Source organism: Nelumbo nucifera, chromosome 6, assembly GCF_055504915.1.
Source record: "Nelumbo nucifera cultivar China Antique chromosome 6, China Antique-T2T, whole genome shotgun sequence".
In the NCBI taxonomy this organism is placed as follows: Eukaryota; Viridiplantae; Streptophyta; class Magnoliopsida; order Proteales; family Nelumbonaceae; genus Nelumbo; species Nelumbo nucifera.
Genome location: NC_142654.1, coordinates 37,318,775 through 37,384,345, shown reverse-complemented (window position 1 = coordinate 37,384,345; position 65,571 = coordinate 37,318,775). Strand labels below are relative to the sequence as shown.

At 39.7% G+C, this 65,571-nt stretch overlaps 1 protein-coding gene across 1 annotated transcript; it reads right to left on the bottom strand.

The window, feature by feature from the left end:
* Positions 1-30,749: 30,749 nt before the first annotated feature.
* Positions 30,750-61,939, bottom strand: LOC104608732 (protein ROS1A-like). The gene is made up of 21 exons (XM_010274805.3): positions 61,569-61,939; positions 61,206-61,426; positions 60,322-61,050; positions 58,052-60,166; positions 57,613-57,966; positions 56,619-56,709; positions 54,929-56,531; positions 54,719-54,798; positions 54,477-54,561; positions 54,271-54,362; positions 54,121-54,189; positions 53,932-53,968; positions 53,749-53,831; positions 52,430-52,870; positions 42,167-42,203; positions 42,008-42,065; positions 41,569-41,708; positions 41,402-41,467; positions 41,193-41,307; positions 41,063-41,101; positions 30,750-31,202 (listed from the first exon to the last, which is right to left on the bottom strand). The coding sequence occupies exons 3-21, from the start codon at positions 60,908-60,910 to the stop codon at positions 31,087-31,089; spliced, it is 6,210 nt and encodes a 2,069-aa protein (XP_010273107.1). The 5' UTR covers positions 60,911-61,050; positions 61,206-61,426; positions 61,569-61,939; the 3' UTR covers positions 30,750-31,086.
* Positions 61,940-65,571: the final 3,632 nt, after the last annotated feature.

The following is a 65,571-nucleotide window of genomic DNA, read 5'->3' as shown; positions in this document are numbered from 1 at the left end:
ATACCCTTTCACACAGTTAAGGGTGCCTAACTCTTTCCCTTTTGTGTACCAAGTCAATATAAGGATCAAAGGAGCTATTTTTCAATACTCACACTAATACCCCAACCCACAGACCACCTGTCCATCTGTGGCCCTACCTGCTTAGTCATGACCATGCCTACTAGTGACCGACTTCACACCACTTTAGCAGGTTAACTTTGGCTGTTGAGGGGTCAACAGCTTTTTCTATTGAGAGAATTTCTGGGCTGGGCACGTTCATGGCAGTTCACCAATTCACGGTCATACTTTTGCTTTAAATCAAAAGGTAATTACTATTTTACCCATCTCATGGTAACTTGTCCAACCCAGAAACTCTTTCAACAGGAAAGGCTGTTGACCCCCAACGGCCAAAGTTTTTTCCACTTGAGCTATCTCAAGCCCATCATGACCCCGCCCCTTTACACTCTTACCGTACCGTGACCCATGCCTCAATCCGATCATAAACCAAAGCCGCTCCAAGACCAACCCAATACGGTCAGTTTTCTGGAATAAGGTAAACATATCTCACTGTAAATGATTGATCTGTTGTACCGTCAAGACATTTCTGTTTTATCTTGTTATACCGTCAAGACATTAATGTATCCAGTCTATGCTAATCTATTGAATGAAAATGATCTTATTTTCATCAAATTCTGCAAAGATAATCCAAAAAAAAACTGAACTTAACAAAGAGGATGCATATATTACTATAAAAGGACTTGATATTTTAATCCATCACCCTAGAAATCTCTTTTAATCCACCCCCATTCCGCGATCATCCAACCTGCAGCACCCCAGCCCGCGGACTCACCTATCTAGCCCATTGCGGCCCTGCCCAATTAACGGTTCTGCTCCGGCCATCCCCAGGGGTGGAGCTAGGGGGGACCCAGGGGAGCCATGGCCGCCCTTTATGGTCTAAAAATCCGCACACTGAATACATTTTTTTATGTAAGTTTCTTTTCTCTTCTCATTTCTCACCCAATGGTTGGCCCCCCATATGATGCATCCATAAGTTTTGGCCCCCTCAAAAAATTCTTGGCTCCGCCCTGGCCATCCCCATCTGCGACCAACCAACCTGCATCCCAGTCCCTGCAGCCAACAATGCTACTTCTCCACAACAAACAATCTTTCACCAAAAAATTCTCTATCTTGAAAAAAGGAATACTTCTAGTCATTTTCTTTTTACGATGCATATATATATAGATGATACGTTCGAATGCTCATTATTTGCATTTGCTAGTATTTCATTATGATCAATTTCTAAGTTCTTTCGTACAACGTATTTTGAATTCCTTGGTCTCCTTGGACCAATGGATAAGGCACTTTTTGCTCTTCTGCACACAAATTAGTAAGATTATCTAGGTTTAACATAAGTTAGTTTTTGCAAGATTCAACTCTTAGAATAAGAACTTCCTTTTATGCTTGGGCTTAATTATTGATTTTAGTATCCCTTCACTAAGTTTTTTACATTAATAATTCAGCTACGTTTTCTTCAGCATGCTTTTCTTGGAAAAATATTTTAAAAGACACAATAGTTTTTTTTTTTTTCATTGAGCAACTTCATGGCATTTGATGAAGGGTGATTTGGCCCGACCTCGTAGCATGGGGACACGTGGGTACAACCTGGCATAAGTGACAGGTCAGCATAGAAGCCTGGCCATAACTCTGTGTATTGAACTCGCCAGAGCCCAGCAACGTAGCTCGGCAGACGTAGAAGCTCGCTGAGCAGAAAGATCTAGTACACTCAGAATTCTCCCTAAGGGAGGAGGACTACCGAGCTCCTCTCGAGACCCGAACTCCCCCTAGTGGGCCCCAAACTCTTCCTTCCTGAAAAGGGAACACCCCGGTCTACGGGAAGTACCCCAAAGTGGGGACACTTCAGGATAATCCCATCAATGCTCCTGCCCATATTTGCCTAAGGCTCAACTCGAGCACTCGCACCTCGGCTACCCCAGCACCCCGGTGTAGGGTAGCTCGGACCATGGCAGCTTGGCAACCTACAAAAAAGATCTGCCTGACAATAGTACCTGCCGAATCCGGAGGCTGTGCCCACGTCTCTTGTCAGGCGGCGTCGTGCCTGCCATTTCTGCCAGATGTGGCGCGCCTGACAAGTCCGTACCTTGCAACAACTGCCCACATTCGCCACCTCGGCTCTGGCAGTAACGGTTGCGGCAGAGGCGGTTAAGCCAGATTTGACAGAACTCCGGTATAAGAGAACCCCAACCCTCGCGAAGCAAAGGTATTGAAGCTAGCATAATCAACACTCTTAGTTTTCTCTCTGCATTTCCTCAAGTTTTCTCAGAATTCTAACTTAAGCATTGGAGTGTTCCTGCCAGGAGAGCTACCCGGGAACTCTTCACGTTCCTCTTCGTCTCAGGTGCCATCAATCACAACTAGGAGCCAGGTTCCAGCCAGCTAGGAGTGCCCGGATCGCACAGCATCAGCATTATTTTGGACAATATTCTTTCAAATCTCTCCGCAAGTTGATTACTTCACACAAAATCCTCTCAATTCAGCATCATTTTTCAGAAGATATAGTCATTTTTTTTCAGCATTTTACCTTTTATCCCAATATTTTAGCACATTGCATGCCCACTTTTAGCAGCAAAAGCTTTGATATTTCATTACATAAGAAATTTATCCTATAATTGAGTCATTCTCTCATGAACATCATTGTTTTAAGATAATTCCCCTTACAAGTCTCTGATTATTATGAGACCCTGTACACATGCATGTGCTAACATTTGCAACTTAGCTTTTGAATATTTTCCATGACATGGTCATTCTCTCAGATATCATGAAATTCTTTATATATGCACATGCTACTAACACTTGCGGTTCAGACATTATTGCCAAAGATCCAATAACTCCGGAGGGCTCCGACCCAACGGTAATATTGTAGGCACTATATTTTTCAAAGGCCACCGAGCTACTAAAGGTCTAGTAACTCTAGGGGTCTTCGACTCAACGATAATCCTCTAGACATTATATATTTCAAAGGGAAATAAGTTGCCAAAGACCCAATAACTCTAGGGGAATTTAGCTTGACGATAAACTTCATAGGCATTATATATTTCAAAAGGCACCAAACTACCAAAATACCTAGTAATTCCGAGGGACTTTGACTCAACGGTAATCCTTTGGGCACAAACATTGTATTAAGGATGACAACTATCACATATCATCCCAAAACAAGCATATTTCCACGGTACAAATTTCATCTTTGAGAACTATGCAACACTAGTCTCCACAACCAATAAGTATGCACAAGCTTTATATTTCATATACATTCATACATGCATCAATAACAATCATGCTCATGCATAATCTTATACATACACTCATATACACATCACATACACATCATCACCACACATATTGAAGGGATGGGAGATCCATCATATGGATGGCCGAACCATGCAAGGTGGCGGGGCGAAATTTCAAAAATTTCTTTCCCATCCAGGAATCCTATTCCCTTATTTAGAAAAATTGTATTTTTCAAGGTTCGTTCTTGAAACATACCGGACCAAATCTGAAACCAAGATTAGGAAGAGGAATACCTGATACGGAATCCATGCAAGAAGCTTCTCCCAATGTACGTGTTCACGTCCAAAGAGGTTGCAAAATCCTTCCTCCACTGAAGATGACACAACTTAGGGTGTGGCAGGATCAACAAGGAGATTCTCCAGTAAGAACCCCAATTCTTCAACAAGAATCAAGTAGGGATGTGAGCATAGCTTCAAGATTGACTCTTCTAGCAAGAATCAATATCAAGATCCAATCTTGATCACTCCAAGAACTGGAGATCGAACAGGGTAGGGCGGCAAGAGCAAAGGGAGAGAGAACTGAATGTAGAAAACTGTGAAACTGTGTAACATTTTTCCAACTTGCCCTCTTCCTTTTATATAATTCTTAAAGAGTTAACCTCCTAATCTGATTAAGAGTTTCTTGATCCAAATCTTTATTTGGATCTGAACTCTTTAAGTGATAAGGCTTATCCCTTATCTTATTTGTAGATCAGGATCAACTTCTCCTAATCTAATTAGAAGTTTCCTAATCCAAATCTTTATTTGGATCTGAACTCTTTAAGTGGATAAGATTTATCCTCTTATCCTTATCTACTAATCTATACTCAGATTTGCCCCTATTTAATTAATCAAATTAAACTCAGTTCGAATTGGGCTTTAGACCCATTAAGCTTTCAGGCTCATTTTCCTTTAAGTGCTGGCTAGCTTGGTTCTCTTTGTATGGCGTGAGACCCTAGCATTGATCTCCACAAAAGCCATATGGGTTCAACCCAGCCTCTGTTATAAGGCCTGACTGAATTCATTGCTGAAGACAATGAACCCCTGAGCCCATCAGTATGAGCTCTTAGTAGGCCCAACATTTACACTAAATGGTTACTGGGTCCAACCACCTTATGAAGGCCCAAGGACTATAGACTTATGTGAGATTAGACCATCAGGTATAACCCTAAATAGTCTTACACTTAACCTCTTAGCCCATAATGATCAAACACTACCTGACAAGAGAATACCTCTCCCTCGGCTGCAAGGTACAGTGTTGTACTCTCTACTAACATGGATCCTGGGAATTAAAACATTTTTGCAAACATTTTGTGAAACCATAACATATATGTATATCTCTATATAAATATATTTTTTAAAACAAATCTCAACAAGTTTGAAATCAACTGCTGGTAGTTTAGGTTTCCATTAGAAAGAGTGCATTCCCCAATCATTCACTTTGTCCGACAAAGGGGCTGATCCTGTCACTATGATCACCCACTCAGGTGAATTCTCGGACTGCCCCAACATACCCAGGTTTTGACCCCCTCTAAGGATCTCACTGATTGGCATATCAAAGATAGCTCAATCCAACACCTAGTGCAGTACCATAATCGAGTCTAGGGTCAGGTGTAACTTTCTAGTTTTGCCCATCTATCTCCAAGGTCCAGGGCATAACTATAAAATGGTCCGGTTCAGGGTTTCAAGCAAACCCACACTACATGTGCTTCAGGTCTCACCCTGGCAGTTGAGACAAACCACTCCAACCGACTTGGTAGCACATTAGTGTCAGCCTTGGCAGGATAAACCTTCCCAAGTCTATCCAATGGCTGTGAAGATTCTAAACCAACACAAGTCTCATTAGTGTCCAGTTTAAGCGTATTACACAGAAACACACCATAATAACACGAATCAATTATGTACATTATTCATTTAACATAAATGTCAAAAGTACATCAATCTAATTGGAGCTAAGGGCATACACTGTCTAACAACTCCCACTTGCACTTAGGTCCAATCGGGTACAAGCCTCAGTCCTAAACTGCCCACGTGTTTCTCAAACACTTTCTGTGTCAGTGGCTTAGTCAATGGGTCTGCCACATTCTCTACTGATGCTACCTCTAACAACAATCTCCTGTAGATCCAGTGTTGTCGCACAATAGTGGAATGGGTGATGTGCTAAATTCCAAATTCCAAAATGAACAATTTCATCCATTAGGCAACCTCACTTACGGAAATGTGCTTGGCTTGGGTCGTGGACTATTTTTCTTACTTTATAAGACCCCATTATGAAGATCTAACCAGATGTAGACTTTCTATCATCTGAGTTTGACTGGAAGTTGGCATCGGTATACCCTAGGATCTGTAGTGAACTACCATCGAATACCAAACAAAACTCTTTTGTCCTTCGAAGGTATTTGAGTATGTTTTCCACAGCTGTCCAGTGCTCCTGTCTTGGGTTTGACTAGTATCTACTTACCACACTTATTGCCTGAGCAATGTCAGGCTGAGTGCACAACATGGCATACATGATGCTCCCTACGGCTGAGGCATAGAGAACCTCTCTCATGCCCTCAATCTCCTTGGGAGTCTTGGGAGACATACCCTTGGGGAGAGTGATTCCGTGCCTGAAAGGAACATTTACTTTCTTGTAGTTTTTCATACTATATCTTTTGACAATCTTGTCAATGTAAATAGACTGGGATAATCCTATTATCCTCTTCGATCTATCTTTATAGAGTCGAAGTCCCAAGATGTAAGAGGCTTCTCTAAGATCTTTCATGGAGAATTGTTGTGAAAACCATACTTTCACCATAGCTAACATTCCTACATCATTCCCAATGAGTGGAATGTCATCTACATACAGAACCAAGAATGTAACCTTATCTCCCACTGTCTTCCTGTAAACACAAGCTCATCTAGATTCTGCTTAAAGTCAAACTGTTTGACGGTAGAGTCAAACTGTTTGACGGTAGAGTCAAACTGTTTGACGGTAAAGTCAAACCAGATGTTCTAGCTCCTAGAAGCTTGTTTAAGTGCATATATGGATTGATTAAGTTTATACGCCATATGTTTTTGACCTGCAGCAATGAATCCTTATGGTTGTTTCATGTAAATATCTTTAGTAAGATCTCCGTTCAGGAATACAGTTTTGTCATCTATTTTCCAAATCTCGTAACCATGGTGTGTTGTTATAGCTAACAGGATCCTAATTGATGTAAGCATGACCACTAGCGAAAAAGGTTTCCCCATAGTCGATTCTCTCTTTCTGAGTGTACCTTTTCTCCACAAGACGACCCTTGTAGGTCTCAATTTTCCCATCGGGGCCCTTCTTCCTCTTGTAAATCCATTTGCAACCAATTGCTTTTACCCCAGAGGGCGGATCTACGAGAGTCCAGACTCCATTGGTATTCATTGAGTCCATCTCAGCTCTCATGGTATCTACTCACTTTAAGGAATTTATGTCCAACATAGCTTCTGTATAAGTCACGAGATCTTCCTCACTATTCATGGCTTCCATCACGTAACCTTCTTGATCATAGCCGTAACGAACTAGAGGCTTAGAAACTTAGGTAAACCTTCTAGGTTGATTATTTTCTAGAGCCTATGGGACATCTCCCACTACCCCTGAGCTATCCTTATCAAGAACAACTTCCTAATGATGATTGTCCAAGATATAGTCTTTTTCCAAGAAATGGGCATTTCGACTGCAAAACACATTTTGCTCCTTTGGGTCATAGAATAAATAACCTACAGAGCTTTTGGGGTAACCTACAAATAGGCAACGGCTGGTCTTAGATTCCAATTTGTTAGCACTTGTTCTTTTAACATGTGTCGGACAATCCCAAATCTTCAAGTGTCTTACACTTGGTTTCTTACCGGTCCATAGCTCATATGGAGTCTTACGAACAGATTTGGTTGGAACCCGGTTCAACATGTAAATCGTAGTCTCTAATGCGAAACTCCAAAAGGATATAGGTAACTCTGAGTGGATGAGAAGTGAACGGACCATATCTAATGCGAAACTCCAAAAGGATATAGGCAACACCGTTTAATTGTGGTGTTGTAGGAGGAGCTGGTTGTAATACAATCCCATTTTCTTTTAAATAGTCCCTAAACTCGTCGGAGAGATATTCGCCTCCTTGATCGGATTGAAGGGCCTTAATTTGTCTCCCAAATTGTTTCTCGACCTCTTGTCTGAATTCCTTGAACTTTTCAATGGATTTAGACTTGTGTCTCATTAGGTACACGTAATCGTACTGAGAGAAATCATCGGTGAATGTAAACATGCTGGTTACATGTCCTAACATTCATGGGACCACATACATCAATATGTATCAGGTCAAGAGTGCCTGTAGATCTTTCAGGCTTACCCGTAAATGGCCACTTCGTTATCTTACCCTGAAGGCAAGGTTCACAAGTTGGGAGATCTTTTATAGTTAGAAAATCCAAAGGACCATCCTTTACCAACCTTGTGATACGATCTATATTAATGTGGCCAAGTCAGTAATGCCACAGACACGTGGGATTAACTATATCACGAGTTCTCTTCTTGGGGATTACATCCAATGTAGTTTCGATTAAATTTGTTTCCAAAGAAGGATGGAGAACATAAAGTTCATTCTCACGTTCTCCGTAAGTGGGGAATTTGTTATTCCGTTTAATAGTAATTACATTACTGAATAAAATAGAATAACCATCCATACACAATTTTGAAACAGAAATCAATTTCTTCTTAATGTTGGTACATAAAGATAATCTTTAAATACAATAATGCCTTCTCTGAAAATTAATTCCACAACTCCTATAACTGTAGATGCAACTATTGCAAAAGTTCCCAAGTAAAGAGTCACTTCTCTGTAACTCAGCCTTCTGCTTGTCTTTAACCCCTGCAATGAGTTACATGCATGAGTAGAAGCCCTAGAGTCAATACACCAAGAAGTAGAAGTGACCAATAAATTGGTTTCTATGACAAAAAATTCAAAATTATCTTGTTTCTTAGTCTCTAGATACTGAGGACAATTCTTCTTCCAGTGGCCGGTTTGCTTGCAAAAGTGACAAGCATCTAGTGTCTTGTCCTTCTTTTGCTTTTTAGGCTTGCTAATCTTTTTTTAAGGCTTCCTCTTTGCATTCATCTTTTTCTTGCCCGAATTGCCACCTTCAACAAGCATGGCTATCAACTTGTTCTTCTTAATCAGTTTTTCAGCCCTCTGCAACATATTGTTGAGTTCCTGAAGGCTAACATTTAGTTTATTCATGTTATAGTTCATGATGAACTGATTAAAGGAGGGAGGCAAGGAATTTAGGACGACATAAATTTTGGTGTCATGATCAAGCCCGGAACCGAGAGCCTCCAATTCATTGATATAACCCATCATCTTTAGATAATGGTCATGAACCTGTTGGTTCTCAGTCATTTTTGCGTTCATAAACATCTTTAGGACCTTCTGTCGAGTAGAACGATCATGCTCTTCATACATTGTCCTCAGACTATCCAGGATATCCTTGGATACTTCGATCTGATCGAATTGTTTAAGGAGGCTATGGTATAGGACTAACCAAGAGAGTTCTTCTTTTCCCATTCTTGATACTTCTTCCTACGGGCCTCAGAAGCCCGATCACTCGGACGATTTGGAGCAAGGTTTTCAACAACCTTGTTCAATTTCTTAGACATCAGAACCAGCATAAGGTTATGGAACCAGTCAGCATAGTTTGGGCCCTTAAGTTTGTTGTCGTCCAATAATTTGGCGAACTATCCATTTGCCATTTTTTATAAAGGCAATGCAAATTATTAGTCCATAACCAAAATTGGTTCACGTTAATTTACATAGAAAAGGCTTTTAATCTATGCTTTATTTCAATTTCTTCATCTCTGAGATTTTCCTCCCATCTCAGTGACGGAGACGTGGTTATGTCTCTGGAAATGTGGGAAACCACATACGATGCATGAAGCCAACTGTTTCAGTTGCATAACCCCACCACTTTTTATAAAGGATCATATCCACTCATCTTATGAGCTTTCCCTTTGGCATTTGTCAGACAAGGTTCATTGCCATTTTAGGTTAAACCTTTCTGTCCAGTAAGTGTAGACCCCTCGTATTCATAAACACCAAGGTACTGTGAGAGAATCTTCCATTTTAGGATAAGCCCCTCCTACATCGGTCTATGACGCCCCTATCATCTTATGAAGCAATCAAACAGACTCACTAGCAAATGGATAGCCCAATTTTGTAGTGCATCTCCATTATTAGTAATAAACTCATCCTCATGCTAATGATGAAAGGCTTTTAGAGAGTTCATCATATGAATCTCCCTATCACATGCACTTATATATTTGGAGGGAACAAGTTACATCCCTAGATCTAATTTAGGTCAAACCAAAGTGGCTCCCACTAACTTTTTTAAAGTCAGATTCAAATGGACCCAAAATGACTAAGGTTCCACATGGTTCCTCTTGGGGAGGAAGTTAATATGGGGCCCATCGAAAAGGGAGATCATCCGATGATCTTTAGGACACCATGGCAATGATGTGCATTCAGCCATGGTGTGCGTAGAGAGCCACTAACGAATGAACATGGGTCAAGTGCTTATGGCCCATGTACATAGCACATCACATGCATGAAACAAACACATAATTGATCCAATCAATTAAATCAACTATAAAATCATAAATTAATTAAGTTAAATCAATATCAGCTCATTAAAGCCCAAAATATTATCATATAACATTATCTAGGTATATGTATAGCATTTATGCTGAATTAGGGCTAATGCAGTTTTAACTTAACAAAATTGGGTTTTATAGGGAGGGTCAAATTGCATCTTGTAATGGGCCACCAAACCCCTGGCCCAAATCAGAATTATGGGCTGAGAACAGACCCCTATCGAACCACAAGTTCGGCCCAACTAGTTTGGACCAATCTTGGGTAAAATCGGCCTAGGGTTTGGTGTCCATTACAAGATTCAATTCAAGATTGTGATATGAAATTAATTACAGCCGATTAAAGACAATCAAGAATCAACAAGAAAACATATCAAAGGGCTGTATGTGTGATTGCAAGAAACAAAGGGTTAATCGTAGATAGTGAAATCGATATCTATAAATCACAGATTGTAGTTTCTCAAACTACAAAATTTCTATTAATTACATCACATCAAATCCTATACATTTTGTCTAAAATAAAAAAAAAAATATTTACAGACCAAAATGAATAGAATGAAAATTTGCAAGGTGTGCAAATTTTGCCACTTTTAAAGAATTCGATCTCCATCACACAAAAGCCCAAGAATCTAAGAAATAATTTCAGAATCATTCCATAATCATTAAAGAATAATAAAGAATTAATTTCAGATCATACGCCTCATTACTGAGAACCGAATTCTTAGAAAAAACATCAATCTATGCAAATCGGGCAGAACCGATTCTACCGATTTGCGCAGGCTCAAATTAGGTCTGATTTGGTTCAAGAATTAAACCTAGCTCTGACACCATTGAAGGGATGGGAGATCCATCATATGGATGGCCAAGCCATGCAAGGTGGTTGGGCGAACTTTCAAAAATTTCTTTCTCCCATCCGGGAATCCTATTCCCTAATTTAGAAAAACTACATTTTTTAAGCTTTGTTCTTGAAACAAACCGGACCAAATCTAAAACCAAGATTATGGAGAGGAATACCTGATACGGAATGCACACAAGAAGCTCCTCCCAATGTAGGTGTTGACGCACAAAGAGGTTGCCAAATCCTTCATCCACTGAAGGTGACACAACTTAGGGTGAGGCAGGATCAGTAAGAAGATTCTTCAGTAAGAACCCCAATTCTTCAGCAAGAATTAAGTAGGGATGTGAGCAAAGCTTCAATTTTGACTCTTCCAGCAAGAATCGATATCAAGATTCAATCTTGATCACTCCAAGAACTGGAGATCGAACAGGGTAGGGCGGCAAGAGCAGAAGGAGAGAGAATTGAATTTAGAAAACTATGAAATTGTGTAACCTTTTTCCAGTTTGCCCTCCTCCTTTTATATAATCCTTAAAGAGTTAACCTCCTAATTTGATTAGGAGTTTATTGATCCAAATTTTATTTGGATTTGGACTCTTTAAATGAAAAGGCTTACCCTAATCTTATTTGTAGATCAGGATCAACTTCTCCTAATCCAATTAGAAGTTTTCTAATCAAAATCTTTATTTGGATCTAGACTCTTTAAATGGATAAAAGTTGTCCTCTTATATTTATCTGCTGATCCATACCCAGATTTGCCCCTATTTAATTAATCAAATTAAACCCAATTCGAATTGGGCTTTAGGCTCATTAAGCTTTTAGGCTCATTTCCCTTTAAGTGTTGGCTAGCTTGGCTTTCTTTGTATGGCGTGGGACCCTAGCATTGATCTCCACAAGAGCCATATGGGTTCAGCCTAGCCTCTATTACAAGGCCTGAATGAATTCACTACTGAAGATAGTGAACCCCTGAGCCTATCAGTATGGGCTCTTAGCAAGCCCAACATTTACACTAAATGGTCCTTGGGTCTTAGCCACCTTATGAAGGCCCAAGGACTATGGACTTATGCGAGATTAGCTCATCAGGTATAACCCTAAATGGTCTTATACTCAACCTCTCAGCCCATAATGATTAAACACTGCCTGACAAGAGAGGACCTCTCCCTTAGCTGAAGGTACAGTGTTGCACTTTCTACTCACATGATCCCAGGAATTAAAACCTTTTTGCAAACATTTTGTGAAACCATAAACCATAATATATATATATATATATATATATATATATATATATATATATATCTATATAAATATATTTTGCAAAACAAGTCTCAACAAGTTTGAAATCAATTGCCGACAATTTAGGTTTTTATCAGAGAGAGTGCATTCCCAGATCATTCACTTTGTTTGACAAAGGGGCTGATCCTATCACTATGATCACCCACTCAGGTGAATTCTCGAACTGCCCCAACATACCTAGGTTTTGACCCCTCTAAGGATCTCACTGATTGGCATATCAAAGATAACTCAATCTAACGCCTAGTGCAATACCATAATCGAGTCTAGGGGTTAGGTGTAACTTTCCAGTTTTTCCCATTTGTCTCCAAGGTCTAGGGCATAACTAGAAAATGGTCTGGTTCAGGGTTTCAAAAAAACCCACACTACATGTGCTTCAGGTCTCACCCTAGCAACTAAGACAAGCCACCCCAACCGACTTGGCAGCACATTAATGTCAGCCTTGGTAGGATAAACCTCCCTAGGTCTATCCAATGGCTGTGAAGATTCTAAACTAACACGAGTCTCATTTGTTTCCAGTTTAAGGGTATTACATTAAAACACACTAAAAAAACACAAATCAATTATGTACTTTATTCATTTACGATAAATGTCGAAAGTACATCAATCTGATTGGAGCTAAGGGCATACACTGTCTAACACACATAACATTCATACTTTTATACACATCACTTACAACTTACTGTTCAACATCCTTCACATATGATGAAACAACTCTTACATCAGAAACTTATAACCCACGACGCCATACTCATAAGGTTTCATTACAAGTTCATACATTAACATATTAACATTCACATTAACACGTGACAAAACATTCACATACATGCCCATACACTACACACTCATATTCATACCACTACAATCACAACACTATATACCGACATGCAGTTCACACACACCCCCATACACAAATCAAGCAACACGATCTCTCATAAATCACAATATACAAAACCTACACAACGATTAACATTTACAACCTTGTACTATCTAATACTAATCTCCCAATACTAGGGGCTAATAAAGTTGAAATTTTTCAAAATTTTAGGGACTAATAAACTTAAAGTTTTTCAAAAATTTGGGGGTTGATATTGCATAAAATTGATAGAAAATTCATGCATGTATCACACTCCAAAAATCCTTGCAACTAATAGTCACCAAATTAATAAAAGGTACCACATTCAAACAAACCTAGACAAACGATGTGAAAAATAGAAACTTTTTTCCCCAAAATCCCATACACTAATATATAATTCCAATGTTTTAAAAATTGACCCGGAGGCCGAACCGTTTTTGCCTCCGGGTCGTAGGTCACCGATTCAACTGGCCACATCATCATATATATGTATTAAGTATATATATTTATATACATATGTATATGTGTATAAATATATATTTTATCAAAAATAATGTATAAATATGTTTTAGATGTGTTATATGTATTTTTATATTTAATTTATATTTTTTAACTTAGTTTTTAATTTTTTATTTATAAAAATCTTAAAAATTTCAATTTGAGGCCAAGAAAAGGGTATTTTTTTACGAAAATAGCGGGGTATAATGCCTTGTGACACATAGATCTCGAAAACTTACCCTAAATAAAAAAAATCACCGCAATTAGACATCGGACTACAAAGTTATGGCCTCTTAAAGTTTGCATATATTGAGTGTGCAACCCGCGACTCGATGACTGGGTCGAATGGGTCAATGGTTGAACCAACTAGGTCAAACAGTTCTCGACAAAGTCAATGGTTTTTTATTGTCTAATGGGTCTTGACTAAACCAGACCCAAAATCTTGGCCGGGTGATGGTTCGAAGGGTTCGACTGGCCGGGTCAACAGCGAGTTGAAAACACTATATAATTCACTTATAAAACTTCCTCAAAATTTTGGGGACTAACCTTCATTTTAAATTTCTCGAAACTTTAGAAACTAATAGTCTCCAAATAAGTAAATAGTATCTGACTCAATAAACATCGCACAAAATTGCATCGCACTGCGCTTCGCGACAATTGCACTACACCATGCTCCCCACAAAACACTCATTGCATCATCAACAACTGTGCCAATTTGTTTCACGAATTGCACCGTGCTAAACTCGATAATCACCTATAACAATCATATGCTGCATCGCTCCCTCGCTACATGCATTCATGCCTATGACCAATATAAAGCAAAACCCACAAGATATTACAAATTCACATAGATTGAAAAATTTGCTCAACTCCGCTAACCAAGTAACTGAAGTTAAGCAAGGGCTAATGTGAGGGGATTGACTTGAGTAGCAACTTAGATCGACGACTGCGACAAGACCAACCATATAATCTGGGTCAATTTGGCCCATTAAATACAAGTGTTGAATATTTCAATACAATTAATAAATATTCTAGAAATCAAGAAAGCATTATTGAATAAGAAACAAACATGGGAACGTTCTAGGAATAAATTAAGGAAATAAACATGCGACAAAATGGTAAAATTGGAAATAACAATTAATAAGATGATTCTAGAAGGATATTTAACCACATGTTTAAATGTGAAAGAGGGTACAATAGGAAAAATGCAAACTTAAGAAACTTCTAGAATGTGCACCCAAAAACTATAAATAGGGGCCTTGGAATCATTTCTTGCCTCATCACCTTAATATAAGTCCATCCTCTCTCTCTCTCTTTCTCTCTTTCTCTCATCCATATTAGCCTTCTTCCATCTTCCTATCTTAGTCATCTACCACTACCCTCTTCTCATTGGAATTCTAGCCCCGGTGAACTGCATTGGCCTGATCCCTCACCAGAGGGTATGTAGGTAGCTTCTTTAGAGGTTTGACCACTTGTTTCTCTCCCCTTTCTTTCTCTTTTTCAGTTTAGCCAATTCCTTAAACCTTGAAGTAAATACTACTTTACATCCCCAGCCTTACAATATGTCTTTTAAGTCATTGAAGTATTTTTTTGCAAAACTATTTAAGTCTATGTCAGTCAATGAGTTTTAGTGTTAAGTGTGTCAAATGAGTAAGCATTGTAGAACATCATTTCCTTTATGTAATAAAAGATCAGACTTTCCTTTTTATCTTGTGTTCTCTGATGTATGGGGCCCTATTAATATTGCAACTGAGAATGGCTACAAGTATTTTATTTCATTTATAGATGATTTATCTTGATATACAATTATACATGGGTTTACCCTATGCACTCTTCAAAGGAAATTCGTAAACTTGTAAGAGGTTTTCAGTGCTATATCTAATTTCAAATAGAGATCCCAGTTTTTCAATTAGACAATGTGAAAGAGTATTTCCATGGAAACCTCACTAAATTCTTTTGCTTCCTACGGCTCCTTCCACCAAAGCTCCTATGCCAGAACCCTTCTATAGAATGGGGTTGTAGAGAGGAAAAGTTACCACCTCGTAGAAGTTGCTTGGGGAATGCTTTTGTAGATGAATGCTAGATAAGGATTCTACACGGATGCTGTTATGATTGTTGCCTATGCTATCAATCATATGCCATCTTAGTTATTCGAATATAAGACTCCACATCGGCTTCTCTTTTCTAAGGATCCAATGTTTCCTATACCTAGGGTTTGCCAATGGGTCGGGTTGGACCAAACAGACTCTGACCAATTGGGTTGATTTTGGTTCCAAGAATGGGAACTGCTGGGTCAGTTCCAGTTCTTGATATATTATCTCAATTCTTATCAATTTGGAACTAGTTCTGCATAGTCTTGAATCGATTTAAACCCGACCTGACCCGATATATAATTATAATTAAATATATATTTTAATATATATGTATAATTTAATATATATATACATATTAAATGTATAATATATTAAATAAATTAATATTATATATATAATATTTTTAGAAGATTTATTATAATCAGGTCCATCGGGCTAGACATGATTGCCCCGAGAACCAACTGGTTCAATTTTGTGTTTAAAATTACAGACCCTATCAAATTAGACACCCTATCAGGTCTGGTTCGGTATTGAAACCTTAGTATTTCTTGTCGGGTCAGTTCCAATTCTACCTAAACCCGACCCATTGCCAACTTGTTGACAGCCCTACCTATACATATGCATGTCTTTGGTTGTTAGTGTTTCGTCCATGATCTATCCCCTACCCGTGGTAAGCTTGATTCAAAAGCTAATGTGTGTATTTTCCTTGTCTATCCTCTTCTTAGAAGGGCTATCACTATTTTGACCCTATTTCCAAGAAATATTTCGTCTCTATGGATATCTCTTTGAGAATGCCCCCAACTTTCCTATTTCTCCTAGGGAGAAATAGACACAAGTTTTATTACCTTTTTTTCCTGACCCTCCTTCATTCCTTGCCTTCCATAGATAGCATTCTAAAAGCCAAGACCAACAAAGTTCAATAGTTGTGGAGCAACCTGAAGGCTGAAGCTGTGCAACTAATTGTGAGTGGTGTGGCAAGGCTACGTGCGGTGGTCTTCTTGAAAGATGAAGGAAGGCTAGGAGCAAAGGGTAGGCTAAGGGCTTCTGTTGATAGAGAATCATGTATTCATTATGCTTCATGCCTCCTTTTATAGGGAGAGATCCTACGGTCCTGAAAGGAAGGAGCCAAAAGAGTTTGATTCTCATTTGGAAAGAGAATCTTTGATTCGGTGTCAGTTGTTAGGGGGACACTGTTAAGGGTTCGCCACATCTTATGAGATCTCTTCAGGACGAGGTTTTCTTTCATCTAAGGATTCTCATAGTACATGTATGGTACTTCCTTTTGCGGGTCTCCTATACTGACGAGGCGTGGATGATGTTAGTGCTAGTCTTATGTGTCTCTCTTGATCCTACCGGACGTCTTGTCACGAGTGATATCGACTAGTCGCTATATTTTTCGTTCATCGCTGATTTGCGGTGGCTTTGAGCACATCGGAAGCTCATGATGGATTTGGGCTCATTGTAGGTCCGTGGTGACCTTGAGCTTGTCATCGGTGCAATGACTTTAGGTTCAGTCTGGGTCTGTGGTGACCTTGAGCTTATCACAAGCTTATATAGGCTTTCAGCTCATCGCAAGAATGTGCAAGTTCTATAGCATTGGTTTAGCATCTTCTGTGTTAATGTAGTCATGGTGAACATGTACCTACAATTAGCCCCCCTACTTATTGGTAAGTGTGAACTTATCAATAAGCATTTGTGTCGTTGGTTTGTTTTGGAGGTCTATAGCAGGGTGAGGGATTTGTTTTGAATTAGGGGGTTATTGCACTTGTTGGGCTTGTTGTTTTAAGGCTAGAGGACTGGTGTGGAGAATCATGAGTATCATGGTTTTTTGTTTTTGTGACCCTTCATGGTTTCTGGCAAGGGGTTTCTTGATTTGGAATGCGTGCTCACTAGGTTGGGCCATATAATTGTTCCTATTCCTAGCTAAGGTGCATGGCAGATAGTATGTATGTATATTTTTAATTTGGGTAGATTATTAGCCCCCTTACTTATTGGCGGATAGATTATTCTTGTCTTTGATATATCTTGGTGTTATTTGGGTGACATGAGGGGCAGTTGTTTTGGATTCATCTTCCGCCTGGTGGTTGATTTCATCTTTGAGATTTGGCACTGAATTTTATGGTCATCAGGGTCGATTGTTTTGGTAATACCCAGCCCCCCTATCTTTTAATGGAGTGCTTTCTATTGAGAAGTTTTTAGTATTTTGTTCATTTGGCGAAGTTCCAAACCCCCTTTTTCTCGATGGGAAGTATTTTGTCAAAAGATAGTTCCTAGCTTATAGTTTGATTTCCAGCCCCCTGTTTTTCGATAGGAGGTTCTTTGTTAGGGACAATTGTGGTTATGATTTGATTTTTATCCCCCTATCTTTTGGAAAAGCATTTTTATTGAGAAACACTTGGGCATTTCGATTGTCTAGGCAAAGTTTTTAGCCCCCATGTGTGTTGGTGAGCATATATACTTGGTTCGCGGTGCTTTGGTTTCTTGGGAGGTAGCCTATCTCTTCCTCTTCTTTTATATGGTCAACCGTTATGTGTGTGGCATGTTCTTCATGATGCCTCACGTATAAATGTAGATTTGCATTCATGTGTAATGGGTCGCATGCACGTCAGGATTGGAGGTTATCTAATTGAGCTGGCGACTGTGTGATGCGGCACTGATTTAAATTTGTTTGTCGGGTGTCCTGCCCTTTCTTAAGGACAACAGTGTAATTGTAACAACCAATTTCGAGTTGTGCGATGACAGGTGAGTAATAATCATTTCATTCAGTCTACCAAGGTGCCATTTTGGCTGCCAGGCCCATGTGAAGTTTCTATAAAAGGACATCATTCGGTCCCCTGTTATGCTTGCCTTAGCTTTCTTGTTTGAGTTCTGTTAGTGCCTTTATGTGCATTCATTTTCTCCTTTTGTTTCCTATTTATCTTCCTTTTCTTCGATACATTTGCCTTTACTAGTAATGGATCCCTGTGGGCAGAAGAAGACTATAAATCCGAGTGTTCCTTTCTTGATTTTGTAAGAGATGTTGACACTACAGAGCTTCTTTCTGAGCATGAGTCTGCTAAGATGGCTGATGGCAGGAATGGTTTTTGGCCTCCCATGCCGGTGTCTAGGGGGAAGGACAGCGAGTATGATGTCGTGGAGGGGAAGGAATTGTTGTGTGGACCGTTCTGTGTCCTTCAGGTGCCACAAACCGAAGACAGGTGCCTCCAAGTCACCGGTAAACTACTCGGTGTGGGCGCATTATATTCTGAGGAGCCCCATATACTGTTGGTTGCTCTACAATGTCGGGCTATTGAGGCCCATAGGCTGTTTCTTGGACCTCCCTAGCAGAGAGGGGGTTAGTTACATGATGCTACTCCTCTCTTGCCGGTGCTATTAGATGCATACCTTTGTTGTGCTTTTGGCGATTTTGACATCACTGTTGAGGATGTTGCTGCCATACTTGCGCTTCCTTTGGGTGGTGGTGTAGTGTCTGCCTACCATCTCTAGTATTCTAAGTCCATCCCTAGCAGTTTGCCAGAGTTGTACGCGGAGTTAGCAGACGGTATCAGTGTCTTCAAGGCACAAGTCAACGAATCGACTATGCGTGGGAAATGGCCTCTTGATGCTTGGATCACATTTTGGTTTTAGAGCAGAGGTCCAGATGATGTCATGGTTAGGAAATCAGACAGTCAATGCCATCTTGCGGCATTTATCCTATATGTTGCGTTGCGGTTTCTGTTCCCTATTAATCCTGATTATGACCTTCGCACTGTTTTAGTTTCATTGTCTATTCTGGCGGACGGCGGGCATCAACTTCCGTTGGCCTCCATGTTCCTTGGCTACCTCTACGACTAGATGGACAATACAGTGCACCAAATCATGGACCCGAGCTACAAGCGTTGTTCTTCCTATGTCTTCACCCCTTTTTTGTTTATCCATCTTTGTGAACACTTTCAGCTTAGCGCCATTCCCCACTGATTGTCCCGCTTATCTATTAGCATGGCGACTTTGAAGGGTGACCAAACCAAGGATGTCTCTCTTAATGTCTGTTGTGGAAAGGGGTGGCTCAATGCCAAAAGGGAGAGGCGATTCAGTGTTGCTGAGATTTAAATCAATTTTTCTTCATTGGATGGTTTTGTTAATCGCCCATATATTCAACCAGCTGCCATGCCATGCCATTTTGCATCAGAGTCAACGTTCCAGAAGGTGGTGATCAATAGTGTGCCATGCGAGAGGTGGCTCAGCTGGTTTGTTCTAGCATTGATGTGGAATAGAATCCTGCAACCACCACAATGCCAAAAGGAAAAATTCGTGGGCTTGACGCCATTACTTTTGAAGGGATGAGAGATCCATCCTATGGACGCACAAAGATTGCGGAATAAGGGGCGAATTTCAAAAATTTTTCTCTCCCTTCAACTGGGAATCGTATACCCTATTTAGAAAATCATATTTTCAAGGATTAGTCTTGAACCATAAACTGAACCAGATCTGAACCAAAAAGGAGTGGGAGAGGATAATACCTGATACGGAGAAATACTATCTCCCAATGGAGGTGTTCACGCCCAAGGAAGGATCCAAAATCTGCTCCCACTGAAGATGGCGCAGTGAAGGATGGAGCAGAATCAGCAATGTTCTTCAAAAGAACTTGACCCTTCGCAAGAATCAACTGGACGGCTTGTGAGTACAGCTCCAATCAATCTTTTCCCAAAAGATTGAAATCAAGATCCAATCTTGATTGCTCCCAAGAACTGGAGATCGAACTGATGGAATGGCAATGGCAGGAAGGTGGCGGCAGAAGAGAATTCGCAGTATGCAGAAAATCTCTTAATCTCTCTTTCTTAAAGAGAAGAATGCTATTGATGTTATTGTGTTTTTAAGGCTGCCGCCCCCTTCCCCTTTTATAATCTTAAAGGGATCAGCTCCTAATCAGATTAGGAGTTGCTAATCCAAATCATATTTGGGTTAGAAGTCCCTTAGTGATAAGGGATAATCCTTATCTTATCTGCAGATCAGATCAGCTGTCTCCTAATCTAATTAGGAGGTTTCCATATCTAAATCTTATTTAGATCTTGGGCTCTCTGAGTGGATAGGGTCTAAGCCCAATCCTTTTAGCTGACCCACTTCAGAATTCACCCCCTTTAGATGACTGATCAAATCAGCCCAGTTCGAAATGGGCTTAAGGCCCATTAAGGTTATCTACTCAAAAAACCTTCCAAATTGCTGCCTAGTTGGGCTTCCTTGTATGGCGTGGGACCCAAGCATTGATCTACACATCAGCCACATGGGTTCAGCCCAGCCTTTGTTACAAAGCCTGGCCGAATGCACTGCTGAAGACAGTGTACCCCCTGAAACCCATCAAATGAGCTCTATGGACCCAACACTTACACTAAGTGGTCCCTGGGCCAAGCCACCTTGTAACACCCAGGGACTGTGGGCAGCTGCAAGATTAGCCCATCAGGCATTATCCTCAATGGTCTTACACTTAACCTCTCAGCCCATAATGATCATACACTGCCCGACAAGAGAGGACCTCTCCCTCGGCTGCAAGGAACAGTGTTGCACTCTCCACTCATATAGATCCCGGGAATTAAAACCCTTTGCAAACATTTTAGAAACCATATATATTCTTTTATATCTTATATAAAATATTTTGCAAAACAAATCTCAACGGTTGAAATCGGCTGTCGGCAGTCTTGGTTTCCATCAGTGAGAGTGCATCCCCAATCATTACCTTTGTCCGACAAAGGGGCTGATCCTGTCACTATGATCACCCACTCAGATGAATTCTCGGACTGTCTCAACATACCCAGGTTTTGACCCCCGCTAAGGATCTCACTGATTGGTACATCAAAGATAGCCCAATCCGACACCTAGTGCAGTATCATAATCGAGTCTAGGGGTCGGGTGTAACTTTCCAGTTTTGCCCATCAATCACCAAGGTCCAGGTCAATATTGGAAATCTGGTCCAGTTCAAAGATTCAATTAATCCTACACTGTATGTGCCTAGGGTCTCACCCTGGCAGCTGAGACAGGCCACCCTAACCGACTTGGTGGCACCACAGTGTCAGCCTTGTCAGGATAGGTCTCCCCAGACCGACCCACCGGCTGTGAATATTCTAAACTAACACGAGTCTCAATAAGTGTCCAGTTTAAGGGTATTACACAGAAACATACCAAGGGAACATGAATCAAATATGTATCTTTATTCATTTACAATAAACTCATAAAGTACATCATTCTGATTGAAGCTAAGGGCATACAAAACTGTCTAACAGCTCCCACTTGCACTTAGGTCCAATCAGGTACTAGCCGGAGTCCCATGCTTTCCACATGTTTCTCAAACACTTTCTGTGATAGTGGCTTTGTTAATGGGTCTGCTACATTTTCCGCTGACGCTACCTTCTGAATCAGGACGTCCCCTCTACCAACAATCTCCCGCAGTACGTGGTACTTCCTCTCGATGTGCTTCGACTTCGAGTGGGCTCGTGGCTCCTTAGCCTGAGCAGTGGCTCCATTGTTGTCACACAACAATGGGATGGGTGATGTGCTGGACGGAACAACTCCCAACTCGTGAACGAACTTCTTCATCCACACAGCTTCTTTGGCAGCCTCACTTGCGGCAATGTATTCGGCTTCAGTCGTGTAGTCTGCAGTGGACCCCTGTTTGCTGCTTTTCCAGCAAACAGCACACGATCCTATCATGAATACATATCCAGATGTAGACTTTCTATCATCTGGGTCTGACTGGAAATCGGCATCTGTAAACCCCTGGATCTGTAGTGAGCTACCGTCGAACACCAGACAAAACTCTTTTGTCCTTCGAAGGTACTTAAGTATGTTTTTCACAGCAGTCCAATGCTCCTGCCCTGGGTTGGCCTGAAATCTGCTTACTACACTCACTGCCTAAGCTATGTCAGGACGAGTGCACAGCATGGCATACATGATGCTCCCTACGGCTGAGGCATAAGGAACGTCTTTCATGCCATCAATCTCCTCAGAAGTCTTGAGAGACATCTTCTTGGAGAGAGTGACTCCGTGCCTGAAAGGAACATTTCCTTTCTTGGAGTTTTCCATGCTGTAGCTTTTGACTATTTTATCAATGTAAGCAGATTGGGATAATCCTATTATCTGCTTCGATATATCTCTATAGAGTCGAAGACCCAGTATATAGGAGGCTTCTCCAAGATCTTTCATGGAGAATTGCTGCGAAAGCCATACTTTCACCATAGTTAACATTCCTACATCATTCCCAATGAGTAGAATGTCATCTACATACAGAACCAAGAAGGTAACCTTGTCCCCACTGTACTTCCTGTAGACACAGGGTTCATCTAGATTCTGCTCGAAGTCAAATGATTTGACAGCAGAGTTAAAACGGATGTTCCAACTTCTAGAAGCTTGCTTAAGCCTATAAATGGATCTGTTAAGTTTACATACCATGCTTTCCTGACCTGCAGCAATGAAGCCTTGCGGCTGCTGCATATAGATATCTTCAGTAAGATCTCCATTCAAGAATGCAGTTTTGACATCCATCTGCCAAATCTCATAATCATGGTATGCTGCTACAGCTAGCAGGATCCTAATGGATTTAAGCATGGCCACAGGCGAAAAGGTTTCCTCATAATCGATGCCCTCTTTCTGAGTGTACCCTTTCGCCACCAGACGAGCCTTGAAGGTCTCAACTTGACCATCGGGGCCCTTCTTCCTCTTGTAAATCCATTTGCAACCGATTGCCTTTACCCCGGAGGGCGGATCTACTAGAGTCCAGACTCCATTGGTCTCCATTGAGTCCATCTCTGCCCTCATGGCCTCCACCCACTTCTGGGAATCTATGTCCAACATAGCTTCCGCGTAAGTCACGGGATCCTCCTCACTAGTCAAGGTTTCCACCAGGTAACTATCCTAGTCATAACCATAACGGACTAGTGACTTGGATGCCCGAGTGGATCTTCTAAGTTGGTCACTACTTGGAACTTGTGGGACATCTCCCACTGCTCCTGAGCTCTCCTCATCAAGAACAACTTCCTAACGATGGGTGTCTAGGATATAGTCGGTTTCCAAGAATTGCGCATTTCGACTGCAGAACACTTTCTGCTCACTTGGGTCATAGAAAAGGTAACCTACAGAGCCTTTTGGGTAGCCTACAAATAGGCAACGACTGGTTTTAGATTCCAACTTGTCTGCACTCGTTCTTTTAACGTGTGCTGGACAACCCCAAATCTTCAAGTGTCTGACACTTGGTTTCTTTCCGGTCCAAAGTTCATATGGAGTATTCGGAACCGATTTGGTTGGAACCCGATTCAGCACGTAAATCGCAGTCTCTAATGCGTAACCCCAAAAGGATGTGGGTAACTCTGAGTGTATGAGAAGCGACCGGACCATATCTAATAAGGTCCTATTCCTCCTCTCTGAAACACCGTTAAGTTGTGGTGTAGCAGGAGGAGTCAATTGTGATACTATCCCATTTTGCCTTAAGTAGTCCCTGAATTCGTCAGAGAGATACTCGCCACCTCGATCTGATCGAAGGGCTTTAATTTCTCTCCCTAACTGTTTCTCGACCTCTTGTCTAAACTCTTTGAACTTTTCAAAGGATTCAGACTTGTGTCTCATTAGGTACACGTAACCATATCGTGAAAAATCATCTGTGAAGGTGATGAAATACACGTGTTGATTTCGTGTCCTAACACTCGGGGGACCACATACATCAGTATGTATTAGGTCAAGTGTGCTTGTACATCTTTCAGGCTTTCCGTTAAATGGCCGTTTCGTCATCTTGCCTTATAGGCAAGGCTCACAAGTGGGAAGATCTTCTACAGCTAGAAAATCCAAAGGACCATCCTTTACTAACCTTGTGATGCGATCAACACCGATGTGGCCAAGTCGGTAATGCAACAGACACATGGGATTAATTGTATCACGGGCTCTCTTCTTGGGGTTTTCAACCGACGTAGTTTCGGTTATGTTAGTTTCTAGAGAAGGATGTAGAACATAGAGACCGTTCTCCAGTTCCCCGTATGCGATGAATCTGTTATTTCTTTTAATAGTAATCGTATTACTAAAGAAGACAGAATAACCATCTGCACACAGTTTTGAGACAGAAATCAAATTTCTTCTTAAATTTTGTACATAAAGACAATCTTTCAGTACAATTATTCCTTCTCTAAAATATAATTCCACGGTTCCTATGGCCGTGGCTGCAACAGTCGCAGTAGTCCCCAAGTAGAGTGTGACTTCTCCTTCACTCAGCCTTCTGCTTACCTTGAACCCCTGCAGTGAGTTACACGCATGAGTTGAAGCCCCGGAGTCAATACACCAGGACGCAGAAGCTACCAACAAATTGGTTTCTATAACACAAGTTTTGAAATTACCTTTCTTGGATTCCAGGTAGGCAGGACAATTCCTTTTCCAGTGGCCGGTCTTCTTGCAAAAATGACAGGCATCTAATGCCTTGTCCTTCCTCTGTTTCTTGGGTTTGGCAGCCTTTTTCTGGGGCTTTCTCTTTGCCTTCCTTTTCTTGCCCGATTTGCCAGTTTCAACAAGCATGGCAATGGGCTCATCCTTTTTAATCAATTCTTCGGCCCTCTGCAACATATTGCTGAGTTCCTGCAAGCTGACGTTCAGCTTGTTCATGTTATAGTTCATGATGAATGGATTAAAGGATGGAGGCAGAGAGTTGAGAATAGCATCGATCTGAGTTACCAGATCCAAGAGCCTCTAATTCGTTGATATAGCCCATCATCCGAAGACAATCGTCGTGAACTTGTTGGCCCTTGGACATCTGCGCGGTCGTGAACTGTTTCAAGACCTTCTGCCGAGTAGAACGATTCTGCTCTTCATACATTGTCCTAAGACTGTCCAATACGTCTTTAGCAAGTTCGATCTGATCGAACTGCCTCTGAATTGGATTGTCCAAGGAGGCAATGATATAGCAGCGGGCAAGGGAGTTTTTCTCCTCCCATTCTTGGTATTCTCTTCTTCGGGCCTCAGAAGCCCTATCTCCTAGACGATCCGGGGCAGGATTCTTTGCTACCTTGTCCAATTTCTCAGAGGTTAAGACCAACATAAGGTTCCTATACCAGTCAGCATAGTTTGGGCCTTTCAACTTGTTGTCATCAAGTAGCTTTGCAAATGATCCGTTTGCTATTTTCTGATAAAAGAGCAAACATCAGTCCATGACCTAATTTGATTCATGTTCATTTCATAGATATGGATTTTAATCTACGATCCATTTCCATTTATTCGTCTCTGAGATTTCCCTCCTTTCTCAGTGACGGAGACTACGGGTTGTCTCTGGAAATGTGGGAAATCACATAGGGTGCAAGAAGCCAACTGTTTCAGCTGCATAACCCCACCACCTTTCTGTGAAGGATCATATCCACTCATCATATGAGTTTTCCCTTTGGCCTCTGTCAGACAAGGTTCAGAGCCGTTTTCAGGTAAACCTTTCTGTCCAGTGAGCGCTTACCCATCATATTCGTGAACGCCAAGGTACCGTGAGAGAGTTCCCATTTTCTGGTGAAGCCCCTCCCACATCGATCTATGACGCCCCTATCATCTTATGAAACACTTAGACAAGCCCAACAGCAAATGGAGAGCCCATTTTCTGGTGTGTTTCCTCATTACTGAAGGACCCATCCTCGTGCTAATGATGGAAGGCCTTTAGAGAGTTCATCATATGAATCTCCCTATCACATGCACTCATATCATCTGGAGGGAACAGATAATTACGCCCTAGTTCCATCTTTAGGTCAAACCAAAGTGGCTCCCACTGACTTTCATAAAGCTAGATTTTGGTGGGCCTAAATTGGCTAGGGTTCCGCACGAGACCTCATGATGAGGTGTGGGGCCCACCACTGAGGGAGGTCATCCAATGACCAAAAGGGACACCATGGCAATGATGTGCATTCAGCCATGGTGTGCGAAAGAGCCACTGTCGATTGAGCATGGGCCAAGTACTTATGGCCCATGTACGTAGCACATCACACATCCATACATCACATGTAGGGATAAATTGATCCAATCAATTAATTATCTGTAAAGCCCATTTGAAGCCCATTTTAAATCCATAATATTAACCATTAACATTATCTAGGTATATGGGCCGAAAGGTTCAACCCATATAGCTTTTAAGGGTTAGGTGGGCTTTTAGCAGTTTTAACTGTTTAAAACTGGGCCTTTACAGGTTGGGCCGAATTAACCATTTAATTAAATATCAATCCTTAGGCTCATTAGTGGGAAAATTAGGGCTGACTTTCAGCCTTGATTAAACCCTAGATTTGGTCCAAACAGTTTGAACCAATCTTGGTTCGAATGGGTCTAGGGTTTGATTTTTAATCAAATCTTTAATTCAAGAAAATAATCTGAAATTAATTACTGATAAAAGAAAAACAAGAATCAGTAAATCAGGGCTGTTCGCACAATCCATCCTGCAAAACAGAGGTTAGATCACAGAATGCAGTTTCACAAACTGCAAATCGCAGATGGCGATTCTCACATCTGCGAAATCTTCTTCTCTGCAAAATCTCCCTTTCTGCGCTGCCATCTTCGATCCATAATTAAAATAAATAGAAATCCTATTTCTATTAATAATTACAACAGATCGAATACCTATACATTGAGTCTAAAAAATAAAAAAAAATTATTTACAGTCCAAATGTAATCAAGAAACTGCAAATCTTGCAGGTTCCCTGCGCAAACCAAGATTTCGATCTCCTCTTGTACGAACAGCCCATAAATCAAGAAAATCATAAAGAACAATTCTAAATAATAATTAGATTTATATAAAATTAATTTCAGATTATTCGCCCATTAATTTTGGGAACAAAATTTCCCAAAACCCATATCTGCGCAAATCGGGTAGAACACCTTCTGCCCATTTGCGCAGGTTCAGATCTGAAACAAACTGGTTCAAGATTTGAACCTGGCTCTGATACCACTGAAGGGATGAGAGATCCATCCTACGGACGCCCAAAGATTGCGGAATAAGGGGCGAATTTCAAAAATTTTTCTCTCCCTTCAACTGGGAATCGTATTCCCTATTTAGAAAATCATATTTTCAAGGATCAGTCTTGAACCATAAACTGAACCAGATCTGAACCAAAAAGGAGTGGGAGAGGATAATACCTGATACGGAGAAATACTATCTCCCAATGGAGGTGTTCACGCCCAAGGAAGGATCCAAAATCTGCTCCCACTGAAGATGGCGCAGTGAAGGATGGAGCAGAATCAACAATGTTCTTCAAAAGAACTTGACCCTTCGCAAGAATCAACTGGACGGCTTGTGAGTACAGCTCCAATCAATCTTTTCCCAAAAGATTGAAATCAAGATTCAATCTTGATTGCTCCCAAGAACTGGAGATTGAACTGAAGGAATGGCAATGGCAGGAAGGTGGCGGCAGAAGAGAATTCGCAGTATGCAGAAAATCTCTTAATCTCTCTTTCTTAAAGAGAAGAATGCTATTGATGTTATTGTGTTTTTTAAGGCTGCCGCCCCCTTCCCCTTTTATAATCTTAAAGGGATCAGCTCCTAATCAGATTAGGAGTTGCTAATCCAAATCATATTTGGGTTAGAAGTCCCTTAGTGATAAGGGATAATCCTTATCTTATCTGCAGATCAGATCAGCTGTCTCCTAATCTAATTAGGAGGTTTCCATATCTAAATCTTATTTAGATCTTGGACTCTCTGAGTGGATAGGGTCTAAGCCCAATCCTTTTAGCTGACCCACTTCAGAATTCGCCCCCTTTAGATGATTGATCAAATCAGCCCAGTTCGAAATGGGCTTAAGGCCCATTAAGGTTATCTACTCAAAAAACCTTCCAAATTGCTGCCTAGTTGGGCTTCCTTGTATGGCGTGGGACCCAAGCATTGATCTACACATCAGCCACATGGGTTCAGCCCAGCCTTTGTTACAAAGCCTGGCCGAATGCACTGCTGAAGACAGTGTACCCCCTGAAACCCATCAAATGAGCTCTATGGGCCCAACACTTACACTAAGTGGTCCCTGGGCCAAGCCACCTTGTAACACCCAGGGACTGTGGGCAGATGCAAGATTAGCCCATCAGGCATTATCCTCAATGGTCTTACACTTAACCTCTCAGCCCATAATGATCATACACTGCCCGACAAGAGAGGACCTCTCCCTCGGCTGCAAGGAACAGTGTTGCACTCTCCACTCATATGGATCCCGGGAATTAAAACCCTTTGCAAACATTTTAGAAACAATATATATTCTTTTATATCTTATATAAAATATTTTGCAAAACAAATCTCAATGGTTGAAATCGGCTACCGGCAGTCTTGGTTTCCATCAATGAGAGTGCATCCCCGATCATTACCTTTGTCCGACAAAGGGGCTGATCCTGTCACTATGATCACCCACTCAGATGAATTCTCGGACTGTTCCAACATACCCAGGTTTTGACCCCCGCTAAGGATCTCACTGATTGGTACATCAAAGATAGCCCAATCCGACACCTAGTGCAGTATCATAATCGAGTCTAGGGGTCGGGTGTAACTTTCCAGTTTTGCCCATCAATCTCCAAGGTCTAGGGCAATACTGGAAATCTGGTCCAGTTCAAAGATTCAATTAATCCTACACTGTATGTGCGTAGGGTCTCACCCTGGCAGCTGAGACAGGCCACCCCAACCGACTTGGTGGCACCACAGTGTCAGCCTTGTCAGGATAGGTCTCCCCAGACCGACCCACCGGCTGTGAATATTCTAAACTAACACGAGTCTCAATAAGTGTCCAGTTTAAGGGTATTACACAGAAACATACCAAGGGAACATGAATCAAATATGTATCTTTATTCATTTACAATAAACTCATAAAGTACATCATTCTAATTGAAGATAAGGGCATATAAAACTGTCTAACAACTTTATGAAACTACTATAGACAGGACCTCGTACCTCAAATCTCAACCAATGATTCTTTCTAATTTCCCAAAATTTACTCTTTTACGATTACCAAAAAAAAGGTTCTACATTTTCTTTTCCCAAAGTCATTGCATTTTTTCCTAACTTCAATTTTATATAACTTTTTAAATAAATTATATTAGCATGTGAGAATCATAGGCTATAGAAAAACCTCAGCCTCTCATATGGAATTCCGTGCAAGTAAAAACTTTGTACAGAACATGGGTTGCAAGAGAATCGGCTATTTGCCTTTAACTTATTTATTTTACTAATTCTAGCTCCATTTGTTTGCGATACAAATGCTCAAGTGGGGTATTTATGTACTCCGGTTCGCATTTACGAGAATTTGTTTGAAATATGAAAAAATAATGGTTATTAAAGCAAAAATGTATTTTCTCACACTTTTGTACTCTGACAAGAGAGCTTTACTGTATCTATTTTTTGGATACAATTTTGTGTTCTTTTGATAATTAACTTTTTGACCAAAGTTAATGCATTAAAGCATAAGATAATTGGAGCATTTAATGATGGGCCCACACTTTTGCACCGATTTCAAACAAACAAGATGAATGCAAAAACAGTTTAAAATATGCACCGTATTTGTATTCATGAACCAAAAAATGAATAAATATATAGTGTATATATCCGCATTTGCATTGCAACCGAAAAATAGGAAGAGCTTTGACCAGTAAAAATCCAAGGTGATGCATATAAGGATAGGAAAAGGACTGCTTCAAATAATTCTTTTATAAAAAAAAAAACCTGCTTAAAAGAATGCCATTTAACGGCAGAAATCACTGTTATTTCAGATTTGATAGATAAGTTTGGTAGGTTTAGTTAGTTCTCCATGACAGTTAAATTAAGCTTTCTTTACTCATGTATAGCAATCACAGAAGCCTTGCTGTTTAGCTGCAGCATTGGCCATTTGTCATATTTTCTCGTGAGATGCAATTAAGCTTGTTAGCTTTGATTGAAGCACTGTAGAATTATGCTCGGGTTGGGTCAGATTTTAACTTTAAGAGGGATCCTGACCTTGTATGATTTTAATAAAATTCTTATCTAATAAAAAAGATATAGCCAATTGATATTTCAGCTTTTCCTTTCACATGTAAGGATTTTCCATAGGTTTAAGGAAAAATTCCACTTGCTCATAAGTCATAACAGTTAGAAGAAGGATAAGGATGATGGCTTTTGTGTTTCTACGGCTCAGTTTGGAAGGAATACAAATACAAATATGTAGAGTGCAAAACCTTATATTTGTATTTGCACTGTACAGAACAAAATTTAACATGTAACACGAATGTTAGAATCCCCTTGAGCATGCAGAATAACATGTATTTCCACCTTTATTTTTTTTTCTTCTTTGATATTGTCTGCTCAATAGAAGAAGAATGGCTCATTTTCGAGCACAGAATAAATTAATCATAATAATAATCATGTACAGACTACAAACCCACTTGTCATGGGATTTTACAATTTCTCTCCTATGTTTCCCCCCTTCCAAGTATCCAGAAATAGTAGTACCTGTTCAATGCCTCTCATGTTAGGGGAAGTGCCATTAGTTTTACAGCAGCAATGTTGGTCAGTGATCTGATCTTGAAACAGATCCTGGTTAGGAGTGTGTTGACTGCTTTCTCTGTGTCATGGCCTACTATTCAACTGGTTGTGTTTTTGTTCTGTTCAACTTACTTGCTGGATAATGAAATCTGGCTTGGAGAGGGCGTGGTGCCCGGGTTTTCTGGTCAAACCCCCGTACACAAACAAATCCTGCAAAATATTTTAGGAATGTTAAGCAAAGAATGCATGATAATGCACTAATGTTTTCTTTTGGGATGCAATTGAAGCTCAATATGAAAATTACTTACCATATTTTGAGATGGGAATGTAAATAAACATTATAACTATTTTTGATAGTACTCAGGTTCATTCTCTTGTAGCTTTTATGATGCACTACTTTTTTTAACGGTGAAGTACACTGCACTCCACCACAGAAATCTGAAATTACAGCCCCCCATAGTCTACTAGTAGCCCCCCCCATAAACCGCATCCTTCCTGTGGATTTAGCATTGATCCACGGTTGAGATTGATCCCACCTGTACAGTGGGGCTAAGAATTCTGGGGTGGGCTGAACAGTCATTCTCCCTATTTTTAATGTACCTGGGAGGGGTCTTTGTGATTAAAAAGATACTTTCTGGGAAAATCTCACAGAAACCAACCTCAGAAATTTTAACTCCACTGTACACCAACAATTCAAAATTTTCAACACCCCCACCTAAACCCCTCCCCCTCCCAGGTATTCCCCCATCACTGTTCTCCAACTGTACGGTGAAGTTAAAATTTCTTAGGTGGGGGTAAGTGAAGTTTCCCCTACTTCCTTTTTACTTTCTTTTATTTCTTTTTCAGGGGATGGGGAGCCAAATCAAATCTGAATTGTTGAGGATGCGAATAGCCCTCTTAAAAAGTGATCTAGGGAATTACCTCCAATGGGGTTGGTCATGTCTTTGAACATCCCATGTGTTCTATGTATACTAACCACAAGAAATTAGGACTCTTTGGGCACCTAATAATTTCAACGGAAATATTCCCCAATGACTGATGTAGCTACTTTTTTACAGATAGGATAAAGCTTTCATCCTCACTAATATGGAAGAGGTCAAAAAAAGAAAATGTAGTTAGATGTTAGAGAATGACATGGACCTTTTTTCTCACACCCCTAATTTGTTTCTTTTGTATTTTTCAATTGAAATGGATTTAACTCAACACTAGACCTTCTCTACTCCCAAGGAAATAGAAGATTTTATGTAATGGAAGAGTTGACAGCTTGGTTTTAAAATAAGGAACATAACGAATAATGCTAAAAGAATGGAAAATTGAGCCTTGTAGGGAGGGGGAGTATAAAATGATACATGGATCCTTTTTCATTAAAACAATAATGAGTTAAAAGAAAACCTAAGGTGCACAATTATTTTCAGTTTTTGTGTTTTATTGATCACACAATGTGAATTTGATCAGACAATCACCACATGCAAACTGTCCAGTCCTATGTTCCTTGGTTTCCTTAGCAGGTTGAATGGAGATAGTAATCTATTAGCTGAATGGAGAGAAATAGTCATTTGTGCAGTCTGATCCAATGAGTCTCTCTATTTGATAGGTCAGTAGGCATTGGGTTTGGTTTAATACTCTGAGTCTTCTTCATGATACATAAGGTGACAAGTTGTTTGATCCAACAACATTCTCTTGTCCTAAAAAAGCGGAAGAATTATGTGGAGATGTACAAGGGTAGAATTATTGTGGACCATTTGGGAAGAAAGAAATGCAAGAATTTTTCTTGAGAAGGAAAGAACCAAGCAAGGATTAAAATATTGATACGATACCCCCAGTATTGGTGCACCCAAATACACATGGATAAACCAATATAGAAAGTTTTTAAAAACTTAAAACCTTTGGGATGATAGCCTCTGTACCTCTAATACTTATAAAATAATAAAAAAAAGTAAAGAAAATGAGAAAAATATAGTATCAGTCATATTGATACACATCAATACCCAACTTTGGGTATTGGGCGTATCGATGTTTTAATCATTGTAAACAGGGAGACAATGGAGTGTGTTATGACTAGGGTAACATATTGGATTAGAACGGTGGACATTTTTGCACAATTCTCCTTGATATTTGGAGAAATTGGCGTGAGGTGGCAAGAAGTTCCTCTAAAAGGTTGGTAAATATGATTTGGTGACATCCTATTGAAGAATACATAAATTTTAATTTTGATGGGAGCAGCTAGGGTAATCTAGGCCCCTTTAGTGTAGGGGGAGTATTAAAAGATAAAACAGGTAATATTGTAGCTTTGTTCTCGAGTCTAATGGGAGTGGAGGACTCCATAAGCGCTGGATTTCTTGCATACAAGTGGTTCAGATTGCAAAAAACTTGAATATGGGGAAGCTAATCATTGAAGGGGATTCCAAGTTGCTGGTAAGGTGGTTAGAGAGACTGGGGACTGTCATATGGGTTTATAAGGGTTTAATGAAGACGTTCAAATGGCTAACCAGCACTATGACCTTAAAGATACAATGGGTAAGATCTGCTAATGGGATGGAAGACACACTGGCTAAGCGAGGGGTTAATAGGTCATCAACATTGGGTTTAGTTGTAATTTAGTCATTATGCTTGTATTTTCCGGGTGAAGGTATACCTCACACCTCTCTTTGGGATGCCTGTACTGTTCTGTATATGGTTGTTCTATTAATAAAATTTTTCAATTATCAAAAAAAAAGGTGAAGTGCAAATCATAGCCGATGGTTGTGGTGTTAGGAACATCTGCAATAGGTGGAGATTTTGGAAGATTAAGAGGGAGAGGTCAATATTGGTTTTGGGGTCAGTTGATGATTCGTGTAGAGTCTAGAAAGTTACCAGCTTAATGCCAACACTGATGACAGCAATCTTTTTGACTGGGAAATCAAGCAGCTTGAGGAGCTGTTTAGTCAGGCTCCAAAATTACCAGATGCATGCCAACACTGGTGACAGCAGAGTCTTCTGTAGGTGGAACAAGAATGGTTTTTAAATCCATAATTTATCAACCCATCTCTCCTACCCCTAGCTTCCTTTCATAAATCTGTCTGCAAATACCAACTAAAATGGACTTTCTAGCCTGGATTGCTGAACTTGGCAAATGACTAATGAAAGATAAGCTAATCGAGAGAGGTATAAACATTGCTTCTACCAACTGCTCTTTTTGTAATCTTGATTTGGAGACAGATGGTCATCTTGTCTTGTATTGCCCTTTGAGCAGACAAATCTGGGCTCATTTCCTTGGGAGTCTACAATTGAGCTGTGTCTTCCTAAGACAACCCATGATTTTCTAGAAAGATGCATGGACTGTTGCAGTTGCAGATTTAGGTAGTAAAGGATCATTTGGCACCTGCTGCCTGCTTCTGTCTTGTGGTCCATTTGAATTGAGAGGAACTGCAAAGTTTTTTTTTTTTTTTTTTTTGAAAAAAAAAACTCTCAAATTGAAGAAATCTGCTATAGTGTAACTGCAAAGATCATCTCTTGGGCTACAACTTCAACCATCATAGCTGACACATTATTCTGTAATTAGATCACTTTTTGAAGTTTGTGAATTCACATATCACGTACAGTCATTCACTGTATTGGGAGTTTCTCCCATTTTTCCCACAGTAATTTAAATATACTTTACCTTTCTCAGAAAACAAAAGTAGAGTCTACCATTGCTTTCATGCTTTCAGAGGACTAATTCTGATGAATTTTGTGATTCTAAGAATCATTTTCAATTTTGGATGTACAAAATTTTCTGCAACTAATTCCTTTTATTTGGTCTAAAAATTAATTCTGAGAATTGATTCTTTTGAGCTAGAAAATCTAACTTTAAAAAAGAATGATTTTTGGCTCATAACTTATTCTTCAAATAATGATTCTTTGGAGTAGATTTTTAATCAAACATAGCTTTAGTTTGATGTTATCATTGTTTTTTCCTTTTTTGGATAGAAGTTATCTTTGGGTGTTATGGGCCCACGAATAGGATCTCGTCATGGGTCGATCCACGGGGGAAACCCTCTGTTTTCCCTTGTTCCTCCCTGCTCTTGATGAACCTATCAAGGCGCCCTAATGGTGATTTGTTCAAGAGATCACCTAACTCTCCTTTACTCTCTTTCTTGACTGAATATTCGATATCCTCATTCAATAATGGTGTCTCCTTGAATAGGAGATTACAAGAGTCCTAATCTTAGGGAGTCTCCTTGCTGAATAGGGAGACTTCCAATTCTATCTTGCTAAGGATAAGATAAGCTAATCCTAATCTGATAATAAGATAAACTAATCCTAATCTGATAACAAGATAAAGTAATCCTAATCTGATAATAAGATAAACTAATCCTAATCTGATAACTTACTAACAAGATAAGATAAGAGCAATAGAATAAGATAAGAACAAGCAAGATGATCTAATCTAATCTGGCAGTGGGTCAGGTTCCTGTTGCTGCCGGCGGCGATGGTACGTCTTTCCGAGGAATTCGTCCATAACATTACTCCCCTCTTGGACTACGAGCTTGTCCTCAAGCTCGAACTCCGGATATGTGGCTTGGAACTCTGTCAATGGGATCCATGTGGCTTCGGCCGATGGTAAGCTACACCATTTCACCAAGACTTCAAGAACTCCTTGATTGAAACGAGAGCGGATGACAGCTTTAGGTTGGGGAATTAGTTTGCCATCTTGCAGGGGTGGCAGGGAGGGGACTTGGTCCGGAGGAACACCCGTAAATGGTTTCAGCAAGGTGATGTGGAAGACATCATGAATCCGGCTGGTCTCTGGCAGTTCTAGCTGGTAGGCCACACTGCCAATCCGTTGTAAAACCTTGAAGGGCCCATAGGACTTAGGGCCCAGTTTCGGGGCAACTATACTAGGACTAGTAATAGCTGCTCGGAGAAGCTGCTGTTGCTGTTGTTGATCATGTTGTTGCTTCTGCTGCTGCAGTTGTTGCTGTTGTTGGTTGTCTGGCTGCTGTGGCTGAGGGTGTTGCTGCTGCTGTGGACCAAGAAGAGTCTGCTGCTGCTGCTGTTGTTTGCCGGACGGCTCCGTCAAGTCTGGTCGGAGGCTGTTTGTGGTTACAGCCCTTCTGGATTCCTCTCCCTATTAGAGAAATACGATTCCAGCAAGCGTCGCAGCTCCCGGACATCGTCTTTGACCTCACAAACCTCCCTGCTGGTTTCTACGAGCCTATGCTCCAGTTCGTGGACCCTGGATGATAGCTGCTGCAGATCTCCCATGACGACCGGCTCTGATACCAGAATGTTATGGGCCCGCGAATAGGATCTCGTCACGGGTCGGTCCACGGGAGAAACCCTCTGTTTTCCCTTGTTCCTCCCTGCTCTTGATGAACCTATCTAGGCGCCCTAATGGTGATTTGTTCAAGAGATCACCTAACTCTCCTTTACTCTCTTTCTTGACTAAATATTCGATATCCTCATTCAATAATGGTGTCTCCTTAAATAGGAGATTACAAGAGTCCTAATCTTAGGGAGTCTCCTTGCTGAATAGGGAGACTTCCAATTCTATCTTGCTAAGGATAAGATAAGCTAATCCTAATCTGATAATAAGATAAACTAATCCTAATTTGATAACAAGATAAACTAATCCTAATCTGATAATAAGATAAACTAATCCTAATATGATAACTTACTAACGAGATAAGATAAGAGCAATAGAATAAGATAAGAACAAGCAAGATGATCTAATCTAATCTGGCGGTGGGTCAAGTTCTTGTTGTTGCCGGCGGCGATGGTACGTCTTTCCGAGGAATTCGTCCATAACATTGGGTTTGTCTCATAATGAAGTGGTGCATGACTTGCAGATTGTTATTGATGGATACGAAATGCTGTTGAAGAGTCTTGTCATCAAACCAGAGGAATAGGTCTTTTGAATCTAGAGTGAACATCATATTAGGTGGTGCTCAGAAGCACCAATTCATTGATGGAAATGTAAGCAAAAATAGCTGAGAGATTGGAGTTATAGTGAGGCTCTCCCTATTTGGAACAGGGTCTCCCCTCAATTAGCCAAGCCCAAGAAACTTTTGTATAAGAGAGACAACTTACAGACCAAATCTTGATTGCTAATGAGTGCCTGGAGGAAATGAGAAGATATAAAAACAAAGGCTTTGTATGTAAATTGGATCTAAAAAAGGCCTATGACTTGGTGGACTAGCATTTCCTATCACAAGTCTTAAGAAACTAGAAGCTTGGAAAAAAATGGTGTAAGTAGATTCATGGTTGTATCAGCTCTTGTCATTATTCTATCTTGGTTAATGGAGTGGTAAAGGATTTCTTTCCAGCCTCTAGGGGTGTAAGGTAAGGGGGTCCTCTCTCATCCTTCCTCTTCACCTTAATAGTTGATGTGCTTGGTACAAAGATCTCAAAGGCTGACAGGGAGAATATAGCTAGTGGGTGGAGAATAGGCAAGGATGGAATTCAAATTACCCATCTTCAATTTGCAAATGACTCACAGGTATGTTCTTTGTAAAGCTGATGGGGAGACTGGTTTTCACCTACTGGTGTCATGCCAGTTTGCAAAGTTTATATGGGAGTGGGCGTTCTCCCTCTTTGGGTGTACTTGGAACCCTCCATCAAACTTGCAAAGTCTTTTTTCCTCTTCTTTCTTCAGGTGGCGTTTGAAAAAGGGGTAGGACCATGTGGAGATGCCTGAGGGCTTCAGTATGTTGGTCTTTATGGGAAGAAAGAAACTCTAGGATCTTGTCTAAAGTAGAGAGAAGTGCTGAAGAGTTAGGAGAAATGATCCATATAAGGGTTGTACGGTGGCTGAAATCTTCAGAGCTGTTCACAAATTACACAACAGATGACATGTTGAGGAAGTGGGGTGAGATTGCTAGTTGCACTTGGACCAAAACAGGAATGAGTTTGTCTTGGACCCCTCCACTAGCTGGTTTCTTAAAACTAAACTTTGATGGGAATAGTAGAGGGAATCCTGGACACTCAGGGATTGGGGGTGTGTTTAGGGATGAGAATAGGATTGTTTCAGCCCTGTTCTCAGGCCCAATTGGAGTGGGTGATTCTCTCAGACCTGAGATCTATGCAAATATGGAAAGAGTCCAGAGAGCTAAGGAGATGAATACAAAAAAACTTATAATTGAAGGGGACTCAGAGGTAGTGGTAGGGTGGCCGAAGAAAAACAACAGTGGGTTATGGAATTATAGCAATGAGAGGAGGAAATTTAGGTGGATGGTTCAAGAGATGGAAGTCAAGGTCAGTTGGGTGAAAAGATTAGCTAACTCTTTTGCTGATGGGTTAGCTAAACAAGGGGTGGAGAGGGATTCTATTCTTTGGGCTCAGTTGTAACTCTTTTTTCATTTCTTGGGGGCTCAAGCCTCAGCTGGAAGATAAGAAAGTTTATCTTCCCCTTTGTAATTATTTTTCTGATTAATTAATGAAATGTGTTATTGATAAAAAAAAATGACTTATTAATTCTCTACAAAGGGGGTGACCTTGAGAAGGTGAGAAATCTAAAGATGTTAGATAGAAGCTTTGAAAGGATTTCCAGTCTGAGGAACAACCTTGAAAAGAGTAGTGTAGCATTAGCAAGTATGAATTTGGAGAGTAGAGAGGTGGAGACTATTACAGGATTTTAAGTGTTCTATATCTACTTGGTCTAGGACCTACTTGGGGCTTCCGTTAGGGGAAAATCCTAGGGAGAGTAGATTTTAGTGCCCAGTTGTAGAGAAGTTTGGAAAGAGATTGGCCTCATGGAAGAAGAATTACATCTCTTTAGGGGGTAGAATCACCTTGATTAGAGCCACCCTTGCTAACCTACCAATCTATTTTCTATCTATATTTAGGATCCCTTCTAGGAAATCTAAGAAACTGGAGAAGTTAATGAAGGACTTCCTTTGGGCACTGGGGGAAAGTGGAGTAAAGAGGAGCGAGGTTTGGGCATGGAGTATCTAAGTCAAAAGAACACAACTTTGTTGGGGGAAGTGGTTGTGGTGGTGGCCCCTAGAGAGAGAGAGAGAGAGAGAGAGAGAGATTATGGCATGAGGCAGTGGTTATGGTGCATCCCAATGTGTGGGATGCTAAAGTATCTTCATGAGCAACTTTGGCAACACCTTGGAAGGAAATTCACAGTATTCTTCCACAATTTTCCAACTTTGTCAAGTTTGATGTGCAACTCGATCCTTTTTAAGGGAGATACTTGGGTTGGAGAGGCTCCTTTGAAGGACCTCTTTTTGTCCTTATTCATTGTTTCTTGGTATAAAAAATAGTTTGTATCAAAATTCTTTTCCCCACTAGAAATTCCTTTGGCACCAAATTGGAATTTTGGGTTTCGTAGAGATTAAGGGATGGGGAGATTAAGAGTCTAACCAACTTATTGAGCCTTCTTGATAAAGTTATTCTGGACCAATGTTCTAAAACACAGAGGATGACGCGAGGGATTTCACTACCGAGAGGCATGAGGCATAGTTCAGAACGTAAGAGGCATAAACCTCCAGAACATAAGGAATGCCTCCTTAAGTGAAGGGAGATGAGGAGGAAGAAGAGGAAGGAGGATCTCATTTTTCTTTATTTTTAATAAAAATCTTTTATATTAAGAATGAAGATGCATACCACTAGTTAAAACCAACTTCCCTTTCTTTTCCTTTCCTTTCCTTTCCTTTTTTTTCTTTTTTTTTCGTCTTTTTATATGAGGTGTGCATGAGGTCTATACCTCTAGCATGCCTCATGAAAAAAGCATATGAGCACATATCTCTTGCACCTGAGGCATATGCCTCAGGGCATTTCGGGGGTGCCTCACCTGGAGGCACATTTCCAGGGGTATACTTCCCATGCCTTTTACAACACTAGCCAGGACCCCTCTAAATCAAACAAAAGGATTTGGATACCTCGGCCTTCTAGACTTTTCTCTTATGCTTCCTTTTTCAAGTCCCTTTGTCAATCTTCATCTCAACAAGTTTTTCCTTTTTAGGAGGTTTGGTGAAGGCCTATTCCCCCTAAGGTTTTGGCATTCTATTGGGAAGTGCTCTATGGGAAAGTAAACATCTTGGACAATCTACAAAAGAAAAGACCATTTCTTTGTATCTTACCCAATTGGTGCTCTTTGCAAGTCTCATGGTGAGGACTATTACCATTTACTAATTTCTTGTTATTTATTGCAGAGTTGTGGGAATGGCTTTTCCTGATGTTCGGGTGCAAGTGGAATAGGCCAACAGAAGTAAGCATGCTTTTTGATTCATCTACCTTTCCTTGGCACCAACAAAGAGGAAGAATTATGTGGAGGTGTGCAAAAGCAGCAATGATATGGATAGTGTGGGAAGAAAGGAATGGCAGGATATTCCAAGACAAGGAGAAGCCAACAAGAACTGAACGAGTGAATCTTGTATAGGGTTATTCTGAGGTTTAAATCCCTGGATTTATTTTATTAATTCTCTTTTGGTGATCTTTCGAGGAATTGGGCAGTAGTGGCAGGTAGCTCTCTTTGAAGAAGAGGTGTGTATGAGTTGGGCACTTCCTCCTAAAGGTTTTTTTAAGCTGAATTTTGATGGAAGCAGTCAAGGTAATCCAGGTGCCTCTGGGATGGGAGGGGTTCTAAGTAATTAGATTGGAAATGTGGTTCTTTACTTGGGGCCCCTTAGGTGTTGGGGACTCCATTAGGGCAGAATTACTAGCTGCCCTTCAAGGTGTACAGCTTGTTGTTCAGCTAGGAGTAGCACAAGTACGAATAGAAGGGGATTCCAAGGTGGTCATGGGTTGGCTACAGCACCTAGAGTCTATGATATGGTGTTTTAAGAATGAACTTAAGAAATTCAAGTGGCTACCAAGAAGTCTGTGTGCTAGAATACAATGGGTGGGGAAATCAGCAAATGCTATAACTGATAGTTTAGCCAAGCGAGTGGCAAACAGGGAACAATTGTATTAGGCACCTTGGTAGTTTGATAAAGGCTTTGCTTGTTTGAAGAGGTCACAGTTTGCACCTCTCCATGGGATACTTGTATCTATATATCTCCTTCTTCTAATAAAATAATTTTATTTATCAAAACAAGGGTAAGACGACAATAGTTGTTGCATTCAGCCAATAATGGTGTTAACACTGAGGACAAAGTTCATACCTTTCCAGAAGCAATTCTGAATATCTTGTGTTGAGAGACCTAGAAACCACAAACATTGTTCTGGAAGTCAGTTGTTTGAAATCTCACTTTGTAATTGGGCAATCAAGTCACTTTGTATTGCTTTTTTTACCTCTAAAAATTGTTGGTATTGATGTTCCAAAGTAAACTGTTCGTCTCTGTAGATTCCATAACCATGCTCGGGGAACATTAATTGGGTTAAGACTAGAATCATGGTCAGCAAACACCTGACAGGCATAATAATTTTGTTATAAAACCATCTGGTTCAGTGATTTAATGTCTAAAAGCTGAGATGCTGAATGGATAGAGCATAACTTTTACCTCATTAACCTGAAAGTATGTGCCATTAAGTGGAAAACTCCCCCTCATTGCTGTTCTGCAGGGTATCTGTCCAGGGGTATTGTAAATGTCAGTTAAAGAATCTGTAATCTAGTTAGATTCATTTTCCATAGTAGATATTATCTGCATATGGGGGTTGTGGTTCTCACCAATATTGTCCCCCGGACTGTTTGGGAACTTGCTTCTCGTTTACTGTTACACCCAAAGCATGTAGCATCATTGCATAAATTTCCAGATTCTTGGGAGATACAGCGTGCTTTGGGTGGCTCAATTGAGTCTGCTGTTTCACCTGATATTAAACATTGGTTGTGATTATAAAAATATTTTGTTCTGTTTAAAACCAACAACAGCTGGGAATAAATGTATATCATATTTTAACAAAAAATAGCTCATGGTCCACTTTATCAAGCATATAATTTCTGTCCTATGTTGTGATACCTGCAAACCACAGCACTGGTGGCATGTTGTCATAACTTTCACAATTTCAAATAACATGGGCTGTATAATATGCCTTGTAGGACTTGTGTGTCCCTTTATGTTGGAGACTAGCCAAACTAACACATTGGATTGCTAATATCATGTTCTTACCTGGTGTCCATATAGCAAGAAGGTATGGAGATGGATCATCCGGTTCTCTTCTGTCAATCTGCATATAGGTTACAGAAAGTGTATACCAATTAGCAAATTATTTTGGTTACGTATAATCCAACACAAATTTCCAGGGTAGCAACTGTAGAAATAACTTACCCCTTCTAGAAGCTGATGTGAATCTGGAAGTTCATAGCTGCAGTCAAGGAGACAAGTAGTTAGTAATAGTATACAACATGTAGGAATTTTGTTGTAGTTACACTGTAATAACTAAATTGGTGAGCTTGCTTGTCAACATTGATAATGATTTCCTAGAACCTGATTTTTTTTTGCTACATTTTTTATCATATAATTAGCAGATAAAAATTTTATTAATACATAAGATTATAATGCAACAAGTATCAACACTTGCACAATATATAATTGTTTACAAATTGAACTATCAACTCCCCCAACCAATGCTTTCCCAGATTGATTTCAGCCCCCAATTCATCTTTGACATATCTACCCCTTCTACAGTGAGAGAATCGGACGGAGTAATTTTGTTCTCCTGATCCATGTGAATGAGGTACTCATAGGTTGGGCCAAATCTTTTGCTTCTCTAATGTCATTCTTATAGCCCAACCCTCCAGGGAGGTTAGCCCCCATTCAGCCACCATACCACAAATTGTAAGTTGTCTTCCATCCCAGCCTAAAAGGATGAAGTAACAAACCAAAACCAATAAAGAAGAAACATTAGTTCTATCCTTGCTGAATTTTCTCCTCTGGTTGCACATGAATGCACCATAAATATATTCCTTTCATGATTTTGAACTACTCTATTAATGTGGCCATGGCTGATCTGGTTGGATTTCCCAGACACCAGCCATCAGAATTTTGTACTATTTTTATACTGATTTATTTGTTCTTTTAAACTGTGACCAAGGATATAATAAAGTAGAGGAGCAAGTCAGTTGGATTGGGCCAGGTTTAAACTCGACCCAAACCTGGCCTAAGGCCCAAGCCCAGATCGAATCCATGGTCAAGTCTGATTTGTCAAATCCGGCCCAGCCCGCATTGAAATTTGGTGCACCCAGGTTGGCCTGGTCCAGGCTCAGGTTGGTCAATCGACCCACATTAAAATTTAACATAAGCTTATAAGTTTAGGTATGTATGCTTGCAAATATGTTTTCTATATATGCATGCATGTATTTATACAGTTGGGCTAGGCTCAGGTTGGGAAAAGATTGGCTGGGTTTGGGACGGGTTTCAGCTACCTAAAGGCAATGCATGGGCCCAGCCCAAAAAATAAAATAAATAAAAAACCCAAATTTTTGGGCCTAGGCATAGCCCAAGGACTGAAAATCTAAACCCAGCATGTGTAAAATTGTTGGGGTTGAGTCGGTCCAGGCTCAAGTTGGGTCCGCCCAAATTGAACCCATATAATAAAGGAGTCAGCACTCTAGGGTTTAATCCATCTGAACAAGACCAAGAGAAGGCAAGTTCAATGGACCACTCATGCACACCTACTGATCTACTAATCCATATTGTATCCAGCTCATTTTCTAAGTTAACCATTTTGTATTGCTAATAGAAACAAATAACTGGGGAAACCAAGATGGCATTTTAAGTGCTTGATTATGTGAACAGATAAAAGGATAATACTATAAAATGGTTATTTTTTTTATAGATAAAATTCAATTGATTTCATTAGAAACAAATGATAAATAGTTCGTTACAAGCATCCCAATATGAGGCGTGAGGTGCAGCCTCACTCATTGATATAGAAACATCATAAAGTTACAATTGGGCCCAGTACAATTGTTCCCTAGTTACTCCTTGTTTAGCTAGAGAATCAGCAAAAGCATTTGCCTCCCTCCCCACCCATTGTATAGTTACCTCCATGACTCCATCTGCTGAGTTAACCATTTGAATTTCTTCAATTCATTTCTGTAAGCCCAGATCACTGAATCTGGGTTTTTTAGCCAACCCGCCACCACCTTGGAGTCCCCTTCTATCACCAAATTTTCCAATCCTAACTCTCTTGCATTCTGTACACCTTGTAGGGCTGCGCACAATTCTGCCTTTAAGGAGTCTCCATTCCCCATTCGAGGAGCTCAGTTTGGCCGTAGTGGTAGCAGTGGATTGGCATATGGCCGGAGTGGTAGTAGTGGACCTACATATAACCGGAGTGGTAGTAGTGAACCCTTGCTAATGGTTCCACATCCTCCATTTGTGGTATTGGTAATGTTAACATGGACCTTGTACACTTATCCTCAGTTTTGTATGTCCCTAAATTTCCTTTTAATCTTATGTCAGTTAGTAAGTTGACCAAGTCTCTTAATTGTTCTATTACCTTTTACCCTTCTTCGTGTGTTTTTTAGGATCTCAAGACGGGGATGAAGATTAGTGGAGGGCATGAAGCTGGTGGATTGTATTATCTTGATGGTGGTGGAAGTACGTCAACAGCTCTTTAGTCATCTCTTTCTCCTCTCTAGTGGCACTATCGATTTGGTCATCCTTCACTGAAAGTTTTGAAGTCTTTGGTTCCTTCGTTGAATCATCTTTCTGTTATGAATTGTGAGTCGTGTCAGTTGGGGAAACATCATCATGTTCCCTTTAGCCCTCGAGTTGATAACCATATGTCGAGTCCTTTTTCTTTGGTTCATTCAGATGTTTGGGATCCTTATAAAGTAATGTCATACAATGGATATAAATATTTTGTCATTTTTGTTGATGGTTATTCAAGGATGACGTGGCTATAATTTAATGAAAGAAATGAGTGAATTGTTTACCATTTTCCAAAAATTTTATGTTGAGATTTGCAACCAATTTGGTGTTCACATTAAAATTTTCCGTTCTGATAATGGCCGTGAATATTTCTCTTTATCATTTCAAGAATACCTAAACCAACATGGCATTATCCATCAGACTTCATGTACCTACACCCCACAACAAAATGGGGTGGCTGAGAGAAAGAATCGCCATCTTTTAGAAACAGCCCGATTCCTCATGCATCACATGAATGTCCCCAAACCTTTTTGGAGTGATGCAGTGCTTACTTCTTGCTTCTTGATTAACCGGATGCCCACGTCTATCCTTGATGGTCATTCTCCATTCACCACATTGTTTCCTACCTTGTCTCCATTTCCTCTTTCTCCTTGGGTTTTTGGGTGTGTCTGCTTCGTTCATAATCTGGGGCCAGGAAGGGACAAGTTAGATGCACGATCTATTAAGTGCATCTTCCTTGGCTATTCTCGGACTCAGAAAGGGTATAAGTGTTATCATCCTAGCTCTCGACGTTCCTTTGTGTGTGCCGATGTTACCTTCTTTGAGTCTACTCCATTTTTCTTAGGGTCCGGTGATGTTTCTTCCTCTTCATCACCTCCTCCCCTTCCTCTTCTAGTTGTGGATTCTATTCCTCTTGTTCCAGTTGTGACCAAGTCCTTGCCTCTGGTGCCACCGCCTGTTGAACGACCACCTATCCGTCACGTGTATACACATCACCCACATGTACCAGCTCCTCCTCCAGCTCCATCATCGTCGACAGATCCGGCAGTTGTTCCCACACCAGCCCCAACCCCAGTATCTGATCTTGATCTTCCCATTGCCTTGAGGAAAGGTAAACGTAGTTGTACCCTTCATCCTATTTCTAATTATGTCTCTCTCACTCATCTTTCTTCTTCCAATCGCCAGTTTATCTCCCTGTTATCCTCTATTGTTATCGCTAATGATGTCTAGGAAGCCCTTGCCTCTCCAAGATGGCGTCGTGCGATGGAAGAACTCTCAGCTTTAGCTCATAATCATACATAGGAACTCACCACTCTTCCTTCTAGTAAGCATGTTGTTGGTTGTAAGTGGGTTTATACTGTTAAGTACTTACCTGATGGTAGTGTAGAGCGGCTAAAAGCTAAACTGGTTGCCAAAGGGTATTCCCAAACCTATGGTATTGATTACACAGAGAATTTCTCCCCGGTTGCTAAGATTGGTTCAATTCGTGTTGTGATTTCTCTTGCTGCGATGTATGATTGGCCCCTCTATCAGCTTGGTATCAAGAATGCCTTCTTGCATGGTGATCTGCTCAAGGAGGTCTATATGGAGCAACCACCGGGGTTTGTTGCTCAGGGGGAGGATGGTAAGGTGTGCCAACTATTGAAGGCCATTTATGGGCTTAAACAGTCTCCTCGAGCATGGTTTGGTAGATTCAGTGAGGTGGTAAATAAGTTTGGTATGAAACAGTGCCAAGTTGACCATTCAGTCTTCAGTCATGACTCTCAGGTAGGGAAGATCCTATTGGTGGTGTATGTAGATGATATTGTCATTACCAGAAATGATAAAATGGGCATTGACAGGTTGAAGGCTTTTCTGCAGGAACATTTTCAGACAAAGGACCTTAGTAGATTGAAATATTTCTTGGGGATAGAAGTAACAAGGTCTAAGCATGGTATTAACTTGTGTTAGAGGAAATATGTTCTTGATCTACTTGAAGAAACAAGTTTGTTAGGTGCTAAACTAGTTGAAACACCTACGGAAACAAACACTAAGATGAGCAGTGATATGGGCGAAGTGTTTGAAGACCCTGGCAGATATCGGCGACTTGTAGGTAAACTGAACTACCTAACTATCACCCGGCCAGACATTTCATTTGCAGTTAGTGTGGTAAGTCAGTTCATGTAGAAACCTCTGGTTCCACATTGGGATGTGGTTCTAAGAATTGTGAGGTATTTAAAGGGGGCTCTTGGTCGTGGTTTGATATACAGAAGTGGTGAAAAACTTGAAATAAAAGGATATACTGATACTGATTGGGCCGGTTCTATATCTGATAGGAGATCTACCATAGGCTATTGCACTTTTCTTGGGGGTAATCTGGTGACATGGAAAAGTAAGAAGCATACAGTTGTGGAAAGAAGCAGTGCAGAGGTAGAATATAGAGCTATGGCACATACTACTTGTGAATTAGTGTGGCTGAGGAATCTTCTACAAAAGATGGGATACACCATTGATACTCCAATGAAGTTCTACTGTGACAATCAGGCTGTAGTTCATATTTCCTCTAATCCGGTGTTTCATGAGAGAACCAAGCACATAGAGGTTGACTGTCACTTTGTTAGAGAGAAGGTGCTAAGTGGAGTGATAGATACTGCATATGTTAACACAGGGAACCAGTGGGCAGATTTGTTTACTAAAGGATTGAGTCGGGGAAGAGTGGACTACATATGTAATAAGCTGGGATTATATGATATATACTTTTCAGCTTGAGGGGGAGTTAGTGTCGAGTATGTAGGGTATTTCTGTCTTTGTGCTTATGTTTAGGTTGCTGATATGTAAGGTTATGTTAAATCTAATGTCCCTAACTTAAGTAGGGGCACATGTGACTTTTCCACAATATATTAGTAATATAAAACAAATCTGGCCGAATGGGAGAGTTGACTTTTCTCTCATTCGAACCAGACCTTTTCATCCCTTTATTCTCTTCTCCTTTCTCTCTCTCTCTCTCTCTCTCTTCTTTCTTTCCCTTGACTGTTATTAGACTAACAAGCAGGCCGAATCCTAATAAAAGCCACATCTGGGCCTAGTGCTTTAGACCTATTCATGGAGAACACTGCCTTTCTTATTTCTTCTTCCTCAAAATCTCTTTCTAGCCAATTTGCTGCCTCCTCATCTAGTAAAGGCCACTCCAAACCTTCTAAGGTCAATCTATCCTCTAGAGGTCTCCTGTAAAGGGATTTGAAGTGGTCCACAAAGATTATGGCAATTTCATCTTGATTTGAGATTAGCTCTCCATTGATTTCCAACCTAGCCACAAAGTTTTTTGTGCGCCTTCTTCCATTGGCGATCACATGAAAGAATTGTGTATTCCCATCCCCTTCCTTTATCCATTTTTGTCTTGACTTTTGTCTCCAAGATATTTCCTCTCTCTTGAGGACTTCTTCCAATTCTTTTTTTGATTTCCATCTTAAATCCCTCTCTTCTGCATGGAGATTTCTCTCAATTTCCACATTGTCCAACTCTTCAATCTGGGAAATTAGAGTCAGTTTCCTTTCTTCTAACCTTCCAAAATGATCCCTATTCCACTCCTTTATTTTAGATCTTAATCTTTGCAATTTCTGATGGAATTTGATTCCTTCCCACCTTATTCTTCTTAGTTCCTCCTTCCACCAATCCTCCACTTTTCGAATAAAATCCAGATGTGTCAATCTGATAGGCCCCCAATTATCCTTACATATGCTAGGAGAGGGAAAGGCAGCATAAGCCAGGTCAGCAGTCTGTTAAGGAGGGAAATGTTTAGATATTGGTGTGCTTATTGTAGCTATGCCAGCTGGGGCTTATTGTAGCTATGGCAGCTGGGCATTTCTAAAGGGAGTTAGTTATGATGTCAGGAGGGAATAAGAAGGGAGTTTCGGGATAGGGAGGGATCATTCTGTGTGTGAGGAATATTTTGAGTGTTTGGGAGAGCCGGCGGTCTCTCGAAGAACCGACCAACTGTTATTACTTTCCATTGAATGAATACAAGTTTCTTTTCATTTGAGCTGTGTATTTTTGCTATGTGTCTGAGAATTGTGTGTGAGATCTTCGGGACATATCACAACCACATGTTTTCAAATTTGAAAGGAGCAGGGCCATGTAAGAAGATTTATGTTCCTAATCTAATGGCATGGTGATCTGAAGTGACTCTAGGCAACGCCCTAGAAACGAAACCTTCCCAATGATTTTCCCATCCTCTATTGAACAGAAATCTATCCAGCTTTGAGCATAGTGGGTTTTCCTAAAAATTGGACCAAGTGAAATTGGATTGAAATAGGGAGATCTCCTTCAATTCATACAAGTCTGAATTCATTAAATTTACTCATACTAGTGGTGATAGACTGATTGGGATTAGAAGTTCCGTTGAAAAATCTTATCACATTGAAGTCCCCTCCCAAACACCAAGCACCTTTCCACAAACCCCAAATTGCATACAATTCCTCCCACATATCACTTCTCTCTATAAGTATGTGGTCCATAGACATTAGTTAACACCCAATTGAATCCATCCTCCACGCTCTTGAATTTCACTAATACAGTATACCTATCTATCAATTCCTCCATTGCTTCAAGCACTTCATCCTTCCACAAAAATCACTATACCCCCTTAAGCCCCCCAAGATGGAGCCTCAACCCATCTTATTCCTCTCGCTCTCCACAAACTACTGATCAAACTTCTACCACACTCATTTTTTGGGCACACCATTTCTTGAGTGTCAAATTCGATATTGCTGACCTTAATACTATAAAATGGTTATAAGGTCAGCAATATCGAATTTGACAAACTATTGGGTACTCAAGAAATGGTGTGCCCAAAAAATGAGTGTGGTAGAAATGCAAATGTTGACATAGATGAATGGGAAAACGAGAAAGGATGGAATCAGAAATTAACTTTTTCTAGGAAACCTATGGGCAGCTCCAATAGGTGATAATATTAGGAAAAGTAAACTATGATGGTTTGGTCACGTGAAGAGAAGGCCATCTACAACACCAATAAGAAGTGATGTGTTACAAGTTGAAATGGTAAATTTTAGGAATAAAATTACCTTACCATTTTTCAAAAAAAAAAATGTGTTACAAGTTGAAAGGGCTAGAGGCATAGTTTTCAAGGCACCAAGGTGAGGCTAGGCAACAGGGGGCGCCTTGTGGCCTAGTCACCTAGGCGGGCACCTAGGCGTCACCTAGGCGATGGATTTTTTTAAGTGAAAATACATATCCTAGGTAGTTCCCTAGGTTCCATAACCATCTTTCCTTAATAACTATCCATAATTTTCATAAGAAAATTATAAACTTCATGTTTATGTCTAGAAAATCAACATATTTATGAGAAGAAAAAGAAGAAAGAAAAGAAAATTAAAAAAATATGGGGACTGAACCCCTATTTTTGTTATAGGAAAAGAAGAAAAGAAAAGGTGGAAGAAGAAGGAGAAGAAGAAGATGTGGAGGAAGAAATGTGTTGATTAGACAAAACTTTAAGTTTTTCCCTTATTGGTTCAAATTCTGAAGTCATTGAGGGTTCAATACAGTAGTTAACAATGCTTGTGTTGATTAAACCCTAACAAATAAGAAAATAATAAAAAAAAATAGTTTATAAACACAAAAAATGAATGTTTTTGTTTAATAATGTCTATTTTATAATTATAATCTCAAAAAAGTAATAATATAAAAGTATTTTATAAGATAGTATACAAAACTGCTAGGCGACTAAGCGAGGCAAGCCTCCAAGGGCACCTTGTCGCCTAGGCATCGCCTAGGCACCCACCTAGGTGTCGCCTTGACAACTATGGCTAGAGGAGCTAGGAGCAGACCGTAAGGACTGGATTGAAGTAGTGAGAAATGATGTTTGGTTGGGTAACACCTCCATCAAAGAGCTATACCCTTCCGTTTATGCAATCTCTAATCGTAGGGATGAACCCATTGCTTCCTTTTTGTTTCCTTCTAATTCCACCTCCATTTTGGGTGAGACCTTGTAATGCAGGAGCTGAAGAATCAAATTTGAAATTTTCTAAAACTTTCTGTATTTCTGTATATTTGGATAGTATGGGTATTTTTGTCATTTTGACCATTCCCATGTGGGCTTGGGCTATAGCATCTTGTTCCTCTAGATTAGTAGTGCTTCTCTTTCAATTTTTAGTTTATTTTCATTAGTAGGTAGAAAGTTATTATGTTTCTTGATGCACAAGATGAGGGGTGGCTTTTTTGTAATTATGGTGAACAGTTTTCCGGGCCACACAAGTCACTCTATAAAAAGATGTATTCTCTTCCTTTTGACGCTAATGAGATTTCTTTAGAGATCTCTTACATGTTTGTTGTATAGAGTGATTCCTACAAACCCTAGAGTGATTCTAGGACCCTTGGAGTGATTCCTTGGGATTTCTCTCTTTTCTCTCTCTCTCTCTCTCATATATATATATATATTATGATAGTTTGTTGCTAGCCCTACTGCATCACCTTAGCCTTAGAAGAGGTCTTCATGACTGTGAGGTTGACAGGATATTGGATTTGATTCAAAACCTTGAGAATGTTTACTTAGATCCCTCTCACATTGACTCTCAGCTCTGGACTCTCTCCCCATCAGCCATCTTCACTTGTTCCTCTTTCTTTTTATCATTATTGAATCCAGTGACTTTGGGGGCCAACTGTTTCAACGAAAGAAATCTGGGGTAAGCCTGTCCCGCATAAGATTGGGGGTTTCTGCTAGGAAGTTTTTTGGGATAGAATTAATACTTGCGAGCTTCTTCAAAGGAAAAGACCTAATTGCTGCTTGTCCCCTCATTGGTGTATCCTTTGTAAGGCCAATGGTGAGTCCACTCATTACCTTCTAATATCCTATCCTCTTACACTGTCAATTTGGGAATGGTCTTCTTCCTTGTTTGGGTGGAGGTGGACCCCCCCCCCCCCCCTACCAAATGTTCAAAAGCTGTTTGACCCTACCTTTGTTAGCTGGCAAAAGAAGAGGGGAAAATACTATGGAGATGTTTAAGGGCTGCAGTTTGTTGGACTATTTGGGAAGAGAGAAATCAAAGGCTGCTTGAAGGCAAAGAAAGAAGTTTGGATCATTGGATGCTCTAATTGAAATCATTACAGTTAGGGTGATCCATTGGGTGAAAACTTTAAATCTTTTTGGTGGTATTCCTGCAGTAGAATTGAGGAGGAAGTGGGGAGAAGTGGCTGAATCTGAGCCATTGAAAGAGTTAGTTGTACCTACTTGGTCTCCCCCTACTAATGGTTTCATCAAGCTGAATTTTGATGGTCGCAGTGAAGGAAATCCTGGACCTTCAAGTATTGGAGGTGTTTTTAGGGATGAAGATGGCAAAACGGAGGCTCTTTTCTCTGCTCCCATTGGTGTTGGAGACTCTTTAAAAGCAGAAATCCTTGTTGTGTTGGAAGGAGCCAAGAGAGCCAAAGAGTTTAACCTTACTAAGATTTTAATAGAAGGGGATTCTAAGCTGGTTATTGGCTGGCTTCAAGAAGAGGAGGAGAGGGGATGGTGGACTTTCATAAATGAGAAGGAAATTTAGATACTTAACACAAGGAATGGAGGTCAAGCTGAATTGGTTTAAGTGAGATGCCAACTCCATGGCTAATGCTTTAGCTAAACAAGGGGTGGGAAGAAACTCTAATTTTTGGGCTATATTGTAATTCATTTTATGGCATCTATCTGGGGGAGTTAAGAGAGTTTATCTTCTCCTTTTTGTATCTTCCTTTGGCTTAATTATTAATGAATTTCAGTTATTGATCAAAAAGGAAGTGAGAAATGATGTAACAATTTAGCAATGGATATAACAAAACAGAATTGCAAAACAAGATTCATGTAACTAACCCTGTATAATTGGGACAAGGATTAGATAAATGGTGGTGATAATTCTTTTGATAAATAATTATGATGTTAACATGAAAAAGTGGTTTCCAACTTACACTTGGTGTTCTGTTCGAAGCCTGCTCACATTCTTCAGCTTTTGTACAGGGATAGAAGCAGCTTGTGGAGTCAAGGCAACTAAAGCCTTAGACAGGTCACCATCCTGCAGTTCAATTTTATTCTCTTGTATGTAGTTCTGCAGGTTCAGTGTGAACTCTTCAATGTTGAGTTTGATAACTGGAATTTCATCAGGATCCTCAAAAAAAGCATCCTCAATGTCACTTTCAATCACTTCTGTACGTTCTGGCTCTGGTGTTGCTGGCACTTCAATGATAGGTTCACAGATGTTCCCTTCAGTGATTGTTGTTGGTAATGGGCTTGCCTCTGGTAGAGGTAGTGGTACTGGATTTATACGCATCTGTGGACCTTGGTCATCTGCAATGGGTGCAGTTGAACTTACTAGACCTTTCTCTTCTGGCCCTGGCAGGGCAAGCCTTGCACTGCATCCAACGCCATCCATTAGTCATCTTGTTTATTAAAAATATGAAATGCACTTAAGTTTTCATAATCATTTATTTATTTTTTTGATCAATTGGTAATAAACCAATTTTATTGATTATATAAAAGGAATTTATGCATATACAGGTTTGTTCCAGTCACCCCTCATGGTACAACAGGCTAGAAAAGCCATGTCACACTCTTTGGCCTTCATATTACATTCCCCCAGTACAATTGAGTCTTTTGCACCACTTGTCTAGCTAACCTATCAACTAGACTGTTAGCTGATCTTTGAACCCAAGTATACCTTGTACCTACTAACCCTGCCAAGTACTCTCTCTCTCTCATTGGGTCATAAATGCAGATTTTATACTGCTGCTTTATTTCTCTCTAAATAATGCAATAACTCAGATGATCATATGACCATCTGATTGATTTGCTTATTGGGTTCAGATCCATCGATTAGTGAATTGCAGGGGAAGAAGGGAAGCTCAGTAGTCATTTTCTACTGGGTGATCATGTTGAAGGGGTTCTATAAGTTTAGGGTGAACCACAAAGGACAAAGATCAACTTGATTCAATGATTATATATGTATTTTGTACAGCTGCATTTGTTTCTCTAAAATGATGCAATAGATTCAATGATTGTATAATTATTGGATTGATCCAGTTATTAGGAATATATGACCTCTCCTGTTGGGAACATTTAGTGGGTTCAGATCTATCCCATGTTTGAATAAGAGGATGCCTGATGGTATGGTTGTTGGGAGGGGGTTAAGCAGGCATTGTCAGTTACTAGAGGATGGCAATGGAATTTGATCTCAGATCTGACATACTTGGTTGTAAACATCTAAGCTATGGTAAAGTAGATAATATAGAACCTTGCAAATGCACTTGCGAAGTGTCTGCATTCTGTTCTCATTGGACATGCATTGCAGTTTGGCTTGCTTTTAGTACAAAAAACCTGCACAAAACAAATCATGGTATCCCTTTATTCTGCTTGCAACTAATTACAAGTTGAGGAAAGAAATCATGTCATCTTTCTTTGAAGTGCCATATTGTACCTTTCCAAATGTAATCAATTGATAATGTAATTCATACCTGTAAAGACACCATAAAGTAAATTAATGACAGATTTCTTTGGTCTTTGGATCCATAGTTTCTGGTGCCATTGCTAGTTTATATAATTTACATACGAAATACTTGCAACCTTAATGAATGTAAACAACAGTAAGGATTAATTCTGGAATTACAATGTTCGTTGATCAAGTTTGCATAGACGAGGCCAAAGATACTTCTGAATTGTCTCCAGCACTGGGTACCTGTGCAGGCCCTTGAAGATTAGCATGTTCATGTGATGAAAATTTTCAATATTTTTGATTGGTTAGCATACAAATACTTACAGTTCTAGAAGATGTAACTGAAGTGACTCAGGCAGTGGTTGGAGTGGAACCCATCCAAGTCTTACAGCTATGCGACCAACGTTTGTGTCAACCTTGAGGGAAAAAAGTGTGAACCTTATTAATGACAACAGTAGAATGTTCAGTTGAAGGTTTGGTTTTTCATATATTTGCCTTATACAACAAGTACTTGACAACATAAATCTTACCGGAAAAGCAAGATTGTGAAGTGTCAGAAGGCGTACGCACTCCACACTTTTCAACCCTAAGCCTCTTATGCTTAACAAATATTCCCTATGAGCAATAAAACATTTTAAAAATTATAGAATATATAGAACTTAGTACACTATGTATCATACACAGTTGGCTGTTTATGATGGATTAATCAATTTGTTGACCTACTATGATTTTTCAACTCATGTTTTCAAGGAGGAAGTACGTCTACGCTTACTTTGCTTTGTCAGGTGGAACATCTCTTAACCACTCAAGATCAATGCTTCCATGATCTCTAACCAGTCGATTGAGGAAATCCTGCACAAATTATGCTGACCGTAGTTAGATGATTAGACCTATTATGACTAATAAAAAATTCAAATTGATGGATTCAACTGAAGAAAATAATATTGTGATTTCTTTTCTGCACATGTATGATGCAATTCACCTTTATTCTCTCTGCAAGCATATTGTTCATTCCTCGTTCTTTGATGGATTTAGCAATATCATTAACATCTGCACATCTCACTGCTTCCCAGTCCACTGAGTCCATTGTATCATTACTTCTCTCTCTTTTTCCATGTTTGGCACAAGTCTCCTTTCTTAAAATATCCCAGTCAAATGCATTATTTTTCTTCTTCTCAACTTTTTCCTTCTTGTCTTTCATTGTGCCCACAGTTATCCCACTAGATGTTTTTCCAGAAGCACGCACTTGCTCTTCTGAGTTTAACTTTGCTGTATTACTGTTCATGGGTTTCAGTTCACCCACCAAGCATGTTCTTTCCACAACGTCAATAGTATCCCCAGAAAAACTTGTTGATCTAGAAACTTGCTGCATTATGGTATTCTGCTGCCTTTGAACAAGTTCATCAAGAAGCTTTTTAGGTTCTGCATTAGGAGTCCTTTCTGCTTGGGAGGTTTCTGTCCTCTCTTTTTTATTTTTGTAAGAGTGTGGATTCTTTTCTCTGCAAGCTTCTGGTTCTAATCTACTGAATTGGTGCACTGCATGCTTGCTTAAAGATCCATTTGGGTCAGCTCTTGGTCCTGCATGAGCACTTAATATCTCATTTTGTAGAGCTGTTGTTTCACTTAAAGAATCTGGAATTGGTCCAAATCCTTTGCTTGTGATGTCTGCGCTATTTAACTCAGAAATTTGTGACACAGTTGAAGGCAAGGAAGGTCTGCTTTCCTCACTTAACAGGTCAAGACACTCAACTTCAAGTACTCCTGAATCTGGTGTCATGTGCAAACTATATTTACTGGAAGGGATAATGGGTACTTGTGTATGGGGGTGAAGGGAATTGAACTGGTAGATGGATGCAAATGAGGTTTCCAAGCTAGCTAATCTGTCCATACTTGACTTTTTCTTGTCAGACTCCATATTTTTTGATTGGTTACATCCATCCATGGAGTTTAGATTAAATGACAATCTGTCATATCCATAGTTGTAAAATTCTTGAAACCTGGTTGTTCCTGCCATCTGAAGAAGCTCCATAAAAGAAGTGGTAGCATTGAAACCAATAGATCTGTGAACTGTTGTTAGATCTTTTGAGTTGGACTCCAAACATGATCGAATCCTTTCAGTGGTCTGAGAAATGGATGTGCCTACAGAGTTTTGAGATGAAACTGCATCCTCCTGTGCCCTTCTATCATCTGCTTCTGCAAAACTCAGAGATCCTTCTTTTCTGGCCAGGCTCTCTGTTCTGTTTTCTGGTGATCCCTGGTACAATTCTGCTGCCCTGCTCTGGACAACTCTCTGCCTGCTACTTGAATTGTCTGCCAGGCTGTCACCTCCCATATTGCTTCCAAATGATTCATTGCTGTTTGCCACTTCTCTCTCTTCCATTTGCTCAGCTTCATGGAGCATCATGGATTTTTGATTGTAGACTGGTTTTCTTGACAAATTTTCATTCCATTTCAGGGTTTCATCTGAATCTATTATGCACACCTCTGGCTTTTCTGTTAATACAACTGTCCCATCCTCATAGCATGTGTTCCGGCTATTTGTTGGCTGAAGCGGAAATCGTGCAGCCAAGGACATGAAGGCAGAGCTGCAAAGCAGAAAGAAATGAGAGAGTTTCTCTATCAGAGTGTAGAGGACACTTTATTCTAAGATCTACTTTGGTAAACAGGCTTACCTGGAAAGATGGTCAGATACATTCTGGGTAAGAAAGACGCCAATCACTGAGTCCACAACAGATCCTTTCCACCGTGAAAAGCGTCTATCTCCTGTGAAGAGTTTTGCCTTACTGTTAGTAAATATATGCAGAAGGTACAAGCTCCGGTATCTGCTAGAAGTAATTAGGTATTTGAGATCTTAATATTTCTATTATTTGTTCCTCTTGTTTTTAATATGTCGAATTGGTGTCTCTAGATTCACGCTGTCATATTTTGATTAAGTAAATGAAAATTTTATTGTATTATATGTTTATGTGAAAATACAAAAAAGATCCATATCCCAAAGTGCTTTAAAGCATTCCACACTCTACACCCAAAGCATTCTGCCAATTAAAGGCAATCTTCATGCCTAAAAATCTTGAATTCATTAGGAATAAGAGTCCAATCCATTGGAAATGAACTCAAGCATTAAGACAATCTTTTGGATGCAATCTGATCTAAATCTAATACATAAAATTCAGATCTAATCCATTTATATTATGACAATTATAAGTCCATGTGATCGAATGTGACCAGACCCAAATTTGGAAGTAATGGATTTTCCTCTACACACAAGTCTTTTGAGAGGCATCCGAAATCCCATAAGAATATTCTTGATATTCCTTCTATTCTGTCAAGTTTAAAGGGAAAGTCCTTTGATAGGGGATGTTCAAGGATTAGGGTAAACTGAAGGGAGGTTCTAGTATTTTTCTTAGAAAACTTGGGAGTTAAGGATTCTTCATTTTTTATTTTGATGCAGCTTCCTATTTTGTATCTGGCACGCTAAATCTGTCTTCATTCACTCATTGAGGCTATTGAAATACTACAGGTGCATCTATTTGACTCCAAGTTAGCTATCCTGAAATATTATTAGAGGAGACATACCAGTGAAAAAAGAAAAACAGCTAATGCAGCTGATTTTGTATATATTTGAAAGCTTGTCAAACACATATTTCTTTGGTGTCATTGTGGTACCTTGGACAAGACGCATGCGATGAATGAACGAGTCTGCCCTTCCTTGAAACACTGTCCTTTCTTTTTCCCACCATTTTCTCTTATCTGCATCCATTTCATCAATATCATCACTGACTGCTTTCCCCATCAGAAGATTCCATACTCGATTTGTCTCTGGGTCGAGGTCAACTTTGGGCCGGGAGCGGCGTCTTGGCCCTTCATAGGGAACCATTGTGCCATATCCAGTGTAAGGAATTAGTGCTTTTTGCTCTTTCTCTGTATTTGTGCTGCTACTGCCATTAATGCTTAGATCATTCAATCTGTGAACAAGTTCATCTATTGAAATGATTTGAGTATGTGTTCCAGCTGTTGGACCTGCATCAAATGTGCCATATATCTTGTTACTGCTACTACAATTATTATAAAATGGATTTGCTTCAAAGAACATGGGGGAAAGTACCTGCTGATTTGGCCAAGGATTGGTACAAAGAACCCTTTTGTTCTTGCAACCACCCTGCATTTGTGCTGGAGCAAGACGTTGAATCATTGAGAGATCCCTTCTTAGCTCGTCTTTTTCTGATACTCTTTTTATTGTTATCTGAAGAGAGGGCTTTCATGCAAGCTTGATGTCCATGGAAAATCTCAGTTCTTTGCCCATCACCAGATGTCAGTGTTTTAGGAGTGTCTTGCAGCAGTTGGGTGCAATGAGGAATTGCAGTTGAGACCAAGTTGTGAACCTCATTTGGACCCTTGGATCTCTTTTTGGTCTTTTCTTTGAGGTCAAAAGTTTCTGAAGTTTCCAGATTATCAATGGCAGCCCCACATTCTGTTTCTGTGCATGAAAGCAATTCTTTGGAGATATTTTGCACAGGTTGATTGTGCTCCACAACAGTACAATTAGCATAGACTTTTGGTAGAGATTTACTAACTCCAATCTTTGGCCTCTGTGTGCCATCATTGAGTTGGAGGCCCAGTGTTTCATGGTTACTCTGTGATGCATGTTTGTGACCGTCTTTTGTGACTACCATAGAAGATGAAGTTCTAGATGTGGAAGTATTAGGCTCCTTCTCAGTCTTGTATTTTTTGTAAATTTCTGGAAGATGCATCCCATAATTGCTTTGGAGTTCATTTCCATGAAGTATATTTTGGTAAAATTGTAAGGAATTGTAATGGGTACCAATCAGATTTATTTTTCTTAGATGTGCCCCATTTATAGTATGAGAATATTCCCTCTTTGAGCCCCTTGTTTTTGTGGTATCAGTAACTAGTGGATGCGCACCATTATCAGGATGATCACAACTTTCTAGTATTGATTGTGGACCATTCTGTGATGTTGATTGTATAACTCCCTCTTGGTTAGAAGGGGTAATCCCTATCTTTAAGACTGTATCACCTGTGCCTTCTCCATGTAAATGTTGATGCTTAAAATGATGACCATTTTCTCCAGTACTTGGGCTTGCACTTGCTGCTCTTGTGTCATTTTTTTTCCTTGCAAGGGCCTTCAGATTCACCCTTGTTGGGTGTTGCCTTGCTGGTACTGGGGTTGTAGGGGCTGGATTTTCAGGCAGCGAAAAGTAGTTCTGAATCAGTTGATTCACAGAAGAGTCCAGGTCATGTGCAATCCCCCCTGTTGTGTTATTTACTGTGGCTTCAATACCTTGCCTGGGCTGCACTGTAGATTTTGTTTGAGAGTCATTGTTCACCTGGATGCCTAAGTCTTGCTTTTGAGATTCTGAGTTCAAATTAAGAGTCTGCCTACATGATGAGTTGTCCTTGCCATGAAAAATTACCTCCTGATGAGAGAGTGATGTGCTATAGCTATGCATTTCGGCTCCTGCTTGATCCACCAAATCAAAATTTAGAGCACGCTTGCATGATTTTACAGAAGGCTCAAGTGATGGGCCATTGATCTCCAATACTGTCTCTGAAGGGGTGTCTGAGGTTTTGAGGCCCTTCCTTCTTACATACTTCCGCTTCCCAGATGGGTTTTCTTTTGTACTGACCTGCTTAGGAGTTGTTGGCTTTGGTGTCCTTTTGGGTTTGCCTTCTATTATGACTTTGGGTCTAATCTTTTTCCTTTTTGGCTTCTGTTGGGGTTTCTTGTTCAGATCAATGTAGTCGTCACCTCCCTTATCAAGATTGTGATTTTCCACAATTCTATGGTCTCCTCCCTTGCTATAATTTTGATTTTCTTCCAACTTGTTGTCACTTCTCTTGCTATGATTGTGATCTTCCGGAATGTTGTGGCTATTTTCCTTGTTAAGATTGTGATTTTCCTCTAATGAGGCAACCAAGGGAGTAGAAGGCATACCCAGCATGGTTTGTGGAAATTTTTCACCACCAAGCTCTGTAGGTTCATTCCCATTTTGTGTAACTAGCGCCTTATCCTTTTCCTTATTAGACCTTTCTTTTACTGAGATACTGGGTATTTCAGAAAGCTGTTCGTTCTGAATTCTGTTGCCCTTATCTGGTGTTACTGGTGAAAAGGACATAACTTCATCCAAGGTGTCATCTAGTGTTCTATTAGGTAAGGCATTAAGATCATAGGAGGGAAGATAAGGAACAGGAAACCCATCTGTAAAATCACAACTCTACATTTTCATTAGTCAGAAGAAAACTATAACAAGAATTCAACAATTTAGATGCAAGCCACCAAGGAGTATTTCTTTCAATATGAGATGGGAAAATCTCAGGCATTAAAGAGGAAAAAAAGTAGACACAGTTACTCACACTGTGGAATTTGTTGCGGATAGTTGTTATTCCAGTGGTTTGATCTGAGTGATAAGTCCTGGTTTGCAAGCAACAAGGTAGCGGAGTTGGATTCTCCTCGCCCAATGTTAGAATACTGGATAGGAAACAAAAGGCTGCTTCCAGCATTGTTGTTCCCATGCTGGGGGGCACCTGCAGAAGTTGCTGAAGCCGGGGTTGTGAAAGCCAGGAGGTTCCCAAAAGAAACATACTGCCCACATGCAGAGGTATCCGCTAAAGCCTGTGTGTGAGTGCCAACCATGCGAACAGAACCTCTGCTATTCCCAGCCAATGCCGCCTCCCAATTGTTGAGACTTCTATGCTGATCCATAAAATGCATCGAACCATAGCATGCAGCCAACTCATTTGAAATTGAAGTCTCCTGGAGAGCAGGTAGGTGACCTAGCGTCTGTAGCCAGTTTGATCGATCTAGCTGGTTACCCTGAGTGTTGCCGGAGGTTGGCTGCGGTCTCGTAGGAACAGGCTTTGCAGGAGTTACCGGAATCCAGGAGCCGCCCTCGTTCGGAAATTCTATATCTCCTGGAACCGAGAACTCCTTGCTGAAGTCCATTTCTTCTGTAAAAATCTATCCTTTTCCTCTGTTTTCAACTGGCCTCAAGCAAGACCAGAGTTGCAACTCTGAAAGCCCCGTCCACGAGCCTGTAACCACGCGTTTTTACTTTAAGATATTTTGTAATCCGGCAGCGGAACCTGCAACCAAGGAACAAATTAGTGGCGACTCTGTGACCAGTTCGAGTGAAGAGCAACTCCCACCACGAGCCTGTATCCAGCTCTGGTGGTACTACTTGTGCTTATCCAGATCCGGCAGTGAGTTGTGACCAGATCCCGTTGGAGCCTATTCTTACATTCAGATCTGGCGACACTGCTAGCTATTGCAAGTCCAATTGCTGGACCTGAAGTCCATTTCTTCTGCAAAAAATCTTATATTTTTCCTCTATTTTCAACTGGCCAACGTTGTAATCTTGCCCGGAAGCTCCAATTTTCTGCTCCGATGTAAATTCTCTAGAAAATTAAAGATAGCCTCTTAAACCCTTCTCGATTTCATACGCCATTGTCCAAATATATCCTGCCAAAACCCCAATTACAATCCACATTCACATTCTTAAACAAAAAAACCAAATTTTCTCAGAAACCCAGATCAATTAGCGGCAGAAGAAAAAAGAAAACAGAAAAACAGCCCCCTTTTAGCTGGAAAAGAGAATACTAACCGAGGAAGAACGAAATACCACCAAAATTACTTTGAGAGCTAACAGATCTCTCTCAGCATGCAGGTCAACCCGGTTCAACTGGTGGAAAGCATGCAATCCTACTTGCCCAGAATATCGCAGGAGAACTCTATTCAACAAGCTTACCATCATGATCATATAATATCATCCACAGAGTATTTCCATGTATGTTGATGGCTCTTTTGTTTGACTCAGAGCCTGCTGGAACTGGTTGCATTATTTTAACAAATGAGAACCTGGTTCTCTGTGCAGGAAGCAAAGGACTGAAAAGCCCACCATTCAGCATGAAGGACGCCAGAGCTGAAGTCCTTGAATGAGGTCTCGTTCAGGGCGTTTCAATGACTGAAGTGGCTGAACTGAATGAGTTATTGCATTGCCTTTTATTACGTTGAGTAGGTTAATGAGCTCCTTCTGGCTGAACGACTTGTTAGGTAGAATATCCATTAAAAGACAAAGCAATAAATCATTCTGTTAAGCTTCTTTTAACTCTATTACCATTTACCAATCTCTTAATCTAAAAGGTCCGTTTGGTTTTTTTGGAATAAGTGCTTGGAATTAGAATTCAACTGTTTGTTTAGTGGGAATAAAATTCCAATTCTCATTCTTGGTAAAATGAGATTCTCCCCTATGGAGGAGTGGCCATTCAAAGCTCCCCTACAGGGAATAGGGAATTGGATTCTCATTACAAAGTCTGTCTAGAGGTAAAGAATTCATGACAAAAAACCCCCAAACCCTAATATTAATATAATATAATAAAAGTTAATAATAAAATATCAAAATATTAATTATTAAATAATAATGAATTAATTTTAAAATAATAAAATATTAATAAATTAATATAAAATTATATAAAATAAAAAATAGACTAATGCAAAATCGAAATTTGCAGTTAATTTCAATTCTAACTCTAAATGAACCAAACAACAAGAAATCAAATTCCAATTCTGATTCCTAACTGAATCAAACAAATGTCAAGAATAGATGACTATGATTCTGGTCCCTAAGAATTTCAATTCCAATTCTGTTCGCGAAGCAAATGAACCCTAATTAACATTCATGGCCCACCTTGTATGATAGTCTTTTTCATATATATCCCCACCTTGACCACAATCTGTTTGTGAAAAATCATCCGAGAATGGCTCCAACACTCGAATTAATAGGATGAATGACGTTATTGATGTGCTTCTTTTCTTCTCTCATTCTTTTTAATTGACTCAGCTTTACTTCAACCGTAACAAGCTAGTTGTCGTTATATAATTGCAACCAACTCTTGACTGTGGAGAAGCTCAGTTGGGTGGTCCAGTAGAAATGGTCTCCTCCTCTTGCGTGTGAGTTGGAAGTGTTAATGTCAATTCAATTGGGTGGGCCCAATCAAATCAGTATTAACTATGAAGGTGAGAATGTGCAAAAAAATTGGCAATAGAAGCTTCCTTTTTTTATTTAATTTCATTATTCTGTTTCTCCCCATTATTGCTGTATTCATGAAGGCAAACTTATAAAAATAAATAAATAATGAGGGCAAGCTGGTAATTTAAAGTTTTCTATTTAAATTAGATTTTTCAGCAGCTGCTCATTCAATGAGAAAAAATAAATTTAAAAAAAATATATTTCTTCTACGTAAAGGACCAAATATCACAAAATGATTTTGGCAACAAATTTCTGTAATTTATCGAATTTGATAAGTATTTATTAATTCAATGTAATTCCCTAGGTTGTGTTTGTTTTGAAAGGTAGGAAAAGAAAGGGAAAGGTACCTCTACCTTTCCTTGCCTTTTCTTTTAAACCAAATACAGCCTTAAGGTTAAAAAAAAAAAAGAATGTTATGAGAAATATTAAGTGTTAAATAAAAAATAGTTACTCATTAGTTAACTTTCATGGTTGTCTTAAGAGTTCAGACATTTTTTAAGTAAGAGTTCAGACTTTATGGGCACAAAGACATAAGAGGGTTGGGTTCTTACATTTTGTTTCAAAAATTTCAAGAACTTTCCTTCAACTTTTCATTTTTGTCTTATTTATTATCAAAAAAAAAAAACAGCCCAATCTAACAGAGATTTTAGATTTTAATGGGAAAATGGGAAACAATAACATGGATTAACTTTAAGGTTATGTTTGGTTTGAAGGAAAAAATAAGGAAAGGAAGAGAAAGGTAAAGGAACCTTTACAAAGCTTGTATAGGTTTTCTTACCTTTCCCTACTTTTCCTTTCAAACCAAACACAGCTTTAGAGAATTCAAGGAGGGAAGGTGGGGGGGAGCTCCAATATGACATGCTTTTGGTGGGTTTAAGCTCTGGGCGAATTAAATAATAATTTTATTTACCATTATCATTTGCTTTCATCTTTTATCTTTGATAAAAAGAAAAAGCATGAAGAGATGGGAATAATAAAAGCCAGACCGCAAAGAAGGAAAGTACAACAACTTGATGATGGTAGCTTTACTCTCTCTCTCTCTCTATCCATGGATATGATCTCTCTTTGCCTCTGTCTATGAATATGATAGATCAGAAGACCACAAGCTACGTACGAAGGAATCTTATTAGAACAAACATTTTCTTGGAGTACCCCACGTTCTCTTGCAATTCCATTTCAGCCCTTTGATAAGAGTTTGGCTGGTTTGTCACCTCATATGTATTATCTATTATTCAGGATGGGTGTGATTCTTGATCATCAGAGATTCAAGCCTGACTTTACACTATGTCAGATTCAGGTTTCAAGTCAGATTCATTTAAATTTTAGCAAAAGCCAAGTTTGAGCTCGGCCTATGAACAAGTCTAATGATCACCATGGTCAATTTTTATTTGCCAGAGCAGTGCCTCTTCCTCTATTTGAACTTCTGCTAAGCCCTAGCACTCTCTAAAGGGCTCACTTTTTCCTTTGAAGTTGGAGTTACACACATTGCCATTGAAATTGGTTGAACCAGTTGATCTACTGTGATGTACAAGTGTTGTGTTTAACATTCAGATCTGCTACCTAGACCTACCCACAAGGCATTAGAGCGTACATTGGGAACATCTCCTCATGAATGATAATATAAAAGTTAGAACTTGCATCCGATTTAATTATTTGATAAGTTATGGAGTTAACTCCAAAATTTGAGCCTAATTAAAAATTAATTATTACTTTATATATATAGTACAATTATATTAACACATTAGATATTATACACAATTATATAAGGTTTATAATTTGAAATTTAATATTTTATATTCATATACATTTAACATACATGTTTAATCTAAAAGTAATTAGTCAATTTGTTTGAAATATTTTAATTTTTTTTTATCATTTAGGCTCAATTTATAAAGAATATTAATATAAATATATACAATACAAATACATACAAAATAATACAAAATATATTTATTGTATTTACACTCCTTCCATACATACAAAATAAGCCTTGAGAACAATAAGTTAGATGCGAGTAAAATCTAAATCCAATCCAAGTCCAACATATCGGATTTCATATCAGATCCAAATCAAATTGATTCGGTGTAGATGTAATCAAATTCAATCCGAATCCTATGTGGGTGGCAAATCATTCCCTTGCTTTTTCAATTTCCTATGTACCTTACTAAGTAAGATAATAAAATATCCCATCCATCTCTCTCTCTCTAAAACAAGATGAACGGGTCAAGTGCCGCTCATTTCTCCCCTTTCCCACCTAATCTCTTTCCTCCTTATACCCTCCCTAGCTCTAGCTCTCTCATGTTGTCATATCAGCAGCCATCTGTCTCTCCCTCCTTCACCTAAACGAACTCTCCTAAAATTACTATTGAACTGCCTCTCCCTTCTAAAGTACCTCCTAATTTATCTTGCTTGCCCAATAAATTATCTAATTTTAATGTCTCTTTAATTTCCCTTTCTCCTATCTTTCTCTCTATTTATCTATTTATTTTCTTTATATATTTATTCACCTTCCACACACATGCATTTAATTTTCCATCTATATATTAAAATATTAATGTTTAAGTTAAAACTTAATATT

Bases quoted from the DNA above. Each gene is read 5' to 3' on its own strand.
- LOC104608732 (XM_010274805.3), bottom strand. From the start codon at position 60,910: ATGGACTTCAGCAAGGAGTTCTCGGTTCCAGGAGATATAGAATTTCCG. The intron at 56,532-56,618 runs GTAAGCCTGTTT...TCTGCTTTGCAG, and splicing joins GTATCTGACCATCTTTCCAG to CTCTGCCTTCATGTCCTTGG. The intron at 54,190-54,270 runs GTAAGTATTTGT...GGGCCTGCACAG, and splicing joins CAGTTACATCTTCTAGAACT to GTACCCAGTGCTGGAGACAA.